The sequence below is a fragment of the Pteronotus mesoamericanus genome, unplaced genomic scaffold (assembly GCF_021234165.1).
Source record: "Pteronotus mesoamericanus isolate MK-2021 breed Mesoamerican mustached bat unplaced genomic scaffold, CSHL_Meso_final contig_78, whole genome shotgun sequence".
Taxonomy (NCBI): Eukaryota; Metazoa; Chordata; class Mammalia; order Chiroptera; family Mormoopidae; genus Pteronotus; species Pteronotus mesoamericanus.
Window position 1 is genome coordinate 2,263,668 of NW_026555258.1, and position 67,447 is coordinate 2,331,114.

A 67,447-nucleotide genomic window follows, 5' to 3' on the forward strand; every position below is an offset into this window, starting at 1 on the left:
CCGGTCACTGGAGGTGTGTTCTGCCCCTGTTGTGTGAGACAGACGACAGCTGGGTGCCCTTCAGGCCTCTTCCGTTTGGGGGGAGCTGGGAGCAGCTGTTGTCCCCCTGAAGCGGAGCAGGAGAGGCTCCAGAGCAAGGAAGCTGCAGCAGTTCAGGGGGACTCTAGGAGGCAGGACGGGGGCGGGGGGGCCACAAGAGTCAGACTGGCCCAGGACACCCAGGGCTCATGGGGGCGGAGGGAGGGACCCGGCCAAGACTGCGGTCCTTTGAGGGGACACCACCTGTTCTCGGAGGTGGCACCGGCTGCCCTCTCGGCTGTGGGGGCAGAAGGCTGGGGCTGGAGAGTCCTGAGGCTTGGGACCCCCTCCCTGCAGCAAGACCAGCAGAGCCAGCAGCGGGCGCTGGCCCTCCTGCGGCGGCGGGCGGAGCTGGAGGCCTGGGAGACCCGGAGGGCCCTGGATGAGCTGCTCTTCAAACACCGGCTGGAGGTCAGCCCGCTGTGCCCCTCCCCTCCCCGCAGCCCTCAGGGTGGGCGGAGGGGAGGAGCTGCCCCATGGGGGGTTTTCCGCGGTCGGGGACCCGGGCCCGGCCGCCTCCTGGCACCCGGACTGCCCCCTGCCTGGGAGGCCGCCTGCCCATCCTCCCCACGCACATGTGTCCTCGCAGGGGCTGATGGGGAGCCACGCAACCCAGGCCGGGCCGGGGGCAGCTTCAGAGCTGGAGGGGCTGCGGGACTGTGAGGACCCGGATGCAAAGGCCCCTCGGAGCACGGGGGCCGCCAGACCGAGGTGCGGCCAAGGCTGAAGATGGGGGCGCCTGCCCGACGCAGAAGCGGGGGTGGGGGTCCCGGAGAGGCAAGTCGCTGGTGCGGGCGCAGCCGAGCCCCCAGCACTTTCTCACCTGGCAGGTCGCAGCCTCCCCTGGGCAGAGACGCTGCCGTGCCCTCCCGGGGCCCCGAGGAAGGACGGGGAAGCCAGGCCGGCCAGGTGGCCCCTGCAGGTGAGAGGGTCCCCAAGGCCAGCCACACTGCGGGCAGCGCGTGTTCTCTGCACGGGCCCCGAGGGGGAAACCGAGCCAGGTGCACAGCAGAGAGGCCCAGAGAGATGGAGCGACATCCCCAAGGCCACACGGTGAGGGGCCAGCGGGGTTTGGAACTAAGTCTGTCTAATGCCAGGCCTGCGACTGACCACCGGGCACCACTGTGCCTGTTCGTGGACAAGGTGGGCACCCAGGGAGCCGGGACGGCATCGCCGCCCCACACACCTGGGGGCAGCAAGCCTGGGGACAGCAGGAGTGTGTTTGGTAGACGCTGGGGGAGACAGCCCAACAGCGGGGCCGTGGCAGAGGAAGGAAGAGCGTGGTGACGTCCGGCCCTGTCCCCCCGCGCCGAGACTGACGGCCTCAGCCCCGTGCACTCTGCTCCCGGCAGACCTCCACGTGGCCCTCGCCATCGCCCCGGAGCCCTGGTCATGGCCCGTTTGGGAACAGGGAGCCCCCCACGTTTCCCAGGCCCACCACTACGCCGTCCTCCGTCCCTTCAAGGGATTTCCCTGACCCTCTCAAGTGCTGGCAGTAAATACCCAGCCCATCCCTATACTGTGCTGGGTTGCTGGCAGGTGAGGGTCCCTCGATGCAGGTGTCAGGGACGCAGGGCAGATGGCCTCGAGCTCTGAGCCCCGGGGGAGCCGGTGGGGCAGACCACATGAGCGCCCAGCCCAGCCTAACAGCTGGCGCCCGCCTGAGGCTCTGCTCCTGTCAGCAGGTCCTCGGTGAACCTCCGCACGACCCTGAATAGGATGAGATTTGGGTTCCCCTCAAATCGGGTGTGTCCAGGCAGAGGTCCCCTGGGCTCTTGAGAGCACAGAACTGCTCTTGGGTGGCGTGTGTTCGAATCGACTTTGTCCTCCTGGGTTTCCCATCAGTCACCGAGGGAGGGACCCAGGGCCGCCCCGTGCTGTGGCCACGCCCGTTTCCCTTTGCGGTGCTCCCAGTGTCTGCTTCCTGTGCTTGACGCCGGGAAGTCTAGGATTATCAGGAGCTCCTGACGACCCGACTTCTCCATCATTAAGTCACCAGGCAGTACCCCTCACCCGGACACGCCTCGTTCCGCAGCCGGCTTTGTCGGGTGCTGATCTCGCCCCTCCCCCGGCCTGCTTCTAACTGGAGTTGGCGTGACCCGCGCCCCATCCTTTTAACCTAGTTCTGTCGTCTTTCAAGCGCGCCTCTGGTGGGCGGCATGTTCTCAGATCTTGCTCCGTGTGTTCTTATCCAGTCTGGCAACCTCTGCCTTTTAGTTGGCAGCCTACGCACTTATATTTAATGCATCACTTTGCTACTTGTTTCCTTTTGTGTTATCCTCCTTCGTTTCCTTCTCTTTTTTCCACCTGCTTTGGGATTCAATGAATATTCTTTCATGATTCCACTTTTTCTGCATTGTTGGCTTAGGAGCGGCGCCTGGCGTTTCAGGGGTTGCTGGGGGATTTCTAATAATACAGACCCCACACACAGTCCACGACAGCCAGGCCCTGGCTCTTCGCGCAGGCAGAAGGCTCTTCCCATACGTCCGTGTCTGCTTGTCCAGGCTTTATGCAGCTGTGTTCACGCGTTTTGTTTGAAATATTTTACAAAGGACGTAACACATTGTTGTTATTTTAAACACTCAACAATCTTTTAAAAATTTATATGTACACACATGCATACACGTGCATGTACATAGACACCTGTGTGTATGTAGATACAGGGTTCAGCACAAATGACGCCCCTCTTTAATTACAAAATCACAAGCATGTCATTCTATAACATAACAATATCACACTCAAGCACACTGTATGACATTTTGGGAGACGTGTCCAAGTTAAAACTATAAATTATTGCACCCATGTTATTACCCTGCCAACCACACTCAGGCAGGTGTTACATCTGCTGGGCCGTGTGTGTGTGTGTGTGTGCGTGTGTGTGTGAGAATACCTGTTTCCCCTTTGCCCACTGCTCGCCGTTCCTGTGTGTGGGGCCAGACATCCTCCCTGGCACCACAGTCCTTCTGCCTGAGGGACCCCCTGTGACGTTTCTGGCAGTGCTGTTCTGCTGGGGACAGTTTCCTGGAGCCTCCATGGACTCTGCCCCGAGACCGCCAGGTCATGAGGCCAGCCGGTGGAGACAGGCACACTCCCCAGCCTGCAGGTCCTCCCGGAAGCCGCTGTCGCCTGCGCCAGGGCTCCCCCACGCGGCTTGCCCGCTGGCTCTGTTCTGAAGGCGCCGGGGGACGGCCCCCGGCTCTCCGGGGTCTCCCTGTGCAGCGCTCTCCTCTGTTCTCCGTCCCACGAGCTCTGGCTGCCTCGGTCTCCCCAGACTCTCAGCTCCACTCCTCCCCCGGGCAGGAGGGGCATGTCTGCCGGGCTCTGCCTCAGTTTCCCCTCCCCGCACTGCGGCCCAGAACCGCTCTCGAGGCAGTGAGCTGTGACAATCCGAGGTCTCGCCTAACTGGGTTTTCCTCTCTCAGGGATCAGTGTTCAGTGTTGCCTGCTGTGTCGGGGAACCTTCCCTGTTTGCGTGTGGGAACACTTACCTGTGCACCCGCATACACATCTGTACTCTTTTGTTTACTGGTCTTTTAAAGTTTCTTCTCAGTGGGAGAGTAAGTCTGCAGCCCAGGCCCCCGTACTCTCTCGGCAAAGCGCAGGCGCTCACCTGACCTTGTCAGAGGCGCAGCAAACCATTTCCCATCGCCGGAGGGCGGCCAGCAGTGCTTGGTGGCCGGACGGCTGCCTGAGCCGGGGGCGGGGCTCTGCTGCCACCGCATCGGCCTGGCGATGGCCCTCGAATGGGCCGCTCGCTCGCTCTGGGCCTCAGTCTCCCCTCCAGAGGAAGTGAAGCACCTGGGCTGAGTCACTGATGAGCCCCCCCGAACCTTGGGCCTGGCCCTTTGCACGGTCGGTGGGTTCACACCCAGGGCTTCACATCAGGGCAAAGGTGACAGTCACTTCCTTTTTTCACAGCCTTGAGACGTGGTGTGAAACCGTGTGTAGGCGGGGACATTAAATTGCCCAGACAGCCTACTTCTAAGGCCCTTCTGTAGAAAAATAAGTCCCCTGGAGCCCTTACCTGACCCACCTATGGCCTCCTTTCTGTCCTCAGAGCCCACGGAGGAAGGGAGGCTGGATCAAGCTCTCTCCCAGTTGCGCCCGGCCGGGCTGTACCCTGGGGACAGCCCCATCCACCAGGTACAGGGAGACGTCCCCAGGGGGGAGGAGCATAGGAGTGGGGTGCAGGGGAGGGCCTGGCAGCCAAGAGCAGACCCAAATCTCCCCTCAGCTGCCTCTCCAGGAGCCTGCGCAGGGGTTCTTCATGCAGGGTGCTCGGCTTGGGGAGGCCCTCCCTGCCATGGGCATCACCCACCCTTCCTCCTGCCTGGGGCGGGGCCGGGGATGTGTGAGAGCAGGCGGTTCAACAGGTTGCTTCGGCAGGGCTGTCCCCCACCACCCAGATGGCACATTACGAAGCAGGTGTCTGGTCTATCCCAAACCCTCTAGAGCACTATAGGGCCTGGGCGGGATCGAAGCCAGTACGATGAGGGATCCACGCTGCCCTCCGAAGCTCGCAGTCAGGGAGGGGGCGCACCTAGGGATGAGTGGGGCGCGCAGTCCCGGAGAGCTTCCTAGAGCCGCCGGCCTCCTCCCCTGGGCTGGGCGCTCCACTCCCATCCGGAGAGACCGGTCCCGGGAGCGGCCTGGAAACTAGGCAGCGGAGACATGGCCTGGCCGGTCTACCCTGCCCCCGTGGAACCCGGCGGGGCTCCGGAGCGCGAAGCCCGAAGCTTTCCGTCGCTTCGCGCTTTAGATGTTGCAGCAGATCCTCCGGGACCAAGAGCTGCGCGCACAGCACCAGGCCGCGCTGCTGCGCCTGCGCGAGAAGGCGCTCGAGGAGAAGCTGCGCTCGGAACTGGCCTGTCGGGAGCATCAGACGAGGTGGGCTCACGCACGCTGCGCAGGCCCCTCCCGGGCCCCGCCCCCGGGCTTCTGGCCCCGCCCCTGGCCCTCGCCCTGAAACCCTTGGGAAACAGACTCTACTGATCCAAATAGCAATGAGGGTTGGCACAAAGTCAGATAAGGCAGTAAAGTAGCAAAAAATAAAAACATAAATATTTAAGCTACCCATAGCCCCGCCTTTCCGAGATAATCTGGGCCTGTTCCCAGTTTGCCTCGTCAGCTCTTGCTGAGGGAAGTACCCGCATGGCTCGTTAGACAGCGCTCGTAATCGGCTATACAGACTGTTTATAACCAGAGCGTTCACTCGGAAGTCAGGAGCACCTGCTGTTGTCCCCATGCAGCTGCCACAGTATACAGGGCGCCCAGCGCAGAGGGACTAACCCATTCTCCAACCAGCCCCTGGAGCTCACCCCTCCCTCTAGAAGGGCTTCTCCAAGACTCAGTGTCCTTCAGGGGAACCGGAGGCTGAATTGCCCGGTCAGCAAGAAGGCCTCTCTTCTGCTTCTTGGTGTTGGCACACTGCCCTCCAAAAGGGTAATCCCAGCCAAGATCCTGGCCGACAGTTCACAAGTGTGCCGGGCTGTGGGTGTTTTATTCCACGCCCCAGCCCCTTCGCCAAGGACCCTCCAGCTGAGCCGGGGCTCCAGGAAGGGACGCGTGCCCTCCCTTCGTCTCTCAGGCCCAAAAGGGGCCGTGAGGGGGGCGCAGAGAGTGGCAGGCTTGGCTGGGGCCCCCGGGCCCCCGCAGGGCTCCCCCCGTCTGCCCAAGCATGGCGCCTCCCCCGGTGCCCAGCTGCAGGAGCGGGCACCCCAGGTCCACCTGGCTGGCCCGGGCTGGCCGTGTCCGGTTTTCTATATCCACTTGCCAGATGGGATGCTGTTCACCTTGCCACCACCCCTAGGTGTCTAGGCAGCAAGGGGAGCCTTGCTGCGCTGGTGGCCCTGGCAGAGCAGCAGCGGCAGGTCCTCCGCAACCTTGAGCAGGAACAGGTAAGGCCGGCCCGGCCTGGGCAGGGGGCAGGGGGCAGGGGGTGCGGCAGGGGGTGCCTGCAGTGGTGGTCACGTGGCCATGGCTCAAGGATTCCCGGGGCTGCTCAGGCGTCTCATCTCTGACCTCGATGGCCTTCCTGGACAGGGGAGACGGGTCGGCAGGTGCGGGGCACTGCGGGGATGGGGCAACAGGAGGAGGCCCAGACAGAAAAATTCAAGTGACACTCTCCGTAGGGCGTGCTTCCACCAGTGAACCACGAAGAGGGCCTGGAAGGGGGTCCGGTTATCACACGGCAGTGAGGGTGGCCCAGGGAACAGGCCTTGCCTGAGGGCTTGCTCGGTCTCCCTATTGCAAGCCAACGCTGGCGGGGGGCCTGGAGCTGGCCAGTGGCAGGGCCGCCGCCCAAGCCTGGGGTCCCAGGTGCAGGCGGAGATGTGGTGGGGGAGGCTGGGCCCGGGCCCTGCCCGCTGGGACCTGAGGCTGCCACCTCCCCGGGCGGTGTCCCACCCTGCGTGTGGGCGGGCAAGGTGGCTTCAGAGGGTGTGCTGCCAGAGACGCAACGGGGAACAGAGGACAATGGGGCAGTATAATGAACGGATGGGTTTTAAGGGTGGGGGCAGTACCCGGGATCTGGGGAGGGATAGCTGCGTGGGGGGCATGGGGCGCAGCCAGCCTGTCCCAGCCCCACTTTGGGAAGGCCCCGAGGAGAAGCATGCCACTGTCCCTCCTGCCTCCCTCCAGAGCCTCCTGCTGGCCAGACCCCAGGGCAGCCACAGTGCATGGGGTCTCCTGGCAGAGAAGGGCAGGGGCTTCCAGAGGGAAGAGCCGGAGCCGCGCTGCCCCCGCACCCCATCCATCGGGGGGCTCTCCCCTGGGGGGCCTCTGTGCGGGCGCGTTACGGCAGATGTTTCCTCCTTGCCTGCTTCAGAGGGAGATCCGGTACCTGCGGAGCAGGCACCTGTTCTCACACCACGAGAGGACGCTGCTGCTGCAGCACCACTGGGACATCCTCTCTGTGCAGAGGTCCTTGGCCCGGCTGCAGCAGGAGCTTCAGGTCACGACGCGGCTGCTTCAGGTGGGCACCCTCACCTGGGATGGAGGCCAGGGTGGTGGCCGGGAGACGCTTGGCCAGGCTGCTCTGTGGGAACGTGCAAGTTCCTTGTAAAAACACCCAGGAGGCGAGGGGCTCTGGGGGGTACGGGTGGAGGGCAGGTGGGGTGGCCACCTGCGGGGGGGCCAAGGAGGTCTCCTGGGCGAGGCGGCCCTGAAGGAGGAGTCAGACCCCTAGTGGTAGTGGGAGGGGCTCCAGGGCAGGGAGAAGCACATGGCTGGGGCTCCTTGGAGAGGCCAGCCTCTTTGGGGACCCTTCGCAGGGCATCTTGGCCCCGTGCCCCACCCCTGGGATGGGTGGAGTGGCTGCTTCCGGCCTGAGCACCCCCTGTGAGTTGGGAACGCTGCCGGCCTCACCGGCGGGTAAGGGCGGCGCGGGCTGGTTCCGTGAAACACCTGCTGGGGCTGGCAGGGGCGCCGCGGGAAGACCACCCGCACCGAGCGCGGGGCTCCCACGGGGTCCGGCCCACCTGTCTCAGACAGGTGCCTGCTTGTGGGAGCGCGCCGTCCACCCTCTTTCCGAAGAGGAGAGGGACCGGGGGTGTCCGTCCAGCTCACCGTCGGCTGTGTCTCACAGGGTTCTGGCCCCAAAGCCACAGACGCCTGGGACGGGGGCTCTGAGACAGGCCGGCAGCCAGAGGGGCCGGCCCTGGGCTCATCACGCCCCCCGACGCCACGCAGGCCTGGCAGCCCCGCCAGCCACCGCCCCCACGCAAGCCCGGAGAGCCCACGAGTCTCCCCGTGAGTGGTCGTGGGCAGCCCTGGCCCGGGCGCTCGCCGTTTACCCCCCACCACGCCCCAGCGCTGCGCCCCATGCTTGTCACCACCGTCCCGCCCCCAGCAGTGGCTCCCCAGGAGGGCAACGGGCCCTGCTGGGGAGCCGCTCGGTGGGGCGGGGCCAGGACCTGCCTTCCTTCGCCCATGCCCTGGCCACCTGGCCACCGATCACAGCTGTCCCCTGGATGTGACTTGTGTTCCACTTGGAGAGAGCCAAGGCTGCGGCCAGACACCCTGGGAGGGCGCGGCCTGGAAGGGCCGTCACCACCCCTCTGCCCTGCCTTACAGCCTTGTCACCGAGCAGCAGGACCGGCTGTCCCCGGGGGCAAGTTCAGCTGCAGATGGTCACCTGCGGCCCCTGAGGCCAGCTTGGGTTCAGGAGACACCCGCGGCCGAGGGCTGGCCCGACGCCCAGAGCGGGCTGGGGGAGAGCGGCAGCCGTGCGGGCCAAGGTAACCGGGCGGGGCAGTGGCAGATGGAGGGCAGGTGGTCGCTCTGACCAGGTGCGGCTGCTCTCGGCTGAGGGTGCTGTGCCCGAAGAGGGTCCCCGGGCGGTGCCCATCACGGTCCGCGTCTGCGATGCCTCAGCCCTCACCAAGGCCGTGGATGAGAGGGCGGCGTCCCCGTGGGCAGAGGTTCCACAGCTGGGCTGGAGCCAGATGGCTCTGGTCCCCTCAGGCCGGTGGCTTCAGGACCCTCATAGGCCCCCCGGGCCTCGGTGTCCCACACCCGCCACGTCCAGGGTGGGAGGAAGGTGTGGGAAGACGATGATGTACAGACGTGAGTCCCTGGGGCTTCTTGGCAAAGGCCCTGGTGTCCCCACTTTGCCCCCACTCTGCTGGTCTCTGGTGACCTTGCCACGGTCAAGGCCTGCCCTGGCCCCGCCTTCTTCTAAAGATTTTTCGGGGACTCACGTCAGTGACTCTCCCACAGTGGTACTTCTAGAGCAGAGAACCACGTATTTTTATGTCCTCCCCAAGCAAAAACAGGCAAGTGCTGTGGCTACTTTGAATTTTAAGAGTTTTTCCATGTGGCCGCAGAATCCCTGGACACGGTATCTCCTGCGCCCTGCGTTCTGTGCTCGTCAGCACTGATGGCCCCTCTGCCTCACAGGAGACCCGCGGACCAGCCCCGGCCCCTGGCCGGCAGAGGCGGAGGCCCGGGCTCTCACGGAAGGCCATGCACGGAGCTTCCGGGGCCGGAGCCCGCACTCCCCGGGCGGAGCGGGGCCCTGCAGCCCTCGGGAAGCCAGCGTGAGTGGGGGTCTGCCTTGCTGCATCGGCCCTGCCACGCGGCTTTGGGTGGGGTGACCTCGTCCATCCGGTGAGGGTGCCGACAGACCGGGGGCTCTTTGGCTTTCCCCAGGTGGTCCGCCCATGGGTGGGTCGCTGGAGCCCCCGGGAGAAGGGGGGTCGCCTGTGCCCTCTGTAGGGGGCAGTCTTTGTTCCTGACCGAGGTCACCGGAGCATGGGCTCTCCCCACAGCGGAGGGACACAGACTGATGCTGGCACAGGCGGCCACACCCTGAGTGAGGCATTTCTTTGACTTGTTTCCAGCAGGCGGTTGAAGACAGAGCGGGGGCAGAAGCAGGGCTGGATTTGGCCAGCAGCCCTGAGGGGGAGGCCCCCGCAACCGACAGCCCGTGGCCAGAGGAGCGGAGGTGGGGGGACTGGGTGGGGGGCTAGCTGGGCCCATGGGACCCCCGGGCAGGGGTTAGGACCTGGGGCGTCGGGGGTGGTTGGCCCGTCACTCCCTGCGCTCCTGCCGGGGAAGCCTCACTCTCCCTCGGGGGCCCTCGCAACCAGCCCTGCCCGCTGTGCACCCCCAGCCCGCCCCATGCCCTCCTGAGTCTCAGACAAGAATGTCACCCGGTGAGTCAGCCCAAGAGCCATGGGCGGGGCCGCGGGGGGGCCCTCTAGGGAGCAGGTGCCTCTGAGCCTGTCATGGGGCAGCCCCCACCCTGCTGCCTCATGCGGGGGGACTGAGAGGGGAGAGAGGACCCCGCGCCCCAGTCTGCAGAGCCCTGTGCTCTGGCGTCACCCCCCCAGCCCCCGCCTCCTGTTGGGGTGGCCGAAGGCCCCCTGCAGAGACCCTCCGCCGAGAGGGGGCTGGGAGGATACGGTTCCTCCTGGGAACACCCTGGCCTTGTCCACCGTGTGTTTGCAGGACAGAGACCTGTTGGCAGGAGGACCCCCACGGCCCCTCCCCCCAGCAGGAAGCCTCCCAGCTGGCCACCTGTCCAGGTGATGCTCCGCCACCCCCAGGGCCCCCGCCTTCACCGGGACCATTGAGTTCCCACTTGCGGGCCACCCACGGCCACTTCTAAATCACAGCCAGCCTCCCCCACAGCCAGGCTGGGGGGCCTCCCACACACCCACATCTCAGGTGAAAACAGAACAAGGTGCAGGCAGCCGCTCAGTCTTTGAATGGCGGCCACAGTTCTGAGCCCGCGTCCCTGAGACGCAGAGACGTCCTTGCAGACGTGGCTCCCTTGCCTGTGGCGGTGGGTGGGGCCGGGCCAGCTGCTGGGAATTGCAGGGTCCACACGCTGGGGCCGAGGACATTTCTTCTGCCCCATCTGGGTTTTGCGGTTCTGTCCACTGGCTTGGCCGTGGCGTGTGGGCTGCCACTATTCCAGCACCGGGGGATGTCGCAAGGACGGCACAGCGTGAGGCTACTGGTGACATCTCCATACTCTCCTCTCTCTGTAGCTCCTGCAGCGGCTGAGGAGACGACGCCCCCAGCCCAGCGCCCGGGCAGCCCCCTGCCCCAGCTCACTGCCCCCTCTGGGACCCACTCGAGGTCTTCAGGGGGGTCCTGCACCCCGTCTTCTGTGAGCGACCTGTCCTGTCCCTCTCTCCAGGAGTTCCAGAAGGTGTCTGCCCTTCTGGTCCAGCTTTCTGAGAGCTCCAGCTCCTTGTCAGAATGGGAGGCTGGGGACTGCCCAGACGCGGACCCGGGCTGGTCGGGGGGGTCTTCTCCTCGGGACTCCGGGGGGCTGCGTGGGGGTGGAGGGCAGGCAACCCAGGAGAGGCCTGCAGGCGGCGGGGCCGGCCCCCCGCACGGCTCCTCCACTGTGTCGGGAGGCCTGGTGGCAGGGCCAGGCCTTTTGCAGCAGGGCCGGCAGCCGCTGCTCCCCGACGCCCCCTCCCCCAGGGTGGGGGCGGAGCTGTCAGAGGCGTCCAGCGAGGTCTGGAAAGAGGAGGGCCTGCTGGAGCCTGGCACAGGTGCCCAGCCACCCACAGGGTGCGCCTCACCTGCCCAGGATTCCTATGACCTGGAAAATGGAGGGGCACCCCGCACGGTACTTGTGTCCCTGGGCCCTGGTGGGGGACAGGAAGCTTCCGGAACCAGCGGGAGCCTGACCAGTGGGTCAGACACAGGAAGGGCCAGTCGGACGTCCCCCAAGGCTGCCTGTGCGGCCGTCCCATCCAGTCCCGGTTCCTGCAGGGACTTAGACTTGTCCCTTTCCTTTCCCTCGGGGTCCTCGGCATCCAAAGGGGCGGATTTCAGCAAAGGAGGGGAGCCAGGGCCCCTCCAGGCCTCAGCTGGCTGCGCAGAGGGGCTCGGGGCCGCTGGCCTGAGGGCACCCACCGCCGGAAAGCCCCCACAGGCTCCTCCTGGAGACCCCTGTGTGCTGGCAGCCCTGAGCGCTGAGAGCCAGGCACCTGGACACACAGCCCCCCGTGGAGCCCCCACTGCCTCTCTGGGCACCTGTGTCCTGCCTGAGATCACGTCCCCAGTGGACGAGGTGCTGTCCTATGGCAGTGCCGACCTGCCGTCCTCCATATACAGGAATGCCCACCTCCCTCCTCCACCTCCCGCCCTCTGGGCAGAGAGTGAGGTGGCCCCCAGCCCCCACTCAGAGGACTTCCCTTCCCCGCCTGAGGATGTCATGTGTCCTGAGGGCTCGCTGAGCGCCCCAGAGGAGGGCGCCTCCATCAACACCTGCGACTTGTCCTCCTTGTCTGAGGAGGGACCACCCGAGGCACCGTCCCTGGGGCCCCAAGAGGCCAGCCTCTTCCTGGGGACAGGTGGATGGGGCCTCGGGGACCAAGTGGGGGAATCAAGTTCTGTTGCGGGGAGCCAGGCTGTGGGGGGCCAATGGTCTGAATCTGTGGGCTGGCTAGGGTCCCCCTTGTGTGAGGGGGCAGGTAATGCCCCAGGCAGGACCCCAAGGCTGTCAGCGCAGTCCCCGCCCCTGTCCCCAGGGGCCCCTGTGGCTGGGGAGGGCCTGCGGACACTGTGGACGGCTGGCGGCACAGGGCTGTCCGGCACCTGGCAGGGCGACCCGGCCCCTGCGTTAGACGTGGGTCCCTGCCCTGGGCTACCCGGCGTGCACAGGACGCAGGTCGTGCATCTGGTCTCCACCCAGCTCACCAGGAGGATCTTGTGCGACACGCTGGCTGCGCTCTCAGGGCTGGCCCCGCCGGGCAGCCCGCAAACCGAGGAGCTGGCGGGTGCCCGCCGTGTCCCTCGGCCTCACCCAGGAGCACTGGGCAGTCTTGGGGATGACGAGACTTCTGAGAAAAGGGTAGACGGCCTATGGTGACCCAGAGACGTCATCGATGTCATTGTGAGTGCACTGGAGGCTTCAGGGAGCCTGGACTTCCCCAGCGCAGAGCCGCCCCTCCGAATGGCTGGCCGTGTAGCTGGGCATCTGATGCAGAGCCTGAGACCGGACGGCGACCCCTTGACATCGACGGTTCATTGGCTCCATCTGTGTGTTTCTGGACATTGGGCCCATCGCTTCCATCAGGCTCCCCAAGAGGACCCTGGCCCAGAGAGAGGAAGAGGCAGGAGTGGAGAAATTGTGCAGGACATGTCCGGGGCCGCCGGCCGCGGAAGGGGCGAAGGGCGCGGACTGGAGGGAGAAGAGGCCTGCGGAGCTGGGTGGGGCGCAGGTCCTGGGCGCAGGCTTGCTGCGGGCCGTGGAGACCGCATGCCAAGACAGGGCCATCCGCAAAGGCCAGGAGAGGAAGAACACGGCTTTGGGGACTCTGCAAGGGGCGGAGGTGGCTGGAGCCCCATCTGCTGACACAACGCCCCTCAGCTTTGCTCCGGAAATCATTAGTGCAGATATGTGTGCGAGTTTGACCTCTGGAGGCCAAGGGTCGCCGGTGGCCCACGAGGCTGGGGCGGGTCTGCTGACACTGTTGACGGCTGGCGACACAGGGCTCTCTGACACCTGGCGGCCAGCCACGTGTGGTCGGGTGACTGGCATGCACATCTCTGGTGCCGCATCACACAGATTGGAGGACGTGGCAGCTTTAGGGTCAAAGGGCACTTTCCCACAGGCAGCCAACTCTCAGGCCTGTCCCCGGGAGGGATGGGCCAAGGCCTCCTCCAAACGTGCTCCTCCAGACTCCTTCTGGAAGAAACGAGAGCCCACTTCCTGGTGGCGTCCATTACTGCACGCGCCGTCCGGGACCCCGCATGGGCCCGGACCGTTTTCAGAGGGGTTGGCGGTGCCGCGCTGGGAATCCACGCTGCAGCGGCACCCAGAGGAATCCTGCGGGGAAAGCCAGAGGAGATGAGCCAGGAGCAGGATGCAGGCCGGCCAGGCAGAGGTCCTCAGGGACGGGGTCTGCGCAGGCCGGGGGCAGGGCAGCCCCGGGGCAGCTGGCCTGGCGGACCTGCAGGACAGGCCACTGCAGCAGCGACGCCTCCCCATAGGAGCCACCACGCGAGACACTGATGGGCTCTGACTGGGTCCCGGCAGCCTGCCCCTCCCCCAGGGCGGTTGCCATAGCCACTGTCCTGGCAGAAGCCATGGGACACTGGATTGGGACGACAGCCGACACCTAAGTCCTATCTGCCCACTCCCGGAACTTTGCCTGTGGGCCACAGGGGGCCTGAGCCATGCCTTCCCCCGTACAACCAGAGAGCTGGGGACCGCTCCCCCGCGAGCTTGTGCCCCAGGGAATTCACGGAAGTTTGTCCGTATCTTCCGTCGTTCATCATCTGTCTATTGTCTATCCCCCCTCATTTATCTATCCATCGGTCATCTATTACCTACATCATCCATCCATCTTTTCCCAGATCCCTTCCTGAACTGTGAATCCCGGCTTGACAGGGAGTCCGGAACCCAATGAGCCGTGCGGTGGCCTTGGGAACGTCCGGTCCCCGGCGCGGATCCCTCCAGGACTCCGATCCTCCTGTCCAGGACCCCAGGCTGCCCCCACTCTAAAAGCGGACCTCGCTCACTGAACTACGTTTGTGGACCCCTGGGGAGCCCCCCTTCCATGACCTGTAGAGCAGGAGGCATCTGCAAAGCTGGCCTGGCAAAGCCACCTGTGCCCGCCCCCCACCACTCTGGCGAGGGGCCCCTGAGAACCAGGGGCGCTTCCCCCGGCCCCAACCTCCGGGGCGGCCCCTCAGGCCCAGGCTGCTTCCGTCCCATGCCTTTGCACTGCGGCACTGAGAAAGGAGGCACCGGCTGACAATTTGTGTTGCTGTCAGGCTGGCTGTTCCTGGGGGGCACCTTCAAGCGCAGGAGAGGTCTGGGGCCAGCGGGGAAATGTGTTCATTCTCTGGGCACACGATTTCCAACCAGATTTTGAGCCCCGGTTTTTTTTATTTTATTTTATTGATTCCCTTCTACTTTTCTGAACAAATTAGTCTGTAATTTTTTATTTTTTCCCATTTATGGCTGACCCTATGGGATTTATGAGGCCGTGTGAGAGGAATTATGTATTTTACACGCACACGTTCGGCATGGCAATAAATCTCCCACGTGGACACCCTGCAGCTCTGCCTCCAGGCCCACGGTCTCCCGTCCGGCCGCGGGGGGAGACGCTTGCATGGCACTGCGGCCGAGCTTGAAGCCGGAGCCAGGGCCTCGCGACAGGGCCTCGCCCGGGTGACCTCCAGGCCGCAGTGTCACTGGACTCATCTCCCAGCCTGTGGTCCCGTGGCCCCGAGGGGGACTAACGAGAATCCTGCCCCCCTCCCGGGACAGTGGGTCCTGAGGGAGGTGGCCTATGCAATGGCCGGCTGCCGAGCTGTGTTCACCGAGGTGGCAGATGTCTGTAATCCCAGCCCACGTGACGCACGCAGGGCCCAGGGCTTGGGCGTTCAGATGTATTGACCCAGCAAGCCTTTGCTATCGGGATGCCTCCCGTCCCGGCCTCACCGAGCTCGCCTTGGCTCCGATCCCCGGTAACCTCTTGGGCCAATAAATCTTGATACCTGCCTCCAGAGAAGTCATTATCTTTCATAGAAAATGATTATTTCTCAGTTAAACCCCACATTTAATTTTCCTGTGATCTGTCTCTTTCAGCTTCCCTGCTTCGCGGCCCCTCCTGCATAAACTGCCCAGGGACCTGGCCTCGGTGCTTGAAATCCCCGATTATCAGACCAGCTTTACGAGAGCCTTTCCTTTCTTACTCTGCGTGGCCGTAACAGCCACTCTCATAAAACGGAAATGAAGGTCGTGAGGGCCACTCCGGAGCGGGGGTGCCATGCACTCAGGATCCATTTAGTTGGTGTCTTCCCATGCAAAGGGGGTCGACTCCCTGAGCTGCTGGCCACCCAGATGGGGCCGGGTCCCCACGGGGCCAGGGTTTCCTGCAGCTGGGCACGAGGCTGTCTGGGGAGTGCCCAAACAAAACCCAGCCCAGGAAGCCAGTCCCGGTCCCCACTGGCTCCCAGGCAGGGTCCGGGTCCCAGAAGAATGCCTGCAAGTCCCACATCCGTCCCCGTGGTCCTTTGTCCGATGCCCACACGATGCCCTCGAACACCAAACTGCTTCTCGGCGTCTGTCCCCCAAGCAGCCTGTCCTTTGCCCCAAGCAAAGGCTCCTCTCTAATGACCCATGAGCACAGCTGGGAGAAGGCTGGTGGCATTCATAAAACTTGATTGCAGTCTTGGGAACAGGACATCTGTCTCCCTCTCTCTCACACTCCTACCCCGCCTCCTGGCCCTCCCCTGGGGCTCTGCTCCCTGTGTGTGGGAACCCCAACCAGCCCAGCTTACCCGCCGAGTTCCAGACGCCCACTAGCCGGAGGCCTGACACCTCCCTCAAGGATCCAAAACAAACTCCTGATTTCCTCTCTCCCCCTCCAAAGTGCTCTCCTGCCCCTCCCCCACCGCCTTACATCTCCACCGAGGGCAACTGGCCAACACCCCCGCAGGCAGACTGAGCCCTCTGTCTCACACTCTGGATCTGATCCACCACCTGTCCTACCTTCAAAACACCATCAGCACCACCACCCACCCCTTGCCTGAGGGCCACCACCACTTGGAGGGCTGTGACAGTCCCCACAGGTGTCCCGCTGCCCCTCCTGCCCTTCTACCCAGCAGCCAGAACCACATCCCTAGCTCAAAATCCCCCTCTGGGCGCCACCACTTTCAGAGTCAAGGCCCTGGTGTGCAGCCTGGCGAGGGGGGCCCCTGTGGTCTTGCCCCCAGCTGTGTCTCTAGTTCTCTGTTCTTCCGGGCTCGCTCTCACCCAGCTATGCCAGCCTCCTTGCTGCTCTTCCAACAAGCCTACCTCAGGGCCTTGGCACGCGCCCTCCCTCTGCCTGGGCCGCTCATCTCCTCCTCCACCCGAAAACCTTCTCTGAGAGGCCTCCCCCTTCTCTATGTACAACAGTCCCCTCTCCCAGGCCTGCTTTACTGCTTTCTATAGCACTTTCTCTCTCTCTCTCTCTCTCTCCTGGAAGGCAGAACGGGGCGGGGCGGGGGCGGGGCGGTCCGCTTGTCTCCAGTGCTCAGCAGGCGGCAGAAACCCAGTAAATGCTGGTAAAGGAAAGCAGGATAGCACGTGGTGAGAGAGAAAGCAAAACCTTACACAGAAGGTTAGGGAAGAAGGTTAGAGAGCAGCCCGGAAGGTTTTCACAATGTAAAGGGCAGAGAGATGATTGCGTTGGTATAAATGCAGTGTAAGTTCAAATCCTATCATTTAAAGCTAATCATCGTAAGATCGAGGTCGCCTGGAACAGAACTGGAACTTCCAGGACAATGGTTGACAGCAGCTGTTGGCTCTGTGATCCGCTTCCTGTCTTTGCTTTGGTCAGTTAAAAGAAGGTCTACATATGCGGAACAGTTAGGGATCGCAATTTAAAAGCCAGGTCTCCCGCGTTGAATTAAGCAAAGAGCCACGTGAAGCTTTAGTTTCTAGGTTTGCAGAGAGGCCAGCTGTGGTCCACTACAAAATTGTTTAGCGCCTGAACGCATCTGAGTTTGCATGGGTGTTTCGCTACATTTTCTAAGAGTTAGACTCTCACATTAAAATGTCAAGGTCAGGGTGGGAGACCCACTGAAACGCCATGTAGCTCTGCCAGATAAAACACCGGACGCCTAGTTACATGTGACTTTCCGATAAAGAGCGCACCGTTTTTGTCTAAGCGCGTCCCCGCTCTGATACGCCAATTGAAGGGGATACACTTAGACTTAAAAATGATGCGCTGTTTATCGGAAATTCACACAACTAGGCTTCCTGAATTTGCATTTTCTAAATCTGTTGACTCTTCCCCAAGGTGGAGGAGGGGAGCCTTCTACGGACGAGGCCACGGCGGTGGGGGCGTGCCTGATTGGCGTGGGCGGAGTCGTAGGCGTAGGAGAGGCGCCGCTAAGCGCTCTGGGGGCCAGGGGCGGGGCCTGAAGGGGCTCCTGGAAGGCGGACCAGACGGCCCTGGGCGGGACTGGGGGCGTGGTCCCGCGCTCGGGGCGGGGCCGGGTGCGCGTGGAGCACGTGACGGTGGTTGCCAGGGTGAAAGGTCAGGTGCCGCGGCACTCCCAATATGGCGGCGGCCGGGGTGGTGGTGGCGGAGGCGGCGAGCAGTCCGGAAGCCCCGGTGGGGACGGCGGCCCGAGCCCGGCGCCAGCCCTCGGTACGGCCCGCACGGCTGCCCCCGCTGCTCGTGCTGCTGGCGGCGGCGGCGGGGCCGGGCGCGGGCGCCGCGGCGCGGCTGTACCGCGCGGGCGAGGATGCCGTATGGGTGCTGGACAGCGGCAGCGTGCGCGGGGCCACGGCCAACAGCTCGGCCGCGTGGCTGGTGCAGTTCTACTCCTCGTGGTGCGGCCACTGCATTGGCTACGCGCCCACCTGGCGGGCCCTGGCCGAGGACGTGCGAGGTGAGGTGCGCCCCGCGCGGGACCCCGACGCTGGCCCGGCCTGCCCCCGCGGCTCCCGGGATTCGCCCCCCGGCCCGCGGCAGCTTCCTCGGCCCTTTTCCCTTGCCTTGCAGGGGCACGCCGCTTCGGCCACCGCTGGCCTGTGCCCTGGGTCCCCTAGACTGCCTCCCCCATGGGTTCCTTCCGGGAAAGCTGCTGTCTCAAGTCGGAAAGACAAGAACCCTCCTTCCTCAGCCGTCATTCCACAGCTGGGGACAGAGGGCCCTCCAAAATCCCCCAGCTCTCGCAACACCTAATTTGAGCCGTGGAAAGCTTCTCTAACTCCCCAGGCCTTTATCCTGCCTGTTTCCTGACTCAGAGCCCGTTCGCAGTCAATCTACTTCAGTGCCTAGAATCCCCTTTCTTTGAGGATCCGCGTTTCAACCCCAAGTCGCTTTCCCTTTAAATCCTTCTTCATCCTCTTCTGGGAGGGCTAGCGGACCCATGGTGGATAGTCAAAGTGAGCCCCCAACTCAGACACCGAGAGGCAGCATTTCATTGGGAGGTTCCTTGTTCATAGACACGCCGCCTTTGGTAGCTGCGTAGTGGTGATGTACCTGCACTGACTTCATTGTCCGCCGCTGTGATCTTGCTGCAAACGGTTAGTTCCCAAGCGCCTGGCCCGCTCTGAATGGCTGAGCTGTGGCAGCCTCCTGCCCGCGAGCCGGCCGGCTTTGAAACCGGATGTAAATTGCTCTGAAGTAGTTGCTGGTCCCAGCAAGAGTGAGGTTTGGCAGGACTCTCGCTGCTGTTGAGCTAACCTCTAATTATGTATTTCAGTGGGCAAGAGGGTAGCAAATTGCCGGGCTTCCTTCCTACTTTTGTTTTTAAGTCTTATATCCAACCCTGTTGTAATTTTCCCGTATCTGAACTGATTCAGAACCTTTAAAAGAAGTCAAAATAGTGGTTTTTGTAAAAAAAAAAAAAAAAAAAAAAAAAATTTTCTTTATTAATTTTAAAGAGAGGAAGAGAACATCAACAGGTTGCCTTTTGCGTGCCCCCTGCTGGGGACAGAACCTGCAACCCAGGCACGTGTCCTGAGTGGGAATCAAACTGTTGACCTTTTCGTTTGCTGGATGACACCGAACCAACTGAGCCACACCAGCCAGGGCCAAAATAGTATTTTTGTGTATAATTGTAAATGATTATCTTTAAGGTACATTCTCCTCTTAGCTCAGGGTGTTGAGACTTTTTAATTCTAAAGGGTTTGTTCTTTGATCATCTAACGTTTTAAGTCCCCAGTGTTGTACACTGGTCACAACTGAGACCAGAGACTAAAAAGGTGGACAGAGAGCTGCTTGGAATTTTCTTTTTTAAGCCTTTGCCTTGAGGACAACCAAGCGCTTTAATAATATAGAGAACTTTTTGGTTCTCATTTGTTACTTGGTGAGTGAGCACACATGGCACTTAAAATGCAGGTAGCACTGATAAGACATTTGTCACCTATTTTTTGCATATTTTGATTTTTTCAGTTTAGGTTTTAAAATACAGAAATCGTAAAGTATGATTAAAATACTGCAAGCTATTCCACAGTCGAGCCAGCACTTAAGGGTCCTTTAACATTGTCCGTGGAACTTGGAGGTGACGTGTGAAAGTGAACTGTCAGATCCAGGCCAGGCGACATGATTAACTTAACTCTTAGCTAAATAAGGTTATCATAAGAAGGTTGGGTGTGGTCCGAGTCTGGGCTCTGGGCCGGAAAAGCGAGGCCTGAGACAGGAGGCAGGCAGGGCTGGAAGCGGGAGACAGCTGCGGCCCGAGAGACAAGGGAGGCCAGAGCGGGGTGCGAAGGGATGGGTCTGTGGGGGCCCAGGCAGAGGGTCCCAAGCGCCCAGCCACCTGCGGGGCTGCCTGAGCACCAGCTCTGAGGAGTGTCCCACTTGGGGATTGGTCAGGAATGCGCATGGTGGGCCCCGGCCCTTGGGGCCTTGGGGGGGTGGGCGGGGGGCCCTGAGCCTGGTGAGCATTGGCCTCCCCGCTGTGCCCCCACCATCGCTCCTCGCTGGCCTCCTCCGCCCGCTTAGAAGGCGCAGAAAGCCCTAGGACAGAATGCCCCAGGACGGGGGAGGCGGCTCTTCCCTGCTGGGCAGAGCCTCTCTGGTCACAGCTTAGGGACCCTGGTTTTCCTGGATTTGGATTGAACTTTATCTCTTCCCAGACATAATAAATGCTTTTCCAGATAAGAAGGTGGCTTGACAAACAGAAGGCCTACTGTTGGGTGTAGCCAGATGTCACGCCTGAGTTTCTGTGGATCTGGCTCGGGCCTGCCGCTTCTAAGGACGCGTGCCAAGCAGAGTCCCGCTGTGCCCCTCGAAACCCCCGCACCGGCTGCGGTGCCAGTGCCGGCCCTGCTTGTCCGCTGCTCCCGTGACTGAACATGGAGGTGGCCGTGCCAGGCTGGCCCCCTCCCCTGAGACAGCTGGGAAATGTCTGCACAGACCGATTGACACGGGGAGGGCCCCTTTGGTGGCCACCGCGTCCTTGGTGCCTGTTCTCACCCCAGGGAAGCGAGAGCTCATTCCTGGGACTGGCCCGGGAGCTGTGCAGGAGAGCGTGGAGGGGGGCCGAGACCTGGCGGGCCGTCACTGCCACGCACACATGTCCTCCTGTCCACTCGTGTCGCGGATGGCAGCACCGTGAGGCCTGGTGAGGCCGAAGCGTCCACTGGTGGTCCCACGGCCGAGTGCCAGGCTCAGCGATTGCCTGCAGAGGACGGGGTGGGAGCGCCCATCTTGCTGCCACGTGGTGTCTGCCCTCAGCCCTGCCTCCCTCTGAACGCTCCATCGTTTGGTTGGGACTTGGTGTCTGCGTGGCCAGGCCACAGCCTTGGTGACAAACCGGGGCACTCCACATCCCCATGGGCCCAGTGTCTGTTCCCCAGAAGAAGGAACGGGGGTGTGGGGGAGGGTGGGGCACGGAGGACAGCAGGAATGGCCTGCGGGACTTGGCTGGGTGGAGAGCGCAAGAGGACTGCAGGAGCGCGCCTGGGCCGCGGAGGGGCCGGGCGGGCTGGAGGCCCAGGCGTGCCTGTGGGCCCCCAGGCTCCTCGGAGGCGGGAAGCTCAGCCCCCTTGAGGGGAGGAGGCTGGGCCACGAATGCTGCCAGCCCTGCCTCTGCTCCAGAGGTGCACCGGACTTGTTCTCCAAAGCTTTCCCGTCACCCGTGCCGTGGCGCCTCAGCGCTTGACTGGGGTGCCTGCCAGGGCCCTGTGTGGCAGGACGGAGTTGCGCCTCTCTGCGCCGAACCTGGCCCAGCGGCCCTGTCCTGGCCCCCGCCCTGGGCGAGGCTAAGCGCACGAGCCTGGACTCTCCGAAAGGGCGAGCCCTAGGTGGCGGGTGTTGTTTCTCTGCATTGGTGTCCTAACTGAACGTGGGTCCGCCTGCCGCCGCCACTTCGAAAGCCAGTGCTCTGGAGGCAGGTGCTGCTGGGAGGAGCGGGGTGTGACTCCGGCGCCGCCCCCGGAAGATGGGGGCCTCTTGTCTTGGGCTCGGGCGGCCTGGCTAGTTTATGTGGGGGAACCGTGGGAAGAGGGGAGGGAGGGATTTCTGGCGATGCACCTTCTCAGCTCTGTGCGGGGTGTTTCGCTCCCTCTTCCCGAGCGTCCTCCAGCGTCCTCGTGAGGGGCCCCCCGCCCCCTGCAGGGCTGCTGCCGGCCTCTGGGGACAGGACCTGCAGGCAGCATCGCCGCTGGTCCTGTTACGAGTCGCTGGTGCTTGCCTGACTTCCTGTGGTCTGGGCCCTTCCTTGGCTGAGCAGGAGACACAACTGCTGCTGTCTGTAAAATACTCACAAGGAGACTTTTGATACACTCGTCTTCCGTGAGTGAGTGAGTGAGTGCAGCCTATTCTGGGGTGGCTGGCTGATGAGTATGTTCTGTTCACGTCAACCGTGGGTACAGGACGTGAGCTGAATTTCCGTCCCGGTGTTTGCTGTGGCTTGAACTTGGAGCTTATCCAAAAAGACCTTTGCTCAGCTGGGAAGGGGCCCACGCCAGGGGAGAGACTGTCCCCGCCCTCTGGGAGGGAACCCTGCTGTCCCCTGACGTTGCCCGGGGACAGAGGAGCTGTGGCTCGGTCCCACGCCGCAGAGACACATGGGCTGCGCGTCCCCTGCACCCGAGAGCTCAGTGAGGCCGTGCTCTCATCGCAAGACTTACGCAGGTTTGACCGCAGATCAGGCTTTTATAGACATTTTCATTGGAATTTGGCAAGTAACAGTAAAAGGTTTAATCCAATTGGGATAAATAATATGGTTATTTGGCAAGTAAACTTGAAATAAATTTTAGTCTACTACCTTTGGAAGCTTCATTATTTCACAAGTACTGTTGGAAGTCAGTGGTACTAAAAATAGGCTTGTGAGTGGCAGTGAGGACTGTGCCACCGCCACTGCCCGTGGGGTCCCGGCGGGCAGCCCGGAGCCTCCCAGCCGGGGCGCGCCCACACGCAGCTGGGCGTGGCCTGAGCCGTGAGCGCAGATGACCCGCCAGTTCCGAGTGGTGGTCCCCTTTGTGTGGTGGGATCCAGGCAGGTGGGACAGACAGGAGGAGGGGAGGGTCTGCATTGAATGAGGGAAATGCCCTGGAGCAGACCTTTGAAATGGCTTGCATTTTATTTGGGAAAAGAGAGTGTCTCTCTTTTGTGTTCCCTGAATGCACCCATCTGCCCCGAGACTTGCGGGACTGAAATCCTCCCCATCCGCGCTGCTGCGTTTGGTGGCCTCCCACAGACCAGACGGGCCTTCTTTCAGAGGCAGACAAAGGCCTGGGGAGTGTCAGCGAGCCCCGCACCAGGACAGCCACCCCTTTCTGAGGGGCGTGCATGTGGAGTGGCGGTTGCAGGCGGACTCCTGGACTCTCAGGGGTCCTAGCGGCTGGGCAGGCGTGGCCCCCACACCGGCCTGTCCCTGTGGCTGCGCTCCAGCAAGAGTGGAGTCTGGGGCCCGCTCTGCGGTGATTCACAGGCCGCGTCCCCAGCGCTCGCCTGCCGGACGCACTGTGGCAGGCGCAGAGAGCAGTGACCAGCGGGCACGCCCACGTGAAGGTGCCGCTCGGGAGGAACGGACAGTGAGCAGGAAACGGTGTGAGCAGGTTGGCTGGCTGCAGGTGATGAGTCCTGGGGAGTCACGGGGGGTGGGGCTCCCCCGGGGCCGTGGAGGAAGGCCTGGAGGTGGGGCACAGCAGCTAAATGAGGGGGCCCCCCGGGGAGGGAACGCATGCACCAACGCCCTGAGACGGGGGGGGGGGGAGCCAGGTCTGCCGTGTCCGAGCGCTGGTGGGGGCCGGGCGTGGGAGCAGTGAGCAGCCCCAGGCTCACAGGCGGGCAGATGGGGTTCTCATCCCTGAGCGGCACGAAGGGTGAGCCGGACTCAGTGAGCGTCCTGTGACCTGGCCTCCGGCTGCCCCCTGGGGACCTGGGGACCAGACACCATCAGGGCCGCTGCTGGGGCGCGGCGAGGGGCTGTGGGCACTCATGCCAGGGCGTCTCCGCGGGCTGTTCCGTCCACGGCCCCACGGCCCCAGGTGGCCTGTCAGGTTCACTCTGCACTCGTGTGGGCTGCGTTGGAGGGGTGGGCCGTGGCCTTTGCCAGTCGCGCAGGACGGGCTGTGTGTGGAGCCCGCGCACGGGTGAGTGTCCCCAGGGTCTCGTTCACGCCGGGGCCCATGGTGTGGGTTTGCGGCTGCGCTCTGAGGGCACGCCGTTCCGGCGGGAGTAGGCAGTCGGCTGCACCCCTGTGGCATCCCAGGGTTCTCCTTTTGTGTTTTTAAGCCACCGGCCCTTGGACCTTGCTTCAAAGGGCAGGTCTGGCTCCTGGATGTCACGGAGCTTTGGAGGCCGAAACCCAGGTTGGTAGCTGGTGTGCCCAGCGTCCACTGTCCCTGCAGGGGCCTCTGTGGCCAGACCGTGCCTTGCCATGCGCGCCGTCCCCGCGGGAAGGCAGCCGACCCCCCCAGGGCTGGTGCCCCCGGGAGGGGAGCTGGGTCCTCACTTCTGGGAGCAGAGGATCAGGAGCCCTCTTATGGTTGCATTCTGGGAGGGCTGCCTGGGACAGCCGGGCAGAGGTGGCAGGTCAGCGGGTGACCTGGGCAGTCTGGGCTGGGGTGGGGCATCGGGGGGAGAGCGGGCAGTTCACAGGCTATGGGTCAGCCCTCCACCCCAGCCCAGACCCGTGGGGACTTGGATGAGGGAGAAGGTCGCTGCTCCGTGATGATCCGTGCCCTGGCCTCCCAGATCTCCGGGGCCATGGGGGTGGTATGTGTTCACGTGAGCGGACGCAGCGGGTGTGAGCACGCGGGGTGTTCTGGTGCCCGGGGGGTGGGGCGGGGGCCGACCGGGAGACGTGCTGCCTCGGGCTGAGGGCCAGCGCGACCGGAGCTCCCGTTCTGGAGTGGGCGCCTTCTCGTGCGCCCGGCCGCTGCGTTCGGGGGCCGAGCTGTGGGGTGCAGGGCCAGCGGCCGTCTCTGTCAGGCACGTGCTGCGTCAGGTTGGGAGAGTCGTGGGAGTGGCTGTCACCACCCTGCTCAGGGTGAGATTCTGTCCGGCAGCGCCCCACCCCCAGTGTGGGGACGCGCGCACTTCACTGGGTGCTGTCTGAAGTCTCCTTGTGCTGGGAACAGCGCGAGGGGCAGAAACGGAGAGACAGGCGAGTGAGCGCGTGCACACGCAGGGCCGGTGCCCACAGGCCCCGGAGGGAGGGCGTCCTCGCGTTCAGGTTCCTAAGTAACACACGCTGACTAAAGAACATCTGGAAACCAGACAGTGGGGCCCGGTCCCACCGTGTGGAGTGAGTCTCTGGACCCGAGGGTGTTCGCCGGCTGCCCGGCCTCTGGGCCGGCCTGACGTGGCTGTGGGCCGCTGTGTGCGCTTGTCCTTGTCCACACATCCTTCTGGGCGGGGCGGGCAGGGCAGGGCCACGTCCCTGCACTTGAAAGGAAGGTGTGCGGTGGGAATTCCCAGCACTGCGGACGCCGGACGTCCGTGCGGTGGCCGGGAGAGGCGGCGGACGTGGGCCTCTCTGACGCAGGTGGGGGAGGAGTGGAGGGGACAGGCTGGACGGGGCCGCGGACGGCGAGGGCTGCCCCTCGCTGGCTCTGCGCTGTGCCACCTGCTGCGTGTCTGCGTCCGCGTATTAGCTGTCCTTCCTCAAGCCTATGTAACCTGAGCCTCCCGAGGATGTGACCTGTGCTTCAGGAGGGTCTGTGACATTTTTTTTCCATCCATTAAAATGGTCTCGGAACAGGAATCAGTTTTACCGAGGCTCGTAATATTTGGTCGTGGCTGGTAAAAAACACGGCTTTGTTCTTTAACTCGACCCTTTGCGTTATATTAATATTGGCTAATTTTTTGCAATGACAGAAGAAAGGCATGTGCATGTTTAAGCAGAAGTGGCGCTTTAGGTGAAAACAGCTGTTACTGAGCTGGGGTTGCGCAAGTCTCCACGTCCGTCTGGGGCTGGGGCGGGGGCTGGGCGGCGTGACCCCCTCCCGGGCCTGTTTCCTGCCGTGATCGTAGGCCGCAGCAGAGCTCAGAGGGGACGCGCTGGGCCTGGCCTTGCCCGCGTTCCTGGCCTAGCCGGGCACGTGGGGCAGGGCCACCGTGACGGGCAGCTGCGAGGCCACTCAGAAGTCACAGCCGCGGCAGGGGCCCGTCGTCCTTGGAGAGCCTGGGTCCCCACTGCTGCTTCGTGTGTCTGCAGAGGCCACCCGCTGCCCCGTGGGTCCCCTCCCCTAGGCAGGGCAGGCAGGCAGGGGCGTTTAGGAAGGAGTCCCTGGCGGTGTGGTCCCTCTTAGCATCCTACCGAAAAGGGACGCACTTCTTAAAGGGAAAACAAAAGGAGTCACCTCTGGAGCACGTCAGAGAGCCGTTCCTTTGAAACTGAAACTGGTGACGGAAGGGGAAGGGGTGGGCCGGTGGTCCCTCCCCTGTGTGAGCGGCGCCTGGAGGTTGCCACGCGGCTGGCTGTAGCCCTTGGGAGTTGAGGCTTTCAGGGGCGGTCAGTGAGGAGGGGCCGGTGGGAGTGCGCACGCCCCGGAGGACTCGGAGACGGGTCTGAGGCGGGTACGGAGTGCACAGAGTCGGGGCCGAGTGTGGGCAGCGGGGCCCCGCTGGTGAGAGACCGCAGTGCCTAGGGTCCGGGTCCTGCCAGGAGCAGGGCGGGGCTTGGGGGACGGGCGGCAACAGACCAGGCGTGTCTGCCAGTTGCAAGGAGCAGCCTCATTGGGACCTGATTTTAAACAAGCAGTTGAAGCAAAAACGAGACAAGTGGGGAGCTTTGAACCCTGGCTGGGTGCTTGCTGCCGCTGGAGTGTGTCAGGGGCTCTGGGTGAAGAGCCTTGTCCTTGAGAAGTGCAGATGGCGGGGGCGGTGCTGGAGGTGGGCGGGCGTTCGAGTGGGGGAGGCCGGCCCCCCGCCCCACCGTGGACGGGGACACAGGGACACGCGGGCTGTTATGTGGTGGACTCTGGGTCACGCAGATGCTGGGAATTCTCTGTAATCAAAACTGTGAAGGTGGAAAAAATATATGTAAGTGTTTAAACTGCTCCCTTTCTGTCCCCAAGAGTGGTGGCAGCCCCCGTGGGTTTGCGGGTGGCATGCTGGGAGAGCCCTGGGGACCACTTCCAAGGTGCTGGCCCGTCCCGGTGGGCGCGGGGGGACGTTCCAGCAGAGCAGCCCGGGTGCGGAGGGCGCGGAAGCCCCATCGCGGAGGGGACCGCAGCCACAGCCGCAGCAGGAGGCATGGGCGATGGCAGTTCAGCAAAGCCCATCGGCTGCTGTCGCCAGGGTGGGGACACAGCCCCGCTGGGGGTCGAGGTTTGTCCTTCTTCCCAGCTGGACGGGGACTGTCCTGCACCTGGGAGGGCTGGGGGGCCGGCCAGCCCACGCCCACCCGCAACGCTGAGGGCCCCACCCTGCGTTCCAGACTGGGCCGCCGCGATCCGAGTCGCTGCCCTAGACTGCGCGGAGGAGAGCAACCATGAGGTGTGCCAGGCCTACGACATCCACTTCTACCCCAGCTTCCGGGTGAGTGCGCCCACCGCCCTGCCCGCGCCCGACCCCCAGGCCCCCAGCACCGCAGGCTGGCCCTCGAGGGCAGTAGGCACGTGGGCGTGCCTCCGGGCGCCGGGTGGGAATTGTTTGCAGGGCGACCCCCTTTGTCCTGCCCGAGGGGCTGGGCCGGTCACTGTGGGGTCGGCACTGTGTGCCCTGCGGGTGGGTCTGGGGTCTCCCTGCCCGGCGCTCCCTCCACCCCCACGGTGGCCCGTGTGAGGCAGCCACTGTGTGCGCCCCGCATGCCCATCTGTCCGGTGCCCACGTGACCCCTGTGCGGCGTCCAGCATGCTGCCCTGAGCGGTCTGCTTGGACCCCCGATGGGTCTGTGCCCATCTCTCCACTAGGGGGCGGGGGGCCGTGCTTGCGCCCGCGGGCCGTGCGCGTGTGCCATCGCTCGCCTGCCCACGAGCGAATCGCTGTGAGACTTGCGGCTCAGCAAACTGCCAGCTCCGAGGAAACGTCGGGAGGACCCCCGCCCCCCACCGCCCCAGTGCAGCTCTCCACCCGCTGGGCGCGGCTGCCGCCCAGCCCGCCCCAGGCCCTGGGGTGCTGTCCCCGGCCCTCCACGGAGCCTGGCTGGGCTGGCCAGGGACAGCGACCCGTCCATGTGTGTGGCCCCGTGGCACGCTGTCTGTGGCACGTCGCTCACGTATTTGCCCGTTTCCTCTTGGGCCGTCTGTCCATTTCCGATTCCCAGGAGTCCTCGGTGCGTTTGCCGTGCTTGGCGCCTTCACTCGCGAGTGTGGGCCGGGCCTCGCCCCAATCGTGACTGCCTCCAGCATGTCTTTTCCAGGGGAAGGTATTTCATTTTCATAGGAAATCCTTCCTGCTGCTCAGAGACACTCGTTTGGGCCTGTCCGCCTCCCTGGAAGGCCCTTGCGGTGCTAGGACGGAGCCGCCGGGGCAGGCAGGCGCGTCTGTGAGGGTCTGGCCCTGCAGGGTCGGGGCGGTAAACGCAGGGTTTGCGTGGGTGCTGCGCGCCCCTCGAGCGCCGGCCTTGGGGCCGCCGGCAGGCCCTCCGGGGGACGGCAGCTGAAGCTCTGTCGCGGGAGAAGGAGGGTCGCTCTGCTGCTTAAAGATGGACGTTGACAGAGACACCAGACGCGGCTGCTGCTTATTTGTTCTGTTTCCCTCGTAGTATTTTAAAGCCTTTACCAAGGACTTCACAACTGGGGAAAATTTTAAAGGTAAGCTCGTAAGCAACGTGTCTTCCTCTGAGATTTGCCTGAAAGCCCATCAGAGTAGATAAAACACGGCCGCCCGGCGGGCCGTCCCCTGCCCACCTCCCCCGCTGCCCGCAGCCCACCGGCCGTCACCTTCGGGAGCTCAGGCCTGCGCAGGCCCAGCAGGAAGTTTTCACCGTGGGCTCTGCCCCCCAGGCAGACGTGGTGCTGACGTTTTTTTAAGTAAATTTTGTAATTGAAAAGAACAGTGGAGGAGTCACCCGGTGAGTTTTACGAGTGAGCCCACCTGGCAGTCAGTGTCCCGATCAGTGACTGGTCGACTCCCAGGGGACAGCGTTCTCAGCAGGGGCCGTCTGGCTGGGGCAGACCTGGCATGGGCGGAGTCAGGCGCGTGCTGCCCGCTCACCCTGGGGCGCACGGCCTCCTGCCGTGAGATTCCCATCGCCGGCTGTGCCGTGCTCGGTGGGGGTGGGCTGGGCTGGGCTGGGCTGGGCGCAGTGCGGTGGGCACCCCGTGATGGCGGCTGCTCCCCCAGGGCCCGACCGAGAGCTGCAGACAGTGAGACAGGCCATGATTGATTTCCTGCAGAACCACACAGACGCAAGCTGGCCTCCTGCCTGCCCGGCGCTGGATCCAATTCGGTGCGTAGTCCGTAAGAAGAGGGGCCCGTTACAAGTCGGATTTAATTCTGCACAACGTAGTTGTGCATTACGTGGAGTGGGCCCTGGTATCTGATGGCCAGCTCGTAGTTCTTGGAAGCACTAAAAGCCTTTTTTTCCTCTTAAAAGGCCCAGTGATGTTCTTTCTCTCATGGACAAGCGCGACGGCCGTTACGTGGCTGTCATATTTGAGAGCAACGGCTCCTATGTTGGGCGTGAGGTACTGTGCCTGCATCTCGCCCAGGCCCACGGTGTGGCCTGGGCCTGGGGCGGAGTCCTGGGTGGTGGGAAGAGCTCCGGCGGTTGTCACTCGTGGGTCAGCAGGTTATGGAGCAGAGTGGGGGGGGGGTGTCCCTGAGGGCAGGACGGGAGCCCACGTTGGGTGTGGGGCTCACGGGGAAGGGGACCCGGCAGGCCTGGAGGTGGTTCTTGACTCGTTGTGCCCTGTGGTCAGGATTTTTTCCCCTGAATTCTGAATTCAGTGCTTCTTCTAAACCCAAAGGTCTGTAAGATGTGTTTCTGTCACCAGACTGTGCTCTCTTGTCACTGTGGGTCTGAAGCCTCTGCCCTTGGCAGCCCCAGGAAGGTCCGGGGACCCGACACTGGGGCGGACGCCGGAGCCCTCAGCTCTGCCCTCGCTGAGCCCCGCCCTGGGCTCGAGCATGCGCCTCCTTTTTCCTCGGCCCCTGCCTGGGCTCGCCGGGCTGTCTGCGAGCCCCGGGAACGAAGGCGGGGAGCAAGGCCGTGTGGCTCTCTGGGGTGTGGGTGGCCTCCAGGAGGCAGGCACGCGCGCGGGGGTGCGTGGCCACACGCGTCAGGGGAGGCTGAGGGTGGGGCGGGGCGGGGCCCGTCCGTGCTCGCGGCGTGCGGTGTGCGGTGAGGCCGGCTTCCGGAGGGCGCACCTGCGCGGGCGGCGCGGCACAAGTCCCCTGGCAGGTGCCCTCTGTGCGCCGTGAGGTCCGGGACCCAGGGTAGCCGACGGTCCCCTGTGGCGTGGCACTGCCCGGGGACTGTGCCGCAGGCAGCGGAGGTAACTCGGTCTCCCCACCCCAGGTGATTCTGGACCTCATTCCCTACGAGAATGTTGCTGTGAAGAGAGCGCTGGACACTGACCAGGCCTTTCTGGAGAAACTCGGTGTTTCCTCCCTTCCTTCCTGTTACTTGATTTACCCAAATGGTTCACACGGGTTAATTAACATGTAAGTGCAGTTTGGCCTAAGGGTTGTTTGCAACACATGGTGGGTTCCGGGAGCCCTTCGGGGTGGGAGCCACCCTGGGCTGAATGTCTGGGTCTTCCTCCGGGTGGGCAGTGGGCGCAGGTGGGCCTTGGGCTCCACCCTCTCAGCGTCTGCCCCCTGCCCCACCCTTGCCAAGACCCTCGGAGACTGTGAGATGGTTGTTTGCCTGGTGCAGGGGCTGGGGCCGCGATTACCGGCTTGGAAGAGGTTGGAAAGGTCGTAGGTGAGAGAGCACGCTGGGTCACTTCCGCCAGGCCCCGGCCTCTTCACGGTGAAGGGCTTCCTGCTGGGTGGTCCCCACGCCACCTGCTGGCCGGGAGACCCCAGCCCTTCCACCCACACTTAACTCAGCAGTTCTTGGTGTGTCACCGTGTGCTGGGGACACAGCAGTGAGTAGGCAGGACACGTGTCCTCCCTCGAAGGGCTACTGTGTCATCTCCTGGAAAGTCTAACCGGGGCACCAGGCTCCCCCTCCCACTGCCGCAAGCTGCGCATACGCACCTCAGTCCTTGTGTTTCCGTTCTTGGTGGAAAAGCCAGAATCCTGGGGACACGAGGCCGCCGTGGGGCGGGGCCGCCCTGCCTCACACTCTGCGCTCTGGCTGCTGGACGCCCTGCGTGCCCAGGGTGCCTGGCCCTGCAGCAGAGTTGCTGGGGCTGGCTCGCAGCCCGGCACCGCCCCATTTATGCCCAGACACTTGGGAGGGCCCCTGAGCTACTAGAAGTGCCCGCCCATGGCCGCACACCCCCTCGGGGTGTGTCCCACCCTGCCCACTCGAGGGGCCGCATGTGTAGCAGGTGCAGGGTGCTGCCCCGGGCCTTGGGGGGCGGGATACCCTCCCCCGAGCTTCTCTGTGTTACAAAGCGGATGCTGGCAGATGCTCCACCAGCTTTACAACCGACTTAATGGCTCCACTGGATAAGCAGCAGCCGCTTGCGGCGCCTACTGCAGCTGGAGCTCGGGCCTATGTGGGTGCGCCTCTGGCGGGGGGGGGCATGCCCCAAGGCCCCTGCCCAGTGGGCCTAGCAAAGGCCAGGGCAGGAGGGGCGGGGCAGCGCGCCTCTCCACCCCCGTCCCCCAGGGGCCTGGCCTCTGCCTGGGGACCCAGGGTGACTGGGCGGTGGGGAGCCGGGCTCGGGCTCGGGCTCAGCCACGCCCACCCTCCCCTTTCTCGCAGCGCGAAGCCTCTCCGGTCATTTTTTTCCTCTTATTTGAAGTCGTTGCCGAATGTGAGGAAAAAATCACTTTTGCTGCCTCAAAAGCCAAACGGAGAAGAAGGTTCTGACGTTGTGACGTGGAGGGAGTTTGACAGGCAAGTGCTCCTCTCGCTGCGAGCCGCCCCGGGGAGAGCGGGCAGGGGCCGCGGGCGGCTGGCGGGCGGTGCCTGCCCCCGGAAGCCAGCGGCTGCGGTGGCTGTCGAGGAGTTAGCCATGTCCCCTCGGGGAGGCCGTGCTCACCTGCCTCCCGCGCGCCAACTCTCAGGTCGAAACTGTACACGGCAGACCTGGAGTCGGGGCTGCACTACCTCCTGCGAGTGGAGCTGGCCGCCCACCGGAGCCTGGCCGGGGCCGAGCTGAGGGCACTCAAGGACTTCGTTACCATTGTTGCCAAGGTGTGTGGGGTGTGCCCTGCGCCAGGGGCGCTGCTCCCCGGGGCTGAGCTGTGTGTGCGTCCCCCGCTCAGCCGCGTGCGCCCGGCGCTGCTCGAGCCCTGGGGATGCGGTGCACGCGGGCGGGGGGAGCCGGGCTGGGGTGCGGCTGGGAGGGCAGCCGTGTCCGGGGCTGGTCCGAGGGGCGCTTGCCCAGGGCAGAGGTGAGCGTGGTGGAAGTGGAGAGGCGCGAGTCGGGGTGTGGCCTGAGCCACCAGCCCGGTGCCGAGGGGAGGGGGGAATGGGGAGCCTGCGGACACGGCCGCCATCCCCATCCATCCCTTCCCTCCTCGTCCATGGGGCGGGGGGTCTGCCTCGTGGCCGGGACCTGTGAGGTGGGCTGGCAGGCCCCCTGTTTCCACAGAAGGTGGAGCCGTGGCTGGCTCACGTGTTAGCCAAGTGTAGTTCCTGCTGAGAGCTCCTGGCTCCGGGATGGGAATCGGGGCTCATGGTCCTCTTCCTGGCCCAGAGCGACTCTGGGGGTCAGAGCAGTGGGAAGTGGAGGCCACCCCTGGGGTCCTGGGGGACGGACCTGAGCCCTTGTTCAAATGGCCCCAGCCTCCCATCCGACCTCTGGGAGAGCCCAGCCCGGGCCTGCCCCCACCTGCGGTCGCAGCAAGCCCGGGGACAGGGCCCTCTGCCCCTTCTGCCGCCACAGTGGAGCCCTAGTCGCGGCCGGTCACAGCTCTGAGACCTAGATGCTTGTTGGTATCCAAGAGACGAAGAGAGTTCATTTCAAAAGATGTTTTGCCTCACTCACGGTCCCGGAAGCAGCAGTCTGTGTTCAGCGCTTCAGAGGGTCAGAGTGCGCGCAGCGCAAGTTCTGAAAAAGCCCAAGCGGTGGGATTCCCGTTTAAAGGGACAGCGAGCCGCCCAGCCTGTGCCGGGTGACGGGAGGAAAGCCATTTGGACAGGTCCCAGCCCCTCGTTGGGGCAGAGTTCAGGAACCTGCGGGGACAGCCTTGTCCCCTTTGAGAATGCGCCCTGCTCACCTGTGTCGCGGGCGCTCGGCCCCCTGTGTGGTCCTGCGGTCCCGCATGGCCGCGCAGGGCCAGCCCTGTGATGTGGGTGGCCGGCCACTGCCTCAGCCGTTTCTGTAAAGTTGACTCAAACTCGGAATGAAACGCTGGTGCCTGTGGTGCTGGGCGGCCCACGTCGGAAAAGGAGGCTCCCCTGGGGCTGACCGTGTGCCATCCCGCTGTCTGTTCCGGCGGCGGGGCATCGGCCTGGCTTGGGCTGCACGAGCCCGCCCGCTCTGCACGCCTGACGGGCGCTGGGCTCCGCGCTTCCTGCGTGGAGCCGCACGTCCCCCCGCCCCCACGGTCTCTAAGTGTGGTCCCTCCTCGCCCAGCTGTTCCCCGGCCGGCCGCCCGTCCGAAGGCTGCTGGAGATGCTGCGGGAGTGGCTGGCCAGCCTGCCCCTGGACAGGATCCCCTACAACGCCGTCCTGGACCTGGTCAACAACAAGATGCGGGTGAGCCCGGCCCTCCCGGGCCCTGCTGCCGCCTGTCCTCTGTCGCTAGCCCCTCGCATGGACGCCTGCTCGCCGCAGCGTGGGTGTCGCTTCGTGTCCCCCCGCGGGTTTCCTGCCCCCGTGTCCGTGGTGACTGGGCGCTCACTCCCGCCCCGTGCCCGGTGCTGGCCGCCCCCCGCCGAGCCCCCAGGTCAAGGACCGCGGATGACAGTGTATCCCACACAGGCAGCGGCAGCTTCTCGGGCGTTGTGGTGCCAGGCCTTTTTATGTTTAAGTTTTGAGGAAACTGAATTTCACACCTAAAAACGAGTAAAAGCGATGGGCTGAGTCAGAGGCGGGCGCGTGCTGAGCCGCCACCCAGGCCCGGCGCCCGCGGGGGGTCTCAGAGAGCTCCGCACGGGGCCCGGGGCTGGCACAGCCTGCCATGCGCGCGTTGCAGTCCCCTGGGCTCCGGCAGGCGTCCCCGAGCGCGGCCGCCACCAGTCGGGGCCTTCGTCGGCTCATCCGATTCCGTCGGCTCCGTCACCTCGTGGTCTCCCCTTCGCTCTCCCAGATCTCAGGACTGTTCCTCACTAATGAGATACGGTGGGTTGGGTGTCAGGGAAGCCGACCGGAGCTGAGGGGCTACACGTGTTCTCTCTGGACGTTGTTCCACACCCTGACGGTTCAGGCCGGGACCCGCCCCGAAGCGCTGGATGACACAGGTAAGCATCCCGCGGGTCCCACGGCGCTCGCTGCGCATGCCCTGGTGCATATGCCGTCATGGCGTCTGCCCTGTGCCATCGGAAGCCTAGCAGAAGCTTGTCCTGCTGTGTGTCACCGGGTGCCCCTGGGGTCCCCTGCTCAGCAGGTGGAGGGAGCGTCGTCGTAGACATCTGCCCAGACCCCACACGGCGCCCACGGTGGGGTCCGTGCGCCCACCGCCCCGCGTCCACGCATGTGCCTGGCTGATCTGCGGGAGCTTGGGAGTGGGAGGCCGTGCTGGGGCCGCTGCAGCCTGAAGGCCTCTGCCTTTGCTTTAAAAAATAGGAGAATAAGTGAATATATGTGTAAGGGTGTTTATCTCGTGTTCTGTGACAAGTCGCTCTAAAACCGAGCTGCTTAAAACACCGCGCGCTCAGTACCTCACAGCGCCTCTGGGCCCGGAGTCGAACACGGCCGAGCGGGCCCCCCGACTCCACTCTGCTCAGGTGGGGGGTGGGGTGCGGTGGGGTCTCACGGCGGCGGGGGGGCCGCCCGGGCGCGCTCCCCGGTGCCGGCAGCAGTCACGTCCTTGCCGGCCATGCGTGCCGCAGGGTCCCCTCCCCCGCAGCTCCCCTCACAGCGCTGGCTGCCTCCAAGTGCCCGCCAGAGAGGGTGCCCTTCGTGGTGTGGCATCCGTCACTTGCACGTGCTCCGGTCCCTGGGAGGCACCGTGGGCACAGCCGGCTCGCCAGGGCGGTGTCAGAGCCGCCTGCACGGGGCGGGGGACACGGCCAGGGCCCGAGTCGGGTTTCGCCGTCTCGGCCACTGGGAGCAGCTGCGTTGGCGCTGTCGTTTTGTGTCCTGCACAGGACACCAAGGGACGTGCCGGGCGCGTCGCCCACTGTGGGCTTTGTTGTGCAGCTGCTGGCAGCAGGGGGCGGCCGCTTGCCTCCTAGCTCTTGTTTCCTGAACCTCAAATTGAGGCCTGCGGGCGTTCACATTAAATCAGAAGTGGAGTCTTGACTCACGCAGCCCAGTGTTCTTTCCAGTGAAGCTGTAAAGTTCTTTCAGTTACCTTTTGCTGCATACAAGCTGACCCACAGTGCTGTGGCTTAGAACCACCGCCCTTTGATTTGCTCACGGTGCCGGGGCCCGTTCGGGGGCTCTTCTGGACGCGTGGCGGCTTGCCTGGGCACGACCGACTGGTCTGGACTCAGAAGGCGCGAGTCCCGTAGGCCGGCCTGCTGCTCCCCGCGCTTGGGAGGGAGCTCCTGGGGCCTCCGCTGGGCCGCCGGCCTCACCTCCACCGCCCTGTCGGTCAGCCAGGCTCATCCAGCCAGACTCGACATGGGGAAGTAGAGTCACGTGCAGAGGGGCGTGAGGCCGTCTTATAAAATTTCTACCACCCCAGCTCCCTCAAGGCAACACTGGAGTTCTCCTTCCCAGGGCCTCGCGGGGGCAGAGGTGGGCTTTCAAACCAAGACTCTTAAGAATCAGGAAAAAGAGCCGCGTGGTTTTCAGGAGAAACCCCGGAGCTCCGGGATGGAAGGTGAAAGCGGGCTACCGGGCCTTGGGCCGGCTCCTGAACCGCGAGCCCAGCCCCGCCAGGGGCCTCCTGTCCCGGGGTCCTCCCTGGAAGGACGAGCACGTTGAAGGCTGCGTGGGGAGAGCCAGGGCCGCTCATCCCCAGGACGCTCTGCAGAAACGGTGCTGGCCCAGGCGGCGAGGGCAGCAGGTGGGGGCGCAGAGACACCCCGGTCTCCCCATCAGCGCCAGTCGTAGCGACGCCGCATCTCGCGCCGCAGAACTGGGTCAGACAGAGACGCTGGATTATGTCTTGGGAGGTTTTTCCTTCCTTGTTGCACATTTAAACCCTGTCGACTAAAAGCCTGCACGCCCCTAATCCCCCACAGGTAGAGCTTTGTGGTTCTTGTCCACTTTAAAGATTAGGGAGGGCCCAGCGTGCAGCGCTCTGCCGGGGACTGAGCAAAGGAGGATTACACGGTGAAGCTCGGCAGCTGTCGGCCCAGCGGCTGCGGGCAGTGGGGCCGAGGCCCAGCCCGCGTGCGTGCACAGGCCGGCCTCACCATGGCCGCCACCGGCTGCCCTGGAAACACAGCCCGGGAGAGGCCTGCTCGGCTCACACCTCTGAGTGAAATAAACGGGCCACCCGGGTTAGTGACAGACGTAGGAACATCCGCATGTGGTGAGCAGCTGCTCGGCAGCCTTCAGGGCCGCAGCAGCCTGTGCAGAGGCCCCTCGCCGGGCCCACCCTAAGACACAGTCAGCCTCTAACGCATGTCTTTTACTTACGACGTTTAATCTGTCTTACTCTCACAGGTCTGTTTGTGCACTCAACCCCTGAATTAGTTGTCTGAAGGGGCCCGAGCTGCCCTGTGGTTTTCCCGGGTCCCCAGGTCAGCTCCATGCCAGCCACTGCCTCCCCGGCCCACGTGGTGGCGCTCTCAGTGCCTCACAGCGGCGTCTGTATTCCCTGCAGGGCTGTAACCTGTGGCTGGGAGAGTCTGGGGGGCCCACACGGAGGGGCTGCCTCTTCTGGGAGGGGCGCAGGCCTGGCCGCCCTCGCGGGAGTGCAGAGGCACCCGCTGAGGCCAAGTTCCCACCCAGCTGCACGTTTGGAGCAGCCACCACAGCCCCAGAGCCTGCCTTTGGGGGTTGCTTGTGAGGCGAGAGGCGTTGCAAACGGGCTCAGACCCACAGCAGAGCCCTGCTCCCCAGGCCCTGAGGCCAAAGCCTGGTCAGAGGCCCAGCTTGGCCCCCGAGGGTCAAGCCTGTGAGGTGGGAAGGGGCGGGCGTGGGGCCTGGAGAGCGCCCGGAAGGTGCGGGCTCCCTCTGGCGTCGGTGCACACGCGAGTGCCCTCCGTCCCTCCTGGGCCCCCGGCCCCCGGCCGGCTCCCAAGACCGCCAGCGCCGCGGTTCTCGTGGACACAGCCAGACACGCGTGCGTGCCCCGTTCCTGCGGAGCCCACGTGCCCCTTCCTCGGCAGGTTTCGCAGGCGACCCCCAGGCCGTGCTGCAGGCCATCAGGAGGTATGTCCGTACCTTCTTTGGGTGCAAGGAGTGTGGTGAGCATTTTGAGGAAATGGCTAAAGAGTCCATGGATTCTGTGAAGACCTCAGACCAAGCAATTCTCTGGCTTTGGAAGAAACACAACCTCGTAAACAGCCGCCTGGCAGGTAAGCAGAAGCCACGCTGGCTGACCTGTGCCCGGTGCCCTGGCAGGGTGGGACCTGTGGGCAGCAGGGACGGCAGTGCCGCCTGAGCAGCGATGGCCCTCGCCCTCGTGCCGCTGCCTACCCCGCCGGCCCCCGAGCTGGGTCGCCTGCCCTGGCCAGACAGCGGGTTCGATGGCCTTTGACGGGAGCTGCAAAGCCAGCCGGTCCCAGGTCCCCGGTGTCCCTGTTTTCCCGGCGGCTCTCCTGGGGGCTCTGGGGCCACGAGGAGGTGGGCGTGCATCATTTGTCCCCTTTGGGGAGCCCACTAGGACCCCAGGGGGGTGGGCAGTAAAAGACTTGGGTTGTAATTAATTTTCAGGAACTACTTTTACTGTTGTTAAAATCTGCTCTCAGACTGTAAGCCAAACCCCCGAAAATCATGGCTTTGCTTAAGACAACTAAAGAGGGCGCATATATTTTCTCAGACTTAAGTAATTCAAACTGTTCCTAAATCAGTGGCAGATTAAAATTAGGCTTAAAAATAATTCCACTGAGAAATAAATCTTAATAGAGATGAATAGGAAACGTTGCTGAACTATCGGTTTTTAGTTAATCCACTGTGTTATAAACACACACTACAACGGAAGCACTAAAGAGAATTGGTTTTTCTTTGCGCTGGGAGCTGCCTGCCGCAGCCCTGGTCACGTGGCCGCAGCCCCTCCGGCATCTGCCGCGCCCTGCCCTCCGCTGGGGGTCAAGCCTGTCGCTGCGTCTCTCCGCCTGCCACCGCACGCCCCGCGGGTGTCCCCGCGGTGTCCCTCAGCGCAGCACATGGCTCTGGAGCCAGCCGGGAGCCCCTGGTGCCCCCGCGTCGTGATGTGGCAGCAGAAAGGGGCTCTCTACTGCCGTGTGACTGTCTCCTGACCCCCCACCCCCCACCCCGGCCTCTGGGTCGTGGCCCCCAGTGCTCAGAGGCCCCAGAGACCTGGCCTGGCCTCCCTGCCGGGACCGGGCATGTCCCAGGCCTGCTCCTGGGCCGGCCTGCGGGGACCTGCCTGAGTCCCGTTGCGACACCGGGACGCCCCTGCGCGACAGCGACCGGCGCCCCGGCTCCCACCTGTCGGGGGGCTGAGCAGCAGGCGCACTCAGAGCTGGGGCGGGGGGGGGCTGTGTGGTGTGGGGGGGGCGTTGGGGCAGGGCCCTGCTCGCGGGCCACCCACGGCAGGGGTGGGCGCTGTGCTGTCCCACACGCGCGGTCCCTGGCTCCCCCGCAGGGGACGGGCTCGCTCCCGCAGCAGGTCTTCCGGGCCCGACAAGGGCGCCTCGACCGGGGCGGGGCCTGCACGGCCCCTGCGCCTGCGCTGCCGCGGGGACCCCGGAGCCCGGACCGGGGAGGGTCTGTGGGGAGCCGGGGGCACTGCGCGTGGGAGGCAGAGGTGCGGTGCGGGGCTGGTCAAAGCTCAGAGGTGGGAAGTGGGCGGGATCCTAGCGAAGCCTGTAGCTGGGAGGCTGGGAGCAGGGTCTGGCCGGGTAGGTGGCACTGTCAGCAGTGGCCACGGGGACCCGCAGAGGGCGAGGGAGGGAACAGTGTCCACGGAGGGCGCGCTAGGGAACAGGCTGCAGCCTGTGCAGGGTGGGTGGGGGCGGGGGGGAACAGGTGTTGTCTGGACCCCATGGGGGGCTGCAGTGGAGGGGGGCGGGGGGCAGGCGGCTTGCTCCTGGGAAGGCCTCTTCACTGTCGCCCCCTCCCCCAGGCCACCTGAGTGAGGACCCCAGGTTTCCGAAAGTCCCGTGGCCCACCCCCGACCTCTGCCCGGCCTGCCACGAGGAAGCGAGGGGCCTGGACAGCTGGAACGAGGGCCAGGTGCTGCTGTTCCTGAAGCAACACTACGGTAGTGGCAACCTCGTGCACACGCACTCTGCAGCCCTGGGTGGCGCTGGCGACGCCACTGGGCAAGAGCGAGGCCGCAGCGCCCCCGAGAGGCCCCGAGACCCTGGGGCCCCGAGCCCACCTGCCCCCCGCGTGCTGCCCCCCACACCCAGCCTGGCAGAGAGGGCACACCCTGGGCCAGGCGGGGCCGTGGGTGGCCGGGAGGCGGAGGCGGCTGCGCCTTTTTTGGGGATGGGCTTCTCCAGCTTGGACATGAGCCTCTGCGTCCTGCTGTATGTGGCCTCCTCCCTCTTCCTGATGCTCCTCTTCTTCTTTTTCCGCGTGCGGGCCAAGCGCTGGAAGGTCCGACACCACCCCCCAGGGGTGTAGCTGCACAGGGCGGCGGCGCCTGTGGACACAGCCCCCGCCCTGCAGCCTGGACACTTCGGATCAGGGATGTAGACACACGGCGGACCGGCCCTCCCATCTGGCAGCGGCCCCTGCACCGCTCAGCGGGCACCTTGGACAGATCGCTGCAGAGCGCCGCCTGTGTTTACTCTTCCCAGCCTGGGAACGGGGCGGGGCCAGTGCTTTGCGCCCACTCTCACCTCGAGTTGACTGGACTCCCCGTCCACGCTGCGGGCCTTGTTCCGGAGTTGGAGGAGCCCCCTCACCCCGCAATGGAGACGGAAGGGCGACTGAACGCAGCCTCCCACCTGAGTGAGCGCGCACTGCGGTTGTATCTTCTGCGCTGCAAGAGAGGCCCCCCAGCCGCAGCAGCGGACCTGGGGTTGGAAGGGAGGGTGGTGGCCCGTCTCCTTCCTCAGGGACAGTGCCTTGGCTCGTCTCTGTTACTGCAGTGACACGAGAGAGCTCATTGAGGGCCACCCCAGCCTGCCTGTCCTCCCTGGATGTCCCCATTGCCGCTGCCCTTGGTGGCCCAGCCCAAGCCCCAGGGAGTGGGGCCCATGGGCTCGCTGGTGCCTCCCACCTGGACTTCGTTCACCCGCAGTAGCGTCACGAAGGTCCTGGCGCAGGGCCTGTCCCCCAGGCATCGGTGATTATTTATCGTTTAATGGTTTCCGCACATTATTTGTAACACCCAAAACAGAGGTGAGGGAGGACAGGAATTCCGCCAGGGGCGTTTCCAGGGAGACCCTGTGCCAAAGCTCTGCAGTGTCCGTGCCTGTGTGTGCGTGTGTGTGCGTGAATGCGTGTGTCACTGAAGGCGGCATGTGCTGTCTCACCGCCTCCCCCACGTTGCTGTGCTCCCCCCGTGACCGTTGATGGCGAGGGTGGATCGGGAAGACGGCTGTCGTGCCGGTGTCACCGCTGCAGCCTGGGGGACACAGACCTCGACGCCTCCAGCACTGTCATCGGCACTGTCATCGGCCGGGCACCTGCCTGAGCAGAGGGTGTGGCTGCAGCGGTGGGGGGCCCTGCCCGCCAATGCTCTGCTCTGCGGCCCGCCCCTTGCTTTTGCAGTGCGTCGTGTGCTGGCAACTGAACACCCCCCCGCCCCGTGTTTCTCCTCAAGCGGGAGATGGACGGGTGGGGTTGCGCGGAGCTCAAGGGAGATGCTTAGGGCTGCTCGCCAGGCCGCCCCTGGTTCCTGTGGCGCGCCTCTCCCCCCGACGTCTTTCAGTAGGCAGTGTGCGCTGTCCGATCTCACCGCCTCTGGGACAGTCAGTGTTGGCCTGTGTGGGTGGTCACGACTGCAGCTGGAGGTCACCGCTCCGTGAGGGACACACTGAGGACTTGCGGAGGGGCTGAGTTTCCAGCGGGCAGTGCACGGAGAGGCGATGTGTCAAGGCGGCCGCAGAAGTACACCAGTGTGCAGGCGTGAGCAGCCTCGGCGCCTGCGTGGCCTGCGCAGAACTGGAAAGTACCTTTAGGCAAGGGTTCAAGTGTATTTTCTAAAGTTGTAAATACTGAGACAATGAATATAATAGTTCGGTAATTTAAATGTATTTATTTTTAATGGAAGAATTTTGATTAAAAAGAAGCTAATTGACCTGGGAATGTCAGTGGAATTTCTTACCTGCAAGGGAAGAGAACATTTTGTACGTAAGTAAACTATAATGTGTACATTTTGAAATAAAGAAATCCGATATTTGAAAAAACGAATCCTTTTACGACATGAGCCAGCAGCGGTGGTGGCCCCTGCTGAGCAGAGGCCTCCGGACGGCAGCCGGAGGTCCGGGGAGTGGCGGTCCGGGGCGCATCGCTGGCTGGCTTGGAGCCGACGTCCGAGAGCACAGCGGCCCTCACCTCCCACGCGGCGGGGGCGGCGGCTGTGGCGGCCGCACCAGGGCGCACCTGTCCCGGGGAGCCCCTTGGGACCCAGGACTAGAGCTGCCAGCCACTCAGTCCAGACGGCAGCTTTCCTGGGCCACCCCTGCCCCCGAGCCTGATGCCCCGGCCCCTTGGGGCCGAGTAGCCGGGGCTTTGCCTGGGTCCTTGTCTGCTGCCTCAGGTTCTGAACGAGTTCGATGTCCTCGCCCGCCTCCCCGCTTCGTTCTGTGGGAGGGGGTCTCCCGTGGCTGTGTGTGTGGCTACAGTTTCTGCGGGTTCCCGTCCCCAGCCGACTGGGCTGGTAGGTAACCCCTCCCTGCTTTGCCCAGGCCCCCCCCAGAGGGCACTGCAGCCCCTGGTGGGCCAGCTGGGCAGCGCGCGAGGCGGCCGGCGGGATGCTGGCCACCCGCCCAGGTTTGAGTGATGCTGGTCTGGGCGTAGTCCCGCCCTCAGTGGCCCTCGTTCAGACCCAGGGTTCTAGAGTTCTCTTCCCCACAGTCCTGAGTGGTTTCTGTTGGGGGCACTGGGGGACTGGGGTGGGGCAGTGGCCTGGGATAGGGCAAAGGTGAGAGCAGAGGAGTTCAAAGGCAGCAAGTTCCTCGTGCTAGCAGCCGCAGTTGATGGCCTCCGGGCCACGCCAGGAGCCCGAGCCTGGCGGGGCCTGGGCTGGAGGCCGGCTGCCTGGACGCTGCCTTTTGGAAGCCGCGCAGGAGCCGAGGGGTGGAGCGCCCGCTTGCAGCGAATCCCGCGCCTTGGGGCGCGGGCGGGGTAGCAGGGACCTGGGGAGGTGGGCGGGGGAAGGCAGGGAGGCGGGTCAGGGACTGAAGGTGGCGGGGCGGGGGGCGGGGGGCGGGGGCCAGGCGCAGGGCCTCGGCCTAGAAAGGCAGGAGGCGGGGGACCGCGCGAGAGCCTCCTTCAGCACCGCGGACAGCGCCTGGGCCCAGCGGCTCCCGGCCGGCCCGTGCGGGGACGGACGCCGGCCTCCGGCCGCCCCGCACCCGACGGGAGGTCGCGCAGGAGGAGGGAGGAGCGCGGTCCTGCCCTGGACGGGTGGCAGCGATGCTGCTGGAAACGGAGCACGACAGAGACAGGCCCGGCGGCCCCACGGCTGCTGCTGCCTGCGCCCTTGGTGGGACTCGGGGTAAGAGCCCCCGGACCCCAGCCCGAGCAGCAAGGCCCCGGGGGGAGCAACGAAGGGAGGGGAGAGCCGGCAAGGGACGCAGAGGCAGGCAGAGGGACAGCTGGGGATGAGGGGCACAGCAGGGGGTGAGGGGCACAGCAGCACGGAGAGCGGAGAGGGACGGAAAGTCTGCGAGAAGGGCACAGGTGCGGGGAGGCGAGGGGCGCAGGGCCCGGAACTTCCCGCCATGGTTCAGTGGGTGGTTTGGGGGCCTGGCCCCGAGTGCCCCAGAACAGCAGGGGCCTCGCCGGCAGTGCTGGACCAAGGGCGGTACAGATCAGAGGCACCAAATTCCTCCAGAGACCTGTGCCCCTCAGCTGCCACAGAGCCCAGCCTGGACCTCCCCTCCGGCCCAACAGCCCAGCGCCTGAACCCTTGGGCCGGGCGTCCAGCCTGACCCTCCCTCCCCAGCGCTGGGGAATAGTGGGCCAGCCAGATGCAGGGCTCCCATGCCAGGGAGCGGACCCACAGCCCTCTGCCCTCCCTGCCCCTTCCCCACTCAGTCCACACATGGCCCTTCTTGGCCAGGCCTCTGCAGCAGCCGGCACCCACTGGGCCCCAGGCCTTGGTCGCCCAGGCCTTGTTCCCTGGCTGACAGGTGCCGTACGAAGCGAGGGCTGTGTGGTGGCTGCGGGGGCCTTGGATCAAAACCGAGGCACCCACAGACCCTGCATCTGGAGGCCGGGAGAGGGGGCAGGGAGGACGGGCCTTACTGTGGGGACCCCCTGGTGGAGTGGAGGGGCCTGGAGGGGGGCGTCGACCCACTCACCCCCTAACCTGGGGCCCCTGCCCTCTCCTTGCCCCACACTGCGAGGGGCCCACCCTCACTGCGATCTGACTGGTGACCGCAGGGGGCTGGCACCGGCCTGGGGCCGCGTGCCTTGGGCCCCTTGGGCAGGCACAGCTGCCCTGGGGTAGGCTCCGGCTCTCCACGCAGGACAGGTGGGCTCCAGCAGGCTCACCTGTTTGGACTGGGGCAGGATGTTGGGAAGTCAGGTGCAGGTGCTGCCTCCTGTGCAGATCGGGGTGTAAAGGGTGGAGGGAAGTGAGGGCCAATCTCTGGCTTTCCCAGCTCTGTCCCTCCTGACCTGGAGTCTCGGCTGCCTGTCCCGGCCGAGGACACTGCCCTCCTTCCCTGCCCCCTCTCAGGACGGAAGTTCCAACAGAGGAGTCCAGACCCTGTTCTGAGCCAGGAGGTCTGTCTGAGGTCGAGTCTGGCTCTAGGTGGCTTCTCCCTAGCCCTTGGGCGCCACACTCACCCTCTCTGGGTCGCGGTGGTGTTCGTGAGGACCAGACGTTGTCACCGAGCCTTCCAAGTCCAGCTCTTGAGTCTGAGCCTCAGCGGCCGTACGACCCAGCTCCCTCCCTGACCCTCCTCCCAGGATCACTCAGCCCGCGCGCGCGCGCCCGCGCTGGAGGCCAGGCCGCAGCCCGCGCCCTCAGCGCAGGGGCAGGAAGCTGAGGGGCCTGGGCTAGCGCCCGCGGGCAGCCCTAACCCGGCGCCTCCTCGGTCCTTCCCCGTCTCCGGCCGGCACTCGGGGTGGCGCCTGGGCACCGCGGGTCCCCGCGCAAAGGCGCGCCGATCTGCGGACGCCCGGGGAAGCGAGTCCCCGCGACCCCCGGCCCCGCCCCGCGCCTCGGCCCCGCCCCCTGCCGCTCCGCCCCCAGCACGGGCCGAGGCTCCGGGCCCCTGGGCGGCCCGCGGGCGCAGCGCCCAGCAGCGCTGGGAGCCGCTCGGACGCCGACCGGGGGCCACTGAGGCCGTGGCCTCGCTGGGCCCCGAAAAAGTTCGGGGCCGAATTGCGGCGGCGCCGGGCCGCGGGATCCATGGAGGCGCGAGGGGAGCTGGGCCCGAGCCGCGAGTCGGCGAGCGGCGACCTGCTGCTGGCGCTGCTGGCGCGGAGGGAGGACTTGCGCCGAGGTGGGTGCTCGGCCGAGCGGGTACGCCAGAACGGGTGGGACCACCCCAGGAGACCCGAGGTCCTTTCTCCTGTCTGAACCTGTCCGCGGGCCCCGTGGGACCCAGGCGGGAGTGGGTTCGAGGGCCCGGCTAGTGCCGCCCGGTGCCCCGGCAGCAAGTTTGTGTCGGGGCCTCCGGCGCTGCGTTGCCGAGTGTGTGGTCGGGGCGCTGCGCCGTTCCCGCCGGGAGCCCTGCGGACTCCGGGGGTTGAGGAAAACTCCCTCCCTGATCCGGAGAAGGGTGCAGACAGCGACCGGGGGCCCGGGGACTGTGGGGCAGGAGGGTCTCCAGGAGGACAGCCCCCACCTAGACCCTCAGCACTTTCCTGGGAGGAGAGTCCGAGGCAGGGGCCGGGGGCAGCTGGACCGCGTCGGTGGGTCGCCCCTGATTGGAATCTGGGCATCTGCGGAATCTGGGAATCTGGGCCAACGCGCCTGCTGTTGGGCCGCCCCGGGCTGGTCCTGTGGACCCTTCTACAGCCAAACCCCCAGCTTCTGGGCGGCCCCAGTTTCGCCCCCAGCACTTTGGCTCCGGGGAATCCGGACCGTTCTCCGAGGGCTTCCGCGCCGGCGCGACCGCGGGATGGAGCCGGAGGCGGCCTGGCGCAGTGGGGACTAGCAGGGCAGGGCAGGGCAGGTGGGAAGGGGTTTACATCCGGGCTGCGGGGTCTCATCCTTGCCTACTTATTTATTTATTTTCCGACGGTTCCTGGGAGGGGTTGGCCGCAGGGGCTGCGAGGAAGGGGTGGGAGGGCGGAGGGGGAGGGAGGGGAGGCGGGATCGCAGGCGCCGGCTCAGGAGAGCTGGCCGGCGGCGCGCGGAGCGTCCGGGGCTCTGCCGGGCCCCGCCAGCGCTGACGGCAGGAGCCCCGCCGAGGCTGGAGCCGCCATGCAGCGTAAGACCCGGGTCGCCGGGGTTCCGCGGGCAGCGCGAGCGAGGGGTGCTGCGGGGGTGGCTTTTGCCCGACGCGGGGACAGCGCGGCCGGGGCGCTGTCCGGGCCGCGGTGCTGAATCGCTCTGCGAGGCCTGTCCAGCCACCGGCGCTAACCCAGGCGCCCTCGCCGCTCTGCCGTCGCCCCCCACGACGAGGGCCGGGGCGCCCAGCGGACCCCCAGGCTCCGCACCTGGGATTGCCGTTTTGCCCGACGCGGGACCGCGTCCTTTGAGGGTCTCCCGCTGCTATGGCAGAGAGACCGATCGGTTCCCCGGCCCCAGTGGCGTCCCTTGCTGTCTTCCCACCCGCTGCCGACCAGCCTGGAGCCGGCGGGGTGCGGTGAGGGGCGGTAGCCAGGTGAGCACAGCGAGGAGGGCGCAATGTTTGTGTAGATCCCGGCTGCTGTGCGTGGCTTCTTCCTCTCTGGGAGACCTGTTCTGAGTTCACAAGGAGTCCTCACCCCGTGAGCACCATGAAGCGCCCCCCACCCCGGGCCCGGGGCTCCTGCAGCCTAGCCCTGAGCTGCCCCAGCCTGGCCTCCCAGGGGCCTGCAGTCCCGGGGGACAGAGCCTGGGAGAACCCGCCGCTGGACGTTATAACGTGGCCGTGTGCTCGGGGGCCCCCGCGCCAGAGCGTGAGGACGGCCGGCCCACGTGTCCAGTGCTCTTACAAGGACCCCCGCGGCCCCCAAGGATGGGGAGGGCGTCGGTTTTCGCCTCGCCGGCCCGCAGACGGGGCCATGGAGCTGGACGGCACAAGGAGTGTCTTTCTCACCACTGGCATGCTTAACTGTGCAAAGCAGTGAGGGCGACTGGGTGGTGGGTGCCTCCGACACACGCGTGCCTGCCTCGGGGCGATGGTAAGGACCCGTTTTCCTGCCCTGCCCCGAGAGAGCCCCTGGGTGGGGCTTTCACCCGAGCTCGGTGTGCACCCTTCCGCCGGGGCACCTCCCTGCTCACGGGCACACTTCTAAACCTATTTCCCTTGTCCTGCGTTTTTGCGGCAGGCTGGCTGTGGGCTCTGGTGCCACTACTCCCTGCACGGGGGCAGCCTGGTGGCCGCTCGGTCAACTGGGGAACGGGGTGCCCAGGGACCGGAGGCTTCCTGAGTCCCGGGGCCGGGAAGGGAAGGGACCAGGAAGGGAAGGGACCGGGTGCTTCCCGCTCTGGGAGGCGCTCCTGACCCGGTGGCCCCTTGCCCGGCAGAAACCCCGCTGTGTGCAGGCTGCGACCAGCACATCCTGGACCGCTTCATCCTCAAGGCTCTGGACCGCCACTGGCACAGCCAGTGCCTTAAGTGCAGCGACTGCCACACGCCGCTGGCCGAGCGCTGCTTCAGCCGCGGGGAGAGCGTGTACTGCAAGGACGACTTCTTCAAGTGAGCCGGGTGCCCGGCTGGGGCTGGGAGAGGGCTGGCGTCACCGCCTGGGGACCCAGCTCCCCGCAACAGCCAGGCCGGGAGTCCTGGAAGAGCTGTCCCCGGGGCAGGGCACCCTGGGGCTGCTCTGCGGGCGGCGGCTGGGCATGGCTCCCACATCAACATGCTATTTCTTTACGCAATTAATTTTGTAAGAGTGGGAACAGTCATTTAAAAAGATAGCCCCACGTGTGTAGGAGTCTGTTGGATTTACTCCCCCTGAGTTTTGGTCTTGTTTTTGTCTTTCATGCTGGGGGGTGGTGGGTCGCTTTCCGGGCGGGGATTCACTTTCCCGACGCCGCTGAGGGCGCTCTGCTCCTCAGGACCCCGTTCGCCTCTTGGTACCCTGTGCGCTCCGCCGGGGCTGCAGGGCTGCAGGACAGCGACCAGGGGCAGAACCGCGAGCCTCCCTTCCTCCCTCTGGGAACAGGCCTGCGCTGTGCGTGCTGGAGGCTCTCACTCCCGCTCGGGGCGAAGGAGCTCCCTGTGCGCTGCGCTGAGCCGCGCCCTGTGCGTCCGCAGGCGTTTCGGGACCAAGTGCGCCGCGTGCCAGCTGGGCATCCCGCCCACGCAGGTGGTGCGCCGCGCCCAGGACTTCGTGTACCACCTGCACTGCTTTGCCTGCGTCGTGTGCAAGCGGCAGCTGGCCACGGGCGACGAGTTCTACCTCATGGAGGACAGCCGGCTGGTGTGCAAGGCAGACTACGAGACGGCCAAGCAGCGAGGTCAGCCGGTGGGGGCAACGGTCACCGCGGCAGGTCCTGGTGCCCCTTCCTCACCTGCAGAAGGCCGCTGAGGCCAGTCCAGGTGGAGCGCGGAGGGACCCTTGTCTCCAGGGCTTGCCAGGAAGTGCTCGCTATGGGGGAAGCACTCGCTATGGGGGAAGCGCTCGCTAAGGGGCACGAATTGGGGCGCCTTCCCTCAGGCTGGGGCAGCGAGGGCACCCCCACGCCACGCTGCTCGGAGCTAGAGCCGGTCGGGAACAGCTCCCTGGCCCGCTGTGGGGGCCCGGGGTCTGGGGTCTCAGCAGCTGCCCCACTCGGAGCTGGAGCACAGCGAGGCTGATCCGAATTTGCAAATTATCCCCTCTCCTCTTAATTATCTCCCTCAGCCCTTGACTGTGAAAAGCTGGTCCTACCCACATGCTTAGAACAAAGAGGAGAGGGGATCGGCCCTTGCCAGTTGGGCGGTCGAGGCTGGAAGGCCAGCGATCGGGGCCGGGGGTTCCTAATCAAGGCTGCGGAGCCACCCCTGCGCCCGGACGCAGATGCCTCCACCCCATTTGCTCCCTCGCTCCCAGTGCCCGCGCAACCCGCCAGGCTCCTCTGTCCCCGCAGCCACGGCGGTCGGTCTCTGGGGGGTACGCACGAGGGGCCCCGACGTCCCCGCACACGGAGGGGGCCGGAGCGCTGGGCGGCTGGAGAAGCAGGCCCAGCCTCACGGCTCCCCCGCGGTGCAGAGGCTGAGGCCACGGCCAAGCGGCCGCGCACGACCATCACGGCCAAGCAGCTGGAGACGCTCAAGAGCGCCTACAACACGTCGCCCAAGCCCGCGCGCCACGTGCGTGAGCAGCTGTCCTCCGAGACCGGCCTGGACATGCGTGTTGTGCAGGTCAGCGCCCCGCGCTGCGGCAGCCGCCGTGCTGGCCCCGTCTGCCCTGCGGCCACTCACCGGCACCCCCTCCCCAGGTGTGGTTCCAGAACCGCCGGGCCAAGGAGAAGAGACTCAAGAAGGATGCCGGCCGGCAGCGCTGGGGCCAGTATTTCCGCAGCATGAAGCGCGCGCGCGGCAGCTCCAAGTCAGACAAGGACAGCGTCCAGGAGGAGGGCCAGGACAGCGACGCCGAGGTCTCCTTCACCGGTACGGACGGGCCGGGGCTGGCCCCTGCCCTCGTGCAGCCCTGAACTCCCGCAGCCCGAGAGCTGGCCGCCCCAGGTCCGGAAGCCCCACGGGGTCGGGAGGTTGCAGGGAGCTTAGGGACCTGCATTTCCCAGTTGGTGGCCCCTTCAGCTCTACTTAAAAAATTTATTTGTAGACCCTCATCCCCCTTCCCTGAGCCCTGTGCGTGGGCGCTGGGGACCTCTGCGCCTCCCCTGGTGGGGGCCAGGAGCCTCGGACCCCGTCCCTCAGCAGGCACTCTTATGGGGGCGGGTCCAGACCCGTTCTCTGCCTTCCCGCCCTTGCAGTAATTTTTAGGAAAGTGGGCAGCACAGTTTGGGGGTAAATGATTAGAAAGTCCAGGCTGCTTGCTGTTGGGAGGGCCCATTTTCCTCTGTGGGGCCTGATGGTCTCACTCCCTGCACCCGGCCCGCCCCGCCCCCGCTCCTTACTGCCCATCCGGAGACTCCCTGGCTGCCTGTGGCCTTAGGCCGCTCATCCGGCCCCTCTGGGCATCGCCTGGGTGGGCGGCGTCTGGCCCCCCTCCCGAGGCAGCCGCGGGGCTTGTCCTGGAACCCTGGGCCTGACAGACTGTCCTTGGCACCGTCCCACAGCGGGGGTGGAGGGTGGGGAGGGCCAGGGGAATCCCGGGTCCTGAGACGCGGGGAGGGGCCGCGCTGAACAAACGCAGGGTGGGGGGCGGGGGGTGCCCCTTCTGGAGGGAGCCTGGGGGCCGCCAGGGAGGCGAGGCGGCGGGCACTGACTGCCGCCCACGGCTCCCGTTGCAGAAGAGCCCTCCATGGCCGAGATGGGCCCTACTAACGGCCTCTATGGCAGCCTCGGGGAGCCCCCGCCAGCCTTGGGCCGGCCCTCGGGGGCCCCAGGCAGCTTCCCACTGGAGCACGGAGGCCTGGCCGGCCCGGAGCAGTACCGAGAGCTGCGCCCCGGCAGCCCCTACGGCGTGCCCCCGTCCCCGGCTGCCCTGCCGGGCCTCCCCGGGCCCCAGCCCCTCCTCTCCAGCTTGGTGTACCCTGAGGCTGGCCTGGGCCTTGCACCCACGGGGGCCCCGGGGGGGCCCCCGCCCATGAGGGTGCTGACAGGGAACGGCCCCAGCTCCGACCTGTCCACGGGGAGCAGTGGGGGCTACCCCGACTTCCCCGCCAGCCCCGCCTCCTGGCTGGACGAGGTGGACCACGCCCAGTTCTGACCACGCCCAGTTCTGACCGGACCGACGCGCCCGCCCCCGCCGGGCACCTGACTGGAAAGGCCTGGCCCGCAGCGCTGCCCCCACTGGGTGGCCCGGAGCTGCGCTCTCTCTCCTTCTCCGAAGCCCTGGACCTCCGGGAGAAGCAGGTGCCACCAGCGGGGGACAGGATGCAGACATCGCGGGCGAACGCTGGTTTCTGTGGCGCTCCCGGCCCGCAGCCCTCACCGCGCGAGCGGGGACCGCCTCGCCCGCCCGTCCCTCCTGGGACACAAGGCTGCCTGCCCGCAGCCTTGTTTTGTAAGCAGATTTCTCCCTCGCCCCACCCAGGCCAGGCCAGGCCTTAGCGCGGGGCCTCTTCCCAGCCCAGCACAGCCCAGTGGGAAGGAGCTGGGATTTCTAAAATTGAAAAAAGACTGCAGATCATGCTTTTATTTCCCAGGCTCCATCTGTCTGAGCCTGCAGCGCTCCGGTCCCCACTTTCGGTCAGAGATGCGCTGCGTCTGTCCAGGCGGAAGGCGGCCGTGGGAGGGCCGCGATGTGTCCTTTCTGCTCCCTCTGGGGGCCTCCCTGCCACCAACCCTGCCTTCCCGGAGCCTCCTCGCCCCTCCGCCCCCGCGCACAGGGCTCTAGCCCACTGCCCTGTGGAGCTGATGGCACTCCCGGGGCGGGGAGCCCTGGTCTGCAGGTCAGTCCCGCAGCCCGCACGGAGCTCCCTCCCAGCACAGACTGCGTTTCCATCCCCTCCCCCATCACAGCCCCCTAGGCCTCCGCATCCTGGCCACGCCCAGCGCCCCCATTTCCGTTGCCAAACAGCGCCCGGCCCCCCTCCCCGGAGCCGCCTCTAACTGCCGCGGGCTGGACGGCAGCCGGAGAAGGCTGGGGGCGGGGCTCCTCCGCGCCCGCCCCGCCTCCTGCCTCGCGGCCTCCTGCCGCCGTCCCCAGACACAAAGGCTGGCCGCGTGTGCGTCCCAGTCATTCCTGCAAACCTGTGTCCCGAGCTACCTGTTGGGTCTGTGAACGTCCTGTGTCTTTTATTTATTCTCTGACCATCAGCTTTTTCCAAGACTTTCAATAAATTTGTCAGTCGCTGTCGTTGGAAGGCCCCTGTCTTTAGGGAGGCCGGGGCGCAGGCCAAGGGAGTGGAAGCCGTGCGGGGTGCGGCGGGGGGAGGGGGGGTTGGGGTGGCCGCCGTTCTTTGGAAGCTGGGCGGCCATCTTGGGGCAGCTGCTGGCTCCTCACCAGGGATGGCACCAGGGGTGAATTGGGGCCCCTTTGTCCCTGGATCTTGGCCAAACTTCCCAGCACTGTTAGATGTGGGAGAGCAGACTGTGACTCCCCTGGGGGAGGGGCTGGGGCCTCCGCCGTCCCTGGGAGAGGCCGGGGCTGGGGCGCCGGACAGTACAGCTCACAGCTTGGGTGGTGATGCTGGAGTCAGCTGGTCAGGAGACCTGGGCACAGGCTCATGGGGGTCTTTCCAACTTGGATGCCAATCCCAGCCGTGTGCTCACCCTCTGTGCCACCCTGGGCAGGTGACCTGGCCCCCCTGAACCCCCTTTTGCCCTGTGGGGATGGGTGACATTCCCCTGGCAGGGGGACACAGAGGAGCCCATGATGTGAGCCTCGCCAGAGGCCCCCACTGGGCAGCTGGGCCCTGGGGCAGGTGGAGGAGCCGGCCCTGGTTGAGGGGCGGGGGAGGAGGTGGGGCTGCCACACCGGGAAGGAGGAGCAGGCACCCCCCGGGTGTCCCTCTGCCAGACAGTCAGGGGGGCTTTGGTCACATTGCCCTCCAGGCCCACCGGCCCGCAGCCTGGGCCCTGGACCTGGGACCTGGTGCCCCGGGTGCTGGGGGACTATCCCGGGGAGCCCCCAAGTCCACGAGGCGCCTTGGTACCTGGGACGGAGGCGCCAGTGCGGCCTTGGGGGGTGCCAGGCGGGGAAATGCAGGATGTGGGGCTGAGAGAAGGGGCCCTGGTGGCCGCTCCTGGGCACACTGGGGACTTTGTGAGCGAAGGTGTGGGGCCAGGGCTGAAATGTCCTGGGGGACCGGGGGAACGGCAGGCGGGCCGGTCCTGGGGGTGGCGACCTCGTTCTCTTTCTAGGGGGCTCACTGGAGCCTGGCGGAACTCCTGGTGGGATTCGGGGTGGGGGGCTCAGGCCGCCAAGGGTAGCTGGTGCCTGTGGACAGTCCTGGGGTGGGGTGGGGGGCAGCTATAAATCCCCTGCTGCCCCAGGCCGCCGGGACCCGCTTTGCGGCGCTGACAGGTTAATAAAGTGCTAAGTGTCCCCGCGGGACCTCCAAGCCGTTCGCCGACCCGCCCTCTCCCAGCAGCTGCCGCGCGTCGATGACCCCAAGGCGCTCGGTCCCGGCCCACACCCAGCGCGCAAGGGCCTGGCAGATGGGGCTCCGCGGGCCACACCCACGGTCGCCCGGCCGCTCACTGCATAACTTCCCGGCCTCGGCGTCCTGGTCCGAGCAAAGCGGTGGCTCTTGCGGCACCAAGGCCGTCAGGCAGGCGCCACCCTGGGGTCCTGCCCAGCCCGGCGGACCTGGATCCCCGAGAGGCAGAGCGCTCAGGGAGGGCCGGGGTCCCTGGCACAGGCGCAGGCGGTGCAGACCTCAGGCAGAGAGGACCTCGACCGACCGTGGGGACGCCTGCAGGCCCAGGGCTCCGAGGGGAGGGAAGAAGGCCCACGCCCATCGTTCCGGGCCCCTCCTGGAGGGGCCGCCTGGAGAGCACCCTGTTTTCCACGATGAACCCCGTTAGCCCGGTGGAGCGCCTAGGCGCATGGGGGCGTTCCCCGAGAACGCAGGGTTCCTGGCGCCCTGCCTCCCACGGAACGAGCCGCGGCCTGGGGTTGGGGCCTGGTGGGAGAGGGGCCGCCCCTGCGGAAGGGGATCCACTCAGGAGGGCCCCCCCAACGCCGGCTGGCACCCCAGGTCTCTCCCTGCCTGCCGGTGAAGGAACCGAGCAGGGAAGGGCTCTGGGAGGCAGGGGCGGGGCGGGGCTTGCGGAGAGCTGGGGGCGGGGCGGGTGCGCGTGCTCGCGCTGCGCCTTTTTGTTCCCGCTCGTTTGGGCGGGAGGCCAGCAGGGGGGCCGCTGGGCTCCCGGTGGGGGGCACCCTGGCGGGACGCGGGGCCCGCCAGCCTAGTTAACCTCTTTCGATGTGCTTGGTGACTTTTGAATCCAGCGGTTGTATCACAGTATCCAACATCAACAGCTGAATAATACAAATAATGCTTTCAACTTCTTTCCCTTTGAATATAAAAGGATCTCTTTTCTTTTAAATAAAAAATGTGCACACAAAGGACCCTCCCAAATCGGAGACAGCGCCCCTCTCTCCCTGAGGCCTGGGGACACCCCAGCCCTCCGCTCACCACCCTCTCACCATCTGACACAGAACTGCTGGTTCGTCTGGGGACTGTCCCCCCAGATCGGGACAGGAGGGGGTGGGGTCCAAACCCCTGAGACTCGCCTGGTTGAGTAGCAAGCCGATAAATCACCGGGCTTCAGAGGACTCAGCCCAGAAGCTACATCCCAGCGGCAGTAACGATCAATTCTTTAAGCCCATAATTGTTCAAATTACTCTGAGCAACATAAAACATTAATTTTAAGAAATTTAATAGAAAAAAAGCTCTTTAAATCCGCAACGAGATAAATAGCACCCGGCAGCGCGACCTTTTCCACACCTTGGTGACATTGAATAATCTGAAAGTTATTTACATTTTCATTCTTCGCGGGAGATGTTGACAAGCTTTTGGCGTGGGCGAGGTGCGTGGGGTGGGCGCGCTCCCTCCCCCCTAATTAATGGGGACGCAGCGACTTCATAAGCAGAACTGCCATCCGTCTGCCCGCGCGGCTGCGGCGACGGCCCCGTCCTGCCCGAGCCGAGGCTGCGAGGTTCATTTTTTACTGTAAAAATATTCCCTCCTGACCACCGAGCCCCTGCCGCCGTTCAAAAGCAGACGTGAGGCCAGGGAACCGCTGTCGGGGGCTGCCCTGCGGAAGGAGTGCAAGGCCAGACCCGCGCCAGCGGTGCCCCTGCGCTGGGCCAGGGGCGAGCGTGGGCCATGTCAGGGTGCCATAGCGACAGCGGGGCGGAGCTAGTCCCTGAGGGGTCGTCCCAGATGCACACGGCCTCCAGCTGCTCGGTGCCACGTGGTCCTGAGAGGCCCAGGTGAGCGTGCTCAGCCAGGTCGCTGAACGTGACAGGTGAGTCCTGTGGAGGCCCGGGCTAGGCCTAGCGCGGGGGGCGGGGGTGCCCCAGCTCCCCGCCGAGTGCTGCCTGGCCGCTGAGCCAGGTGCCAAGGGCCAGGGAGGCAGGCCCAGGGGACTGGCTGTGCTGTGGCCCCTGCAGCTGCGTGGCCTCAGGCCAGTCGCTCAACCTCGCCAGCGGCAAAGCGCAGGGAGCACAGCGCCCTTCCTGGGGATCCTGCAGGAGAGCCGGGAACCGGCGAGGCCAGGGCCCCGTCAACCTGCGGCGGCGGCTGAACCGTCTTCCTCAGGTTCTGAGGGCAGAGCCCCTGACCCAGAGCAGCAGAACCCACCAGGCCTGTGTGCCCTCGGGACGGGCACCCCCAGGCTCGGGGCCAGCACGTGTGCGCGTGCTGGCTGGCTCACACGTGTGCCCGCTCACACGTGTGCCCGCTCACCACTCTCCCCGCCACACGTACACGCCAGCTCTCACTCCCAAGCACCCCTTTCCCATGCCCTCCCAGGGCAAGGGTGCATGAACTGTGGTGGCTGGGGATGGTCCTCATGGGGGGGCACCTTCTGTCCCTTGTAACGGAGGCCAAACGCCCCTGGGCCCCCTGCCCTGGATAGGGTCAGCTCGCACTTGCCCTGAGTCAGGGAGGGCAGGCTGAGCTGGGACACCTTCCTGACTGGTAGGTGCTTCCTGCTTTTGTGCTGAGGTCCTGGGGGCCTGCTGTCCTCGGTGCCTCTGCAGGGACCTCCAACCCAGGTGCCAGGGACGGGGAACCCAGCCGGCGTCAGAGCTGGCCGCTGGCCCTCTGCCCAGTGCCCCACAGTGGGCGGGTCGGCAAGGGCCAAGCGGGGACTGGCGGCAGGGCGGCAGCCCAAGGCGCATCGTCCTGCCGGCTGGAGCCCGTCCTGGGAGCCAGGAAGGAAGCTGCCACCCTGTCCCCACACCCGAGGTCCCCAGCCGTGGGACCCGGCAGTCGCTCAGCACCCACGGACGCCGGCTTTCCCTCCCCCTGGTCAATGAGCCCGGAGGAGCTATTCCCACCAGACGTTAGGGAAACCGAGTCAGAACACAGCAGGAGGCCATGGGGGGGACCGCCATGGCTACAATAATGACAAAGCCAACGGGCAGGAGCCCGAGCTGGCGAGGAGCTGGAGCCCCGGGCGCTGCGTGGGACAGGGCTGCTGACCCAGCCACTCCGCCGCTGGCCAGGCGCCCGACAGGAGTCCCGCGGGACTCAGACCGACGTGGACGGGCCAAAGCGCACGCGGCCCCCTTGCCCACAAGTTAATACAGGAATGAAAGACGCGGTGCCTCCTGTGCGCCGCGGTCGTCTCAGCCACGCATGGAAGTGACGCGCCGACACGCCGAAGGCGAGGAGGGGCCCCGGAAGCCCCGGGAAATGGCTCACTCCTTTATGCAGATTGTCCGGACTAGGTCGATATCCACCGAGATGGGCGGTGTGGGGTGAGGGGCTACCCGTGGCCTCGGGGTGTCTTTCTGAGGGGATGAAAACGACTTCAGGACCAGAGAGAGGGGTCCTTGCACTTTGTGCACTTGAAAATGGTTCGTTTTACGTGATGTGAAGTTCACCTCAATTTTGAAAAGGGCGGGGTGCCACTCCCCGCTCCCGGGCAGGCTGTCCCCGGGCATGCGCCACCCATGCAGGTCAAAGACGGAGTCGTGTATGAACTGCAGCCTTGGGGGCCAAGGCCCCAGGGGAGGACCCCACCCGCGCCCAATGCCGCTCTCTCCCTGGAGGTGCCCGGGGGCCGCTCTACGTGGAGCACACGGGGTCTGCAGAGCCGCTGGTCCCGGGCGGGAGGGACAGGGTGGCCATGCCCAGTGCCTGTGGTCCCAACGGCGCATTTCTCGCCTGCAGGACCAGGCCAGGCGCTCATTTATAAAGTGACACTCTGTCCTGTCCCCCTGTCCCCCAGTCAAAAGTTCTACAGGAGGCCCCTGGCCATTGTCCCCAGGCCAGCCCACCCTTACCGCCAGCCTTGTTTGACCTCCAGAAAGATCAGGGGTCAAGGCCCCAGGGGTTCTGGGCTGACATGTTGACACACACCCTCTCACATGCCCCTCCCATTTCCTTTCTTTGCTGCGGCCAGCGGCCAGCGTTGGGGGCTGCGGTCAGCGTTGGGGGCGGCCACACAGCCTCTGCGCTCCCCAGGAGGGGGCGGGGCCTCCCTGGAGGACTGCGGGATGCGGGTGCTGGCCGTGGGCTCTGAGCTGCTGGGCTTGGCCCCCAGGAGGGCAGGCAGGGTGAGACAGGAGGGCAGCGGGCAATGGCCATGCCTGGCAGTTCTTCCTGAAGCAGGAGGCCAGCGTGGTCGCCTCAGGGGAGGGGCCCAGCCACCGGGCCCCGGGCCCCAGCACGCAGGGGTGGGTGGGCGCCCCTTACCATCTCTGCCTCTCGGGGCAGTGGCCCTGTAGTTCTCGGGATACCATGGGGACCTGGGGCTGAGAGCCTCTGAGCCCTTCCAGAAAATTCTTTTTTGACTGCAGCTGCCAGAGGCCTCTCTGGAGCTGACACTGGAGACCCAACGGGGGCGGCTCCGGGTCCCTGAAAAACCGCTTTGTTCAGAGCTCTGGCTAATCTTCAGAATGACAAGGTTTAAAATTTAATTAGCAAGGTCCTCTTATGCAAAGTCCGCTCATTAAACTAAGTGTCCCATTAGTTACAATGAAGCCCCAGGGGGGTGGGGGAAGGTGCGGGCGGGCAGAGCCCAGCCGCGCAGGGAGTTTTATAGCGGCCTTGGCTCTGCAGGTTGGGCCATAACTTAGGGGGGCGGAGCTGTCTCCCAGTCCTTCAGGTGACACCAGGCATCAGAGGAGGGAGGAGCTGGCGGCTGTCAGGGGCTGAAATATGCAGGCGCGGGACACACCAGACGGGGGACACATGGGGGGGTGGAGATGATGTCACCGACCGGCCGGTGGCTGGTGGGCGCTGCCTCCATCTGTGCCGAGGTCCCGGGTCCCCCCGCCCTGGCCCTCCCATCCTGGTCCTTGTCCCCAGCTAATGGGCATGGCTTGTATCTTGTTACAAAAGCAATACATGCTCATTGTGGAAAATTTGGAAAACATGGACCCCCACTCCACACTCCTCGTTGCCTCCTGGGGGAGCCTCCCAGGTGCCTGTTGCTGCAGACCTCTGACCCCTGCGCGGGCGTGCCTTACACCCAGCTGCCCTGCGACCCCCTCCATCACTTCCGTGTCACCCTGTGACCGCTTCCTGGGTCACCGCATGTCCCTCCCGGGAGGCCGTCTACTGCCGGTCTTAGCCGAGGTCTAGCTGGCCCGTCGGCCCTTCCCGTTGATTCTGTGGGCTCCGGGAGCGGTAGCGCCTGGCCCCACCTCCGGGGGGCTACTCGCCAGGCTGTCAGGGCCCCTGGGCACTGCCTGCCCTGCCGCCCTGCCGCCCCCCCCACGCCCTGAAGTCAGAGACGTGGGCCCAGGACTCAAAGGGAAGGGTCAGCATCTCCCCTTTCCAGAGACACCTCCCCAACCCAAGGGAGCGCCTGGGACCGCCTTCCCCTCCTCATCTTTGTGGCTCCGACTCCGCCCCTAGTCCTCTCCTCCGGACTCGGGGTTCCTGGTGTGGTAACGGGGCTCCCGCCTATCAAGGCGCCTGGGCGCTGGGCGCTCATCCTTAAAATGATGTGCTTTCAAGTGAGGCCACCTGGAGAGCTGGAAAGAAAGAATGTCAGTGCTGTGGCCCGGACCCCACTGAGACCCGCGGGTCCCAGGCCGGTGCGCCGGGGCTCCCCAGGGCCACCGGGCGAACTTAGAAGGTGGCTGCCTGCGGGGGGACTCAGCCGATCAGAGTGTCGTCGCACACACTGAAAGGTTTCCAGTTCCATCCCCGGTCAGGGCACACACCTGGGTTGTAGGTTCGATCCCCGGATGGGAGGCAGCCGGTAAACGTTGCTCTCTCACATCTCCGCTTCTCTCTCCCCGCTTCCTCTCCCTCTAAAATCAAGGAACATATTCACATGTGAATATTAAAAAGGGAAGAGGGTTAGGCCGCCTGGTGTGTCGGCCCTGTGTCAGGCACAGGGTCCTGGCTGTGAGGGCGGGCGGAGCCGGGGAAGAGCCGGGCTGTCCTCCGCTGCCCGGCCGACCTCGGGCTCGGGGCCCCACCTTCGCGCCCTCCTCGTCCTGGGGCCCTGTGGCGGCCTCGGCCGCTGTTGGTCCCGGTCGCTCCTCTGGCCCAGCGTGGGGGGCTGCATCCCCACCCCTGCATCTGGCCGCTCGGGCAGCCCATCTGGCCCTTTGTGAGTGGGCCAAAGGGCGGGTGGGCGGCACTCCACGAGGGTCCAGGAGGGCAGGGTCCCCGTCCTCAAGAGGCCTGGCCAGGCCCGCCCCCTGTCACCGTCTTTTAACAAAACCTCTGAGGAATTTGTCAACGAAACTGTCTCCTTCTGACTCCCCAGCCACCAGGCACGAGAGGGGTTTAATGGGCTCAGGTTCGGGGGGAGCAGCTGCAGGGGTGCGGGAGCTGAGCCAGCCAGAGGGGACCCCGCTGTCCCCTCCTTCCTGCCCCTGAGGGGACAGCATGTTGCCAGCACCCTGCCGACCACGGTGAAATCCTAACGGAGTCCTCCACGTGCTTGGACCTGGTGTCGGCCACCTCCGAGGTCCGCCCAGCGGCCGAGGGCCTGAGGGTACGAGCAGGGGGACGGTGACAGAGGGCAGGGGCTGTGCCCGGAGACAGCGCTGCCCACAGAGCTGTGAGAAGCCCTCAGCTCACGCGCGCATTGGAAAAGCAGCCCCTGCCGCGCCCCAGGCACACCCCGCGGCCATGGGAGCTAAGGTCGGAGACGGTCCGCAGGGCTCTACACTTCCGGAGGTGCGTGGCCTCCCGCGCGGTCTTGGCGGAAAGGCTGGGCCCCTCGGCTGGGCTGTGGGCCGGCCTGCGGCGCCAACTACGATGTTTAACTAAAAAGCCGACGGAAGCTCTCAGGGTGCCCTCTGACGCACTTCGTAGACGGCATTGGAAACAAGGGGACTTTTGTGTCCGCCTGTTAGTGTTTCCTCTGCTCTTTAAGACGAGTAATGACACTCGCTCTTGGGGATTTTCCTTTCTTAGGCCCGGCGACTGGAGTGATCCACGGGCAAACAAAACATTAAGGTTATTAGTGGAGTTTAGATGTTTAAGGAACAGAAACTACTAAGGCTGTAAAAGTTCGTTAACATTCTTTTTAGAATTTTCTGAGCTTCATAGTAGAATCACATTTGTAAACTAAACTTAAAACTTGGCAAACAAGCCCTGGCCGGCGTGGCTTGGTTGGTTGGAATGTCGTCCAAACACTAAAAAAATTTTTGGGTCCGATTCCCAGTTGAGGTGCGTACGAGATGCAACCAATCGATGTTTCTCTCTCATATCGACGCCTCTCTCCCTCTCTCTCTCTCCCCCTCCTCTCTCTCTACAAGCAATGAAAACATGTCCTTGGGTGAAGATTAAAAAAAATAAACAAGTAGCGTTTTGAATTAATCAAGTATTTGAGAAACAAAAATAATTATGCTGAATAATCTTTTCTCTGCAAAAGAAAAAAAATTTCAAGAGTACAGAATGCTGATATTCATCACATTAAATTTTCATTGCCCAATTTCGCACGCGGGCCGTGTCCTCCGAGCGTCCCCTGGGCCGGAGATGACAGACGCCCTCCTGGCCCCTCCTTTCCTGTTGCAGGTGGAATTGTGGTCCCCAAAAGATGTCCCAGTCCTAACCCCCGGGACCGGGACCCTGTTTGGAAACAGTCTTTGCAGGTGTACGTCATTAAGATGAGGTCAGACGAGATGGGGGTGAGCCCCGGCCCGTGACTGCCGTCCTTCTGAGGAGAAGGGAGTTTGGACCGGGGACCAGGGCTACACCAGGCGACACCAGGGCAATGGCGGCAGAGCCGGGCCGGTGCTTCTGCAGCTCAGGGCCCCCAGGGACGGCATCCGGGGGCAGGTCTCCGCAGACACCAGTGCTGCCGGTGCCCTGGTTCCAGGCTGTGGCCTCCAGAGCCAGGGGGCAGGGCGCGGGCGGGGCCCCGGCACTGATCTACCCCGAGGCGGAGAGTCCCGGCTTCCTCCCCAGGGGGGCCCAACAGAGCTGACTGGCCCTCGGCAGGTCCTCCCCACCCCTCCGTCCCTGCTTCCTGCCAGGCACGGGTGAGCGGGACCTGTCAGCCCTGAGCGAGTCAGCTGGCAGCGCCGGGGCACCTGCAAGGCGTCCCCGCGTGTCCTCCAGGGGCTGGGCGTGTCCTTGCTTCCCCCCGCCCCGCCCCCGCCAGCGGCTGTGACGCCCGCCTCTGTCCACGCCAGCAGGTCTGTCCTTGTCAGCGGCTGTCCTGGGTAGCATCTGCAGCTTTGCCCCCTTGCCCAACCTGTCCCCAATTCTGCCATCGGCTTCCACAGGCAGAGGGGTGGGGCAAGCCACCAGCCACCCGCTTCTGTCCCCAAAGGCCACGGAAACCCTTTCCCTGGCCCTCCCATATCCGCCAATATTAGAAAGAACTTGTGTCCCCGATAAATAATGCAAAGTTAAATGACATCCGCTCTGGCTTAAATGTTCACATTCCTACTCCTCATCTCCACAGAGAAATTCTGTTTGCGGGGCACTCAGCGTGGCCCTGCCAGCTGCCAGGATGCCTCTGAGGGAATTGCTCCCAGGGAGGGGGACCCAGCCAGGCGGGTGGGGGGCAGCCGCCCACCAGGGGAAAAGGTAAAAGGCCGAAGTTCAAGCTATTTATCTCACTCATAACCTAACAGGCCGCATGCATTAGCGGTCAAGGCCTCGTGCTGGGCGGGCGGTGATATATGGGGTGGGGGGCGGCGGTCTTTCCGGTAGTGACCCCACTGCAAGGGCCCAGCAAGGACTCCTCACCGTGGAAGGGTCCGCAGAGCTGGGGGCCGCTCAGGGGCGCAGGGCCAGCCCTGGGCTGCCTTGGGGGCGCTGCGGTCCGGGCAGGATGGGCAGGGTCCCCGACGGCTGGCGGGCCGGGAAGAGGGGCTGCACGTGGGCCGCGGGGGCGAGCTGGCAGAGCTGGGCCCTGCGGAGCGGCCCTGGGGAGGGCGGACGCGTGGCCAGGGCGCGTGGCCAGGACGTGTGGCCAGGGCGTGTGGCCTGGGCACAGGCAGGAAGCAGCCAGGCCGACCGCAGGGCAGCCTCGGGGCCCCCGACCGGGACCGGGAGCTGTGGTGAGAAGCCGTGCCCTTTGTCAGGGCTACCAAGGCGGGTGCACCCTGCCCGCACCGTGGGCTGCTCGCGAGGCCCCTCAGGCTCTGTGGACGGCATCTCCGGGCCAGCGCCAGGATCTCGGCTGTTTCCGAGGCTCCCAGCACCCCCAGTTCCTGAGAGGTCAAGGTGGGCCAGTGCACCCTTTCCGGGCTGAGAGCCGCCGTCCCCCCTCCCGCGTCGTGGCGCCGCGTCCGCTTCTCCTCGCACCAGGTCCGGCGCCTCGGGTGACCTCCCTGCCGTCAGGCCCCGGGGAGGGCTCCACGTGCTGGTCGGTCAGGCGGCGTGGCCCCCGGTCCCTGCCGCCCTCGCCTCGTATTTATGGCCACTTAATCTGTGTGCGTCCAGCCCCCGATGTATCTCCAAGTATTGATCAGCTTTAGGCTGATAGAAGTTCAAGCTCACGGGGTCCCGCACTTTGACCCCCAAATAGGGTATGAATCTCAATCGAATAGACTGATCTTCGCACAGGGCTTCTCCCGGGCCGGAGGCTGCAGGAGGATCGATGGAGCGCGCTAATGACGCACGATTTATAGAACACCTGCCATTTTAATATCAGAATAGATGTTATATTACCGAGGGGACGCAGGGGGTCCCGGGAAATATTTCTCGGAGAGCCTTTTCAGCTGGAAATGATGTGCGTGGGATTTTATGAAGTCAAATTTATAGACCTCATTTAGGCTTATAATTTAAAACTCCTTATGAGGAAGACATTGAGTAGAGGGCGGGGGGCGACGAGGCAGGGGCCGGGCGAGTGGGTGGTCCCGAGCAGGAGGGAGAGAGGCCCCTGGGGGGGGCTCTGGGAAGGAGGGCGCGGAGCCCCGGGGGCCGCTCTGCGGGGCGTGAGCAGGGGCTCCTGGGGAGGCAGCGGGCACGAGGCAGTCAGTCTGGGCCAGCAGCCGCTGGGGGCCGGGGTCGGGGGACCCAGCTGCCTCCACCCCAGGGAGGGAAGGGACATCCCGGAGCCAAGCCCCCTGTAGGCGTGTGGGCACCCCCAGGCCAGGCCGTGCATGTACACGCATGCTACACCCTTGCTCATACAAGGCCTGTGCACGCGTGTAACAGGCCCACACGCACACACCCTGCTCCGCAGCCACCTTTCTACGACCTCCTGCTTTCCAGCCCCTTCTCTGATTTCCCTGCTGAAGGAGGTTCCTGGCCCTGAGCTCCAACCCTCAGGGGGGCTCAGAGCCACGCGAGTTGGAGGCTGGCAGAGGGCAAAGGGGTCCCCTCAGCGTTATCCTAAGAGATAAACAAAATAGGTAAACAAGGAAACCACTGGGTAACTGGGGGTGGGCCGGGGCAACCTGCTGTTTGGGAGAAATGGGCTCAGGCCACAGATGGAGCTTCGTCTTCGGGCCTGAGTCCACAGCAAGATGAACGTGCCGCCCGGGTGGCTGGCGGGAGCCGGGCTCCCAGGCGCGGCGGGCCCTGGGCCGGGGTGTGGGGGACCAGGAGGCCAGGCTCGGGCCTCAGAGGGTCCCCGGGGACCCAGCACAGCGCCTCTGGGGGCCTGCGTGTCTGCTGGAGCGGGCCGGAGCTGCCGGCGGGCGCCCAGTCTCCCCCGAGGCAGAGCGCACCCCGTTCCCCCAGGCCTCAGTTTCCCCTGCTGCAACGGGCCCGCGCCTGACCACCTGAGACCCCTCCATTCCGGGCCCTGGTCTCGGTACCCGGGGACCTCCCAGGGGCTCCGATCCAGGCCTGACCTCACACAGCTCCTGTGGCCAGGAAGCTCACCCTGACCGAGGCCAAGGCCGGCCCAGAGCGGGGGCAGGCCCTCCCGAGGCCTGGCCTTGGGAAGCTGGCATTTCCTGCGCGGGGATTAAGGCCGGACGGGGCGGGATTAGCTTCCCCCCCGGCCCGAGGGGTATCATCTTCCTCAGACCGGAGGCCCCGGGAGGACCCACCGGGTCTGGGTGCCTCACTGAGCTGGAGATTGTTGTCAGGGGTGAGCCAGGGGACAACCAGAACACGGGTGGGGCCTGGGGAGCCCTGGCCCGTGTCCAGCCCCACTCACGGCCTCCTCCTCCACTGCCGAGGCTCACAAGCCGAGGCCGCGCAAACCCTGACAGCCGGGCTGGCCTGGGGGCCCCGTGGGCTGGAGGACCGGCAGCTCTGCCACCCCCCTCCCTGAGCTCCGCAGGGCTGGGCGGGAGGGGCATGTGTTACATTTTCAACTTTATTAAAGGAGGGAGTCGGGCGTGGGAATGCTGCCTTCTCTCTGTGGTCAACTCCGCTCCTGCAGGCGATAAATCTGCAGGCCTATGATTTGTGACTCCGCACTGCCAATAAATTAAATCTTTCTTGATGAAAAGGTTGGTGCTCCTGACTCCGCTTTAGGTCACTCTGTTTGTCCCAAGTAAGCGGCGGAGAAGGAGGAGTGGGCCGAGCTCCCTGCTGCCTTCCCAGAACCAGAGCCGAGAGGGCGGCCCTGGCTGGGGTGGCTGGTCCCAGGGGCCCCGTGGCCTGGTGGCAGGGCGTGGCCCGTGTTGGCACTGGCTCCAGCTTCCAGGACATTAAACGCAGTGCCAGGCCGCTCACTTCATAACCTGCACCCCTGTGTGGGAGGAAAGCGGCCTGCGTCTCGGAGCGACATGCTCCCTGGCGTGTGTCTGACCTGCCCCACCCGCCTGTTTCCACCACCAATGGACATTTTGGCTTTTGGTCTAAAAGGTCGAGGAATCTCTGTAGCCATGAAGAACCAAGCCGGACGGCAAGGCCAGAGCCCCCGGGAGTGCGGCCACGCCCCGATGGTGGCCCCGGGATGGTGGCGGGATGTGACCTTCTGGGGGACCTCTCCGGGGCGGGGGGCGCTGGCAGCGTGGGGGCAGCAGAGGCTTCGGGCTCCGGGCCGGCTCCCCGCCCACGGCCGCCCTGGCCGCTCTCTGAGCCTCAGGCCCTAACCTGGAACCCAACGGGCGGGCGGGCCTGGTGCCACGCGCGTCTTGAGCGTTCCGCTGTGACACTGCTGCTCCATGGGGACTTCCACTGCCTGAACCTTCTCAGGACAGAAAAGGCTCGACTGTGCGGCGGCTGTAGAGGGAGCGAGTGAGGCTGTCCCCTGCCAGCCAGGGGCACGTGGGAGGTGGCACCAAGCACAGCCCAGCCCTGGGCCGTGTCCTGTCCCGACAAGAGGGCAGAGACGAGCCTCGGACCCCGGGCGGGTCCGTGCCAGCGTCCCGCTGCCATGGTGCCATCAAGCGGGAAGACGTTGCCATGAAAGAATCATCCAGGTCTTTAAACCAAGCGCCAGGCCCCTCGGTTAGTAACCTGCTGATCCGTGACTCGAGAGGATAGGAATGATGCCCACGTTTTGGAAGGAGGAGATGTACAGCCTCGGCTAATAGTGGATTCCACGAAAAGTGCTCAGCCACAGGAGCCCTGGCGAGCCCAGGGAGCGGGGGCCAACGTCAATACAGCGCGGCCAGCCCGGCTCCTCGGTGTCCGGTGTCCCCCGGCTGGGCGGGGCCACATTCCTGCCCGGCAGGGGCTTAGGCGCTGGCACCCAAGACAAAAGCACTAACCCTGGGCTCCCTGGACTCCGGAGGCCCAGCCATTATGCTGATGAATCCGATGGTTGGGAGGCACTCAGGCCTTTTTGGCTGATTGCGTTTGGAAAGCGCTCTCCTGGCCCCCTCGCCCCCTCGGAAGTCCCGTCTATTTATTTTATTTAGTTTCTCGCTGCGGGGAGGTGGGGAGCCGTCCCTGGTCGCGGGGGCTGGCGGGGGCCAGCTGCGGCACTGAGGGGGAGGCTGCGGCCTTGCGCAACTGATTTGAAAGCCCCAAATTCTCACACGGCTTAAACAAAAGCTGCCTTTGTCCTTGTCCCTGTTAAGCTTGGGGAGGAAACAGAGGCCGAGAGTGGCCCGGGCAAGGGTCAGGAGACCCATTAGGACCCCCTCCCACAGCTGCCCCAGCGCGGAGGTCCATGCTCAGGCCCCGGCCCACAGGCCCCCGAGCACGGCTGCCTCACTGGCGAGAGCGGATGAGCCCAGCGAGGGCGGGAGGGCTGGCTGCAGCTGCCCGGCTGCCCAGGGGCACGTTCCCAGTGTCAAGGTGACAGAAAGCTCTCCCTGGCTTCCCTTGGCCCCTGCTGACCTCTGTTACCTCACTGCCTGGGGCCCAGAGGCCTGCGGCTCCCTGCCCACCCGATGCCCCTCTACCCACTCCCACCCCCCTTTGGCTTGGATCCTTTCTCAACTTCCTGCCCCAGGGCCTTTGCACCTGCTGTGTCCTCTGTCTAGCACACCCTTCTTCACCTGCCCTACAGGACGTCAGCTCAGTGCCCATGCCAAGCTCCCAGACCCTTCATGTGGCTCGGCCACTTGGGATCGCTGGAACATGGCTCCTGGCGTCCTTGGCTTGTGGGCACATCCCTCCAGCCTCTGCTGTGTCTTCACGTGGCTCCTCCTCTGTGTCTGTGTCTCAGATCTCCCTCTGCCTTCTTCTACAAGGACACCCATCGCTGGATTGAGGGTCATCCTAATCCAGGTCGGATCCACCTGGAGACCCTTAACTCATCACGTTTGCAAAGACCCTGCGGTTGCTGGCTGGCAGCGCGCCTCGGCAGGCCCCCCTGCCTCCCTGGCCCCCGGGTGCCCCTCTGTAAGACAGGCCTGGCTGTCTTGCTCAGAGGAACATGCAGGGGTGTCTCGGGGGAAGCCGGCTAGGGCCAGACTCAGAGCGGCGCCGCCTGACAGCCAGGGGGCCCAGGACTCGGAGGCCTCGCCACACCTGACTCCCTGAGCCAACGGCAGTGTCTCTCTGTTCTGCCAAAGAAGCGCTTCAGTCTCAGCGAGACGTCTGCGGACGCCCACGGGGCGCCCCTGGGCCTGGGCAGAGGGGGGCCACTGGCCGAGGTGAATTTCCAGCATTTTTTGCCCCATTAATCACTAACCCCGCCAGGGCGGGCTTCCTGCCTGGGTCACTAGGCTCAGGCCGCCTGTCTGCTGCAGTCCACGGCCCCAGCTCTGGCCGCCTACCCTGCAGCCCCATGCCGGCTTCGGGCGCAGACGCCCGCTGCTCACCCACCACCTCGGGAGGGGTGCCCGGGCCCAGGCAGGGCCACTGCGGGCCCAGGCCTGGCCTGGGCTCACTCACGCGAGTTCCAGAGCCAAGGCCCCTCGAGGCCACCCGGTCACTGTGGAGCAGGGCCAGCATGGCGCTCCTTGTGTACGTGTCTGCGTAGGTGTCAGGGTCCTCCCTCTAGGTCCTCCAGCCGTGCCTGTGTGTATCGGGGCCCCACCCCATCCCCAGAAACCTCACCGCACGTGTGGGCCTCCCACCCCTGACACTGTCTCCTCCACCACCAGTCACGGCGACTGGCCGTGTGGCCAGACCCTGCCAGGCACCCAGCGGAGCCCGTGACCCTGGACGTCCTGAAGGATCTGCGCAGTGGGGATCGATCTACAGGGGGGTGAGCTGAGCCTCCCAGCGGTGCGGCCACCTGCTCAAGGTCACAGGCAGCTTTGGGAGCTGGGAGCTGGGGGCTGTGGCGGGCGGGTCCAAGGCCATGTCCCGCTGATGCCAAAGGCTCATCTCATGCACCCACCAGTGACAGGGCTCAGAGGAGCGGGCCCCCAGGGTTGCCGGCCCCTTCCAGAGACCCCACCAGCCTCCCCAGAATAGGCTCGAACTGGGGGGGCGTCGGGCTCCAGGGCTCAGCCTGGGGACCATGTTCCATGTGCAGAAATAGGGCAGACCCCGCAGCCAGAGCCCGCCCCTCGGTGCCCCGGCGCCCCCAGGCACCCTGCCCCACGCCTGACCAGCCAGCTCCGCAGGGGCGGGCGCGGGCGCAGGCGCAGCGTGGGGCGGAAGGGCCGCATTCCAGCTGCGGGGAGGCTCTGCCGGGGCCTCTGCTGCCAGCCCGAAGGAGCCCGGGGCACTCGTTGGCCGGGGACCCAAGGGCCGTCTTCTGGTCCCCGAGTGGCATTAAATTGCACAGGGCAGAAATCCGACTCCTCAAAACCTACATCTGAGAAGGGCACATTCTTTGTTTGCTCTTGGGGGGTAAATTCCAGCCTTGGCCTGGGCACCGCAATTCTGTCAACTTAATTTGGCTTTTGTCTGGGTGGCCCCAAGGGGGGATTACCCGGAGGTACGGTAACAATCCTCAAGGCTCGGCCTGCTAATGAGTTCAGGGGCGGGTGGCGAGGTGAGCAGGAGGCCTGTTCCCACGTCGC

The 67,447-nt window shown here is 65.1% G+C and overlaps 2 protein-coding genes across 3 annotated transcripts; both read left to right on the top strand.

Moving 5' to 3' along the window:
• The first annotated feature begins 17,594 nt into the window (after positions 1 to 17,594).
• Positions 17,595 to 41,003, top strand: QSOX2 (quiescin sulfhydryl oxidase 2). The gene is made up of 12 exons (XM_054584160.1): positions 17,595 to 17,943; positions 26,899 to 26,999; positions 28,168 to 28,216; positions 28,749 to 28,854; positions 29,002 to 29,092; positions 29,926 to 30,071; positions 31,288 to 31,422; positions 31,593 to 31,722; positions 33,110 to 33,232; positions 33,786 to 33,936; positions 36,925 to 37,113; positions 38,847 to 41,003. The coding sequence occupies exons 1-12, from the start codon at positions 17,610 to 17,612 to the stop codon at positions 39,350 to 39,352; spliced, it is 2,061 nt and encodes a 686-aa protein (XP_054440135.1). The 5' UTR covers positions 17,595 to 17,609; the 3' UTR covers positions 39,353 to 41,003.
• Positions 41,004 to 42,316: 1,313 nt separating this feature from the next.
• LHX3 (LIM homeobox 3) lies at positions 42,317 to 49,831 on the top strand. Of its 2 annotated transcripts, none has more exons than XM_054584809.1 (6): positions 42,317 to 42,398; positions 46,536 to 46,707; positions 47,269 to 47,471; positions 48,206 to 48,357; positions 48,435 to 48,606; positions 49,413 to 49,831. In XM_054584809.1, exons 1-6 carry the CDS (start codon positions 42,317 to 42,319, stop codon positions 49,829 to 49,831), a joined length of 1,200 nt encoding a protein of 399 aa, XP_054440784.1. The 2 variants fall into 2 exon arrangements, with proteins under 2 accessions (XP_054440784.1, XP_054440783.1); XM_054584808.1 differs by lacking the exon at positions 42,317 to 42,398 and adding an exon at positions 44,265 to 44,358.
• The last annotated feature ends 17,616 nt before the right edge of the window (positions 49,832 to 67,447 follow it).

Coding starts and splice junctions, on each gene's coding strand:
- QSOX2 (XM_054584160.1), top strand. CDS start 17,610: ATGGCGGCGGCCGGGGTGGTGGTGGCGGAGGCGGCGAGCAGTCCGGAA. Junction 33,937..36,924: donor CGAAGCGCTGGATGACACAG/GTAAGCATCCCG, acceptor CTTCCTCGGCAG/GTTTCGCAGGCGACCCCCAG. Junction 37,114..38,846: donor CGTAAACAGCCGCCTGGCAG/GTAAGCAGAAGC, acceptor CCCCTCCCCCAG/GCCACCTGAGTGAGGACCCC.
- LHX3 (XM_054584808.1), top strand. CDS start 44,265: ATGGAGGCGCGAGGGGAGCTGGGCCCGAGCCGCGAGTCGGCGAGCGGC. Junction 44,359..46,535: donor GAGGGAGGACTTGCGCCGAG/GTGGGTGCTCGG, acceptor CTTGCCCGGCAG/AAACCCCGCTGTGTGCAGGC. Junction 48,607..49,412: donor CGCCGAGGTCTCCTTCACCG/GTACGGACGGGC, acceptor CTCCCGTTGCAG/AAGAGCCCTCCATGGCCGAG.